Raw genomic sequence first — 69,616 nt, forward strand, 5'->3', positions numbered from 1 at the left:
AGTTTTGGAGAAATCCAGCAAAATTTGCAAATGTCTGGCTTGGGTGGCCCTATTCGGCCAGGGCGAGTGGCCGCAACCAGAGGCCATTTTCCAGGGGAAAAAGAAGTCATTTCCCCAGGGTCTGGGCATCAGATGAAATGAGGCCTTTGGGGCTAGGAGCACTTGCATTGTCCTAGTTTCGAACCAATTTAGTTTTGGAGGAATCAAGGAAAATTTTCAAATTTCTAGCTTGGGTGTCCAGGGTCGGCCAGGGTGTGTGGCCGCAAACAGAGGCCATTTTCCAGGGGAAAAAGAAGTCATTTCCCCAGGGTCTGGGCATCAGATGAAATGAGGCCTTTGAAGCTATGAGCACTTGCTTTGGCCTCGTTTCCGACCAATTTAGTTTTGGAGGAATCAAGGAAAATTTACAAATTTCTAGCTTGGGTGTCCAGGGTCGGCAAGGGCAAGTGGCTGCAAACACAGGCCATTTTCCAGGGGAAAAAGAAGTCATTTCCCAAGGGTCTGAGCAGCAGATGAAAGCTGGCATTTCAGGCTCCGAGGACTTGCAGGGACCTAGATTCTGACCACTTTAGTTTTGGAGAAATCCAGCAAAATTTGCAAATGTCTGGCTTGGGTGTCCAGGGTCGGCCCGGGTGAGTGGCCGCAAACAGAGGTCATTTTCCTGGGGAAAAAGAAGTCATTTCCCAAGGGTCTGGGCTTCAGAGGAATGCTGGCGTTTCACGCTCCGTGGACTTGCATTGGCCTGGTTTCTGACCACTTTTGTTTTGGAGGAATCAAGGAAAATTTGCAAATTTCTAGCTTGGCAGGGCAGGGTCCGCCAGGGCGAGTGGCCGCAAACAGAGGCCATTTTCCAGGGGAAAAAGAAGTAATTTCCCAAGGGTCTGAGCAGCAGATGAAAGCTGGTGTTTGTGGCTCCGAGTACTTGCATTGGCCTGGTTTCTGACCACTTTAGTTTTGGAGAAATCCAGCAAAATTTGCAAATGTCTGGCTTGGGTGGCCCTATTCGGCCAGGGCGAGTGGCCGCAACCAGAGGCCATTTTCCAGGGGAAAAAGAAGTCATTTCCCCAGAGTCTGGGCATCACATGGAAGCTGGCCATTGGGGCTCCTAGGACTGGCAGGGACCTAGATTCTGACCACCTTAGTTTTGGAGAAATCCAGCAAAATTTCCCAATGTCCTGCTTGGGTGGCCTGAGTCGGCAAGGGCAAGTGGCCACAAACAGATCCCACTTTCCAGGGGAAAAAGAAGTCATTTCCCAAGGATCTGAGCAGCAGATGAAAGCTGGTGTTTGTGGCTCCGAGTACTTGCATTGGCCTGGTTTCTGACCACTTTAGTTTTGGAGAAATCCAGCAAAATTTGCAAATGTCTGGCTTGGGTGGCCCTATTCGGCCAGGGCGAGTGGCCGCAACCAGAGGCCATTTTCCAGGGGAAAAAGAAGTCATTTCCCCAGAGTCTGGGCATCACATGGAAGCTGGCCATTGGGGCTCCTAGGACTGGCAGGGACCTAGATTCTGACCACCTTAGTTTTGGAGAAATCCAGCAAAATTTCCCAATGTCCTGCTTGGGTGGCCTGAGTCGGCAAGGGAAAGTGGCCGCAAACAGATCCCATTTTCCAGGGGAAAAAGAAGTCATTTCCCAAGGATCTGAGCAGCAGATGAAAGCTGGTGTTTGTGGCTCCGAGTACTTGCAGGGACGTAGATTCTGACCACTTTAGTTTTGGATAAATCCAGGAAAATTTGCAAATGTCTGGCTTGCCTGGCCCTATTCGGTCATGGTGAGTGGCCGCAAACAGAGGCCATTTTCCAGGGGAAAAAGAAGTCATTTCCCCAGGGTCTGGGCATCAGATGAATGCTGGCGTTTCAGGCTCCGAGGACTTGCATTGGCCTGGTTTCTGACCACTTTGGTTTTGGAGGAATCAAGGAAAATTTGCAAATGTCTGGCTTGGGTGGCCCTATTCGGCCAGGGTGAGTGGCCGCAAAGAGAGGCCATTTTCCAGGGGAAAAAGAAGTCATTTCCCCAGAGTCTGGGCATCACATGGAAGCTGGCCATTGGGGCTCGGAGGACTGGCAGGGACCTGGTTTCTGACCACTTTAGTTTTGGAGAAATCAAGGAAAATTTGCAAATTTTTAGCTTGGGTGTCGAGGGTCGGCCAGGGCGAGTGGCCGCAAACAGAGGCCATTTTCCAGGGGAAAAAGAAGTCATTTCCCCAGGGTCTGGGCATCAGATGAATGCTGGTGTTTGTGGCTCCGAGGACTTGCATTGGCCTGGTTTCTGACCACTTTAGTTTTGGAGAAATCCAGCAAAATTTGCAAATGTCTGGCTTGGGTGGCCCTATTCGGCCAGGGCGAGTGGCCGCAACCAGAAGCCATTTTCCAGGGGAAAAAGAAGTCATTTCCCCAGAGTCTGGGCATCACATGGAAGCTGGCCATTGGGGCTCGGAGGACTGGCAGGGACCTAGATTCTGACCACCTTAGTTTTAGAGAAACCCAGCAAAATTTCCCAATGTCCTGCTTGGGTGGCCTGAGTCGGCAAGGGCAAGTGGCCGCAAACAGATCCCATTTTCCAGGGGAAAAAGAAGTCATTTCCCCAGGGTCTGGGCATCAGATGAAATGAGGCCTTTGGGGCTATGAGCACTTGCATTGGCCTAGTTTCCGACCAATTTAGTTTTGGAGGAATCAAGGAAAATTTGCAAATTTCTAGCTTTTGTGTCCCGGGTCGGCCAGGGTGAGTGGCCGCAAACAGAGGCCATTTTCCAGGGGAAAAAGAAGTCATTTCCCCAGGGTCTGGGCATCAGATGAATGCTGGCGTTTCAGGCTCCGAGGACTTGCATTGGCCTGGTTTCTGACCACTTTGGTTTTGGAGGAATCAAGGAAAATTTGCAAATGTCTGGCTTGGGTGGCCCTATTCGGCCAGGGTGAGTGGCCGCAAAGAGAGGCCATTTTCCAGGGGAAAAAGAAGTCATTTCCCCAGGGTCTGGGCATCAGATGAATGCTGGTGTTTGTGGCTCCGAGGACTTGCAGGGACCTAGATTCCGACCACTTTAATTTTGGAGAAATCCAGCAAAATTTCCCAATGTCCTGCTTGGGTGGCCTGAGTCGGCAAGGGCAAGTGGCTGCAAACACAGGCAATTTTCCAGGGGAAAAAGAAGTCATTTCCCAAGGGTCTGAGCAGCAGATGAAAGCTGGCGTTTCAGGCTCCGAGGACTTACAGGGACCTAGATTCTGACCACTTTAGTTTTGGAGAAATCCAGCAAAATTTGCAAATGTCTGGCTTGAGTGTCCAGGGTCGGCCAGGGCGAGTGGCCGCAAACAGAGGCCATTTTCCAGGGGAAAAAGAAGTCATTTCCCAAGGGTCTGAGCAGCAGATGAAAGCTGGCGTTTCAGGCTCCGAGGACTTACAGGGACCTAGATTCTGACCACTTTAGTTTTGGAGAAATCCAGCAAAATTTGCAAATGTCTGGCTTGAGTGTCCAGGGTCGGCCAGGGCGAGTGGCCGCAAACAGAGGCCATTTTCCAGGGGAAAAAGAAGTAATTTCCCAAGGGTCTGAGCAGCAGATGAAAGCTGGTGTTTGTGGCTCCGAGTACTTGCATTGGCCTGGTTTCTGACCACTTTAGTTTTGGAGAAATCCAGCAAAATTTGCAAATGTCTGGCTTGGGTGGCCCTATTCGGCCAGGGCGAGTGGCCGCAACCAGAGGCCATTTTCCAGGGGAAAAAGAAGTCATTTCGCCAGAGTCTGGGCATCACATGGAAGCTGGCCATTGGGGCTCCTAGGACTGGCAGGGACCTAGATTCTGACCACCTTAGTTTTGGAGAAATCCAGCAAAATTTCCCAATGTCCTGCTTGGGTGGCCTGAGTCGGCAAGGGCAAGTGGCCACAAACAGATCCCACTTTCCAGGGGAAAAAGAAGTCATTTCCCAAGGATCTGAGCAGCAGATGAAAGCTGGTGTTTGTGGCTCCGAGTACTTGCATTGGCCTGGTTTCTGACCACTTTAGTTTTGGAGAAATCCAGCAAAATTTGCAAGTGTCTGGCTTGGGTGGCCCTATTCGGCCAGGGCGAGTGGCCGCAACCAGAGGCCATTTTCCAGGGGAAAAAGAAGTCATTTCCCCAGAGTCTGGGCATCACATGGAAGTTGGCCATTGGGGCTCCCAGGACTGGCAGGGACCTAGATTCTGACCACTTTAGTTTTGGAGGAATCAAGGAAAATTTGCAAATTTCTAGCTTGGGTGTCGAGGGTCGGCCAGGGCGAGTGGCCGCAACCAGAGGCCATTTTCCAGGGGCAAAAGAAGTCATTTCCCCAGGGTCTGGGCATCAGATGAATGCTGGTGTTTGTGGCTCCGAGGACTTGCAGGGACCTAGATTCTGACCACTTTAATTTTGGAGAAATCCAGCAAAATTTCCCAATGTCCTGCTTGGGTGGCCTGAGTCGGCAAGGGCATGTGGCTGCTAACACAGGCCATTTTCCAGGGGAAAAAGAAGACATTTCCCAAGGGTCTGAGCAGCAGATGAAAGCTGGCGTTTCAGGCTCCGAGGACTTGCAGGGACCTAGATTCTGACCACTTTAGTTTTGGAGAAATCCAGCAAAATTTGCAAATGTCTAGTTTGGGTGTCCAGGGTCGGCCAGGGTGAGTGGCCGCAAACAGAGGTCATTTTCCTGGGGAAAAAGAAGTCATTTCCCCAGGGTCTGGGCATCAGAGGAATGCTGGCGTTTCAGGCTCCGTGGACTTGCATTGGCCTGGTTTCTGACCACTTTTGTTTTGGAGGAATCAAGGAAAATTTGCAAATTTCTGGCTTGGGTGGCCCTATTCGGCCAGGGCGAGTGGCCGCAACCAGAGGCCATTTTCCAGGGGAAAAAGAAGTCATTTCCCAAGGGTCTGAGCAGCAGATGAATGCTGGTGTTTGTGTCTCCGAGTACTTGCATTGGCCTGGTTTCTGACCACTTTAGTTTTGGAGAAATCCAGCAAAATTTGCAAATGTCTGGCTTGGGTGGCCCTATTCGGCCAGGGCGAGTGGCCGCAACCAGAGGCCATTTTCCAGGGGAAAAAGAAGTCATTTCCCCAGGGTCTGGGCATCAGATGAAATGAGGCCTTTGGGGCTAGGAGCACTTGCATTGTCCTAGTTTCGAACCAATTTAGTTTTGGAGGAATCAAGGAAAATTTTCAAATTTCTAGCTTGGGTGTCCAGGGTCGGCCAGGGTGTGTGGCCGCAAACAGAGGCCATTTTCCAGGGGAAAAAGAAGTCATTTCCCCAGGGTCTGGGCATCAGATGAAATGAGGCCTTTGAAGCTATGAGCACTTGCTTTGGCCTCGTTTCCGACCAATTTAGTTTTGGAGGAATCAAGGAAAATTTACAAATTTCTAGCTTGGGTGTCCAGGGTCGGCAAGGGCAAGTGGCTGCAAACACAGGCCATTTTCCAGGGGAAAAAGAAGTCATTTCCCAAGGGTCTGAGCAGCAGATGAAAGCTGGCATTTCAGGCTCCGAGGACTTGCAGGGACCTAGATTCTGACCACTTTAGTTTTGGAGAAATCCAGCAAAATTTGCAAATGTCTGGCTTGGGTGTCCAGGGTCGGCCCGGGTGAGTGGCCGCAAACAGAGGTCATTTTCCTGGGGAAAAAGAAGTCATTTCCCAAGGGTCTGGGCTTCAGAGGAATGCTGGCGTTTCACGCTCCGTGGACTTGCATTGGCCTGGTTTCTGACCACTTTTGTTTTGGAGGAATCAAGGAAAATTTGCAAATTTCTAGCTTGGCAGGGCAGGGTCCGCCAGGGCGAGTGGCCGCAAACAGAGGCCATTTTCCAGGGGAAAAAGAAGTAATTTCCCAAGGGTCTGAGCAGCAGATGAAAGCTGGTGTTTGTGGCTCCGAGTACTTGCATTGGCCTGGTTTCTGACCACTTTAGTTTTGGAGAAATCCAGCAAAATTTGCAAATGTCTGGCTTGGGTGGCCCTATTCGGCCAGGGCGAGTGGCCGCAACCAGAGGCCATTTTCCAGGGGAAAAAGAAGTCATTTCCCCAGAGTCTGGGCATCACATGGAAGCTGGCCATTGGGGCTCCTAGGACTGGCAGGGACCTAGATTCTGACCACCTTAGTTTTGGAGAAATCCAGCAAAATTTCCCAATGTCCTGCTTGGGTGGCCTGAGTCGGCAAGGGCAAGTGGCCACAAACAGATCCCACTTTCCAGGGGAAAAAGAAGTCATTTCCCAAGGATCTGAGCAGCAGATGAAAGCTGGTGTTTGTGGCTCCGAGTACTTGCATTGGCCTGGTTTCTGACCACTTTAGTTTTGGAGAAATCCAGCAAAATTTGCAAATGTCTGGCTTGGGTGGCCCTATTCGGCCAGGGCGAGTGGCCGCAACCAGAGGCCATTTTCCAGGGGAAAAAGAAGTCATTTCCCCAGAGTCTGGGCATCACATGGAAGCTGGCCATTGGGGCTCCTAGGACTGGCAGGGACCTAGATTCTGACCACCTTAGTTTTGGAGAAATCCAGCAAAATTTCCCAATGTCCTGCTTGGGTGGCCTGAGTCGGCAAGGGAAAGTGGCCGCAAACAGATCCCATTTTCCAGGGGAAAAAGAAGTCATTTCCCAAGGATCTGAGCAGCAGATGAAAGCTGGTGTTTGTGGCTCCGAGTACTTGCAGGGACGTAGATTCTGACCACTTTAGTTTTGGATAAATCCAGGAAAATTTGCAAATGTCTGGCTTGCCTGGCCCTATTCGGTCATGGTGAGTGGCCGCAAACAGAGGCCATTTTCCAGGGGAAAAAGAAGTCATTTCCCCAGGGTCTGGGCATCAGATGAATGCTGGCGTTTCAGGCTCCGAGGACTTGCATTGGCCTGGTTTCTGACCACTTTGGTTTTGGAGGAATCAAGGAAAATTTGCAAATGTCTGGCTTGGGTGGCCCTATTCGGCCAGGGTGAGTGGCCGCAAAGAGAGGCCATTTTCCAGGGGAAAAAGAAGTCATTTCCCCAGAGTCTGGGCATCACATGGAAGCTGGCCATTGGGGCTCGGAGGACTGGCAGGGACCTGGTTTCTGACCACTTTAGTTTTGGAGAAATCAAGGAAAATTTGCAAATTTTTAGCTTGGGTGTCGAGGGTCGGCCAGGGCGAGTGGCCGCAAACAGAGGCCATTTTCCAGGGGAAAAAGAAGTCATTTCCCCAGGGTCTGGGCATCAGATGAATGCTGGTGTTTGTGGCTCCGAGGACTTGCATTGGCCTGGTTTCTGACCACTTTAGTTTTGGAGAAATCCAGCAAAATTTGCAAATGTCTGGCTTGGGTGGCCCTATTCGGCCAGGGCGAGTGGCCGCAACCAGAAGCCATTTTCCAGGGGAAAAAGAAGTCATTTCCCCAGAGTCTGGGCATCACATGGAAGCTGGCCATTGGGGCTCGGAGGACTGGCAGGGACCTAGATTCAGACCACCTTAGTTTTAGAGAAACCCAGCAAAATTTCCCAATGTCCTGCTTGGGTGGCCTGAGTCGGCAAGGGCAAGTGGCCGCAAACAGATCCCATTTTCCAGGGGAAAAAGAAGTCATTTCCCCAGGGTCTGGGCATCAGATGAAATGAGGCCTTTGGGGCTATGAGCACTTGCATTGGCCTAGTTTCCGACCAATTTAGTTTTGGAGGAATCAAGGAAAATTTGCAAATTTCTAGCTTTTGTGTCCCGGGTCGGCCAGGGTGAGTGGCCGCAAACAGAGGCCATTTTCCAGGGGAAAAAGAAGTCATTTCCCCAGGGTCTGGGCATCAGATGAATGCTGGCGTTTCAGGCTCCGAGGACTTGCATTGGCCTGGTTTCTGACCACTTTGGTTTTGGAGGAATCAAGGAAAATTTGCAAATGTCTGGCTTGGGTGGCCCTATTCGGCCAGGGTGAGTGGCCGCAAAGAGAGGCCATTTTCCAGGGGAAAAAGAAGTCATTTCCCCAGGGTCTGGGCATCAGATGAATGCTGGTGTTTGTGGCTCCGAGGACTTGCAGGGACCTAGATTCCGACCACTTTAATTTTGGAGAAATCCAGCAAAATTTCCCAATGTCCTGCTTGGGTGGCCTGAGTCGGCAAGGGCAAGTGGCTGCAAACACAGGCAATTTTCCAGGGGAAAAAGAAGTCATTTCCCAAGGGTCTGAGCAGCAGATGAAAGCTGGCGTTTCAGGCTCCGAGGACTTACAGGGACCTAGATTCTGACCACTTTAGTTTTGGAGAAATCCAGCAAAATTTGCAAATGTCTGGCTTGAGTGTCCAGGGTCGGCCAGGGCGAGTGGCCGCAAACAGAGGCCATTTTCCAGGGGAAAAAGAAGTAATTTCCCAAGGGTCTGAGCAGCAGATGAAAGCTGGTGTTTGTGGCTCCGAGTACTTGCATTGGCCTGGTTTCTGACCACTTTAGTTTTGGAGAAATCCAGCAAAATTTGCAAATGTCTGGCTTGGGTGGCCCTATTCGGCCAGGGCGAGTGGCCGCAACCAGAGGCCATTTTCCAGGGGAAAAAGAAGTCATTTCGCCAGAGTCTGGGCATCACATGGAAGCTGGCCATTGGGGCTCCTAGGACTGGCAGGGACCTAGATTCTGACCACCTTAGTTTTGGAGAAATCCAGCAAAATTTCCCAATGTCCTGCTTGGGTGGCCTGAGTCGGCAAGGGCAAGTGGCCACAAACAGATCCCACTTTCCAGGGGAAAAAGAAGTCATTTCCCAAGGATCTGAGCAGCAGATGAAAGCTGGTGTTTGTGGCTCCGAGTACTTGCAGGGACGTAGATTCTGACCACTTTAGTTTTGGATAAATCCAGGAAAATTTGCAAATGTCTGGCTTGCCTGGCCCTATTCGGTCATGGTGAGTGGCCGCAAACAGAGGCCATTTTCAAGGGGAAAAAGAAGTCATTTCCCCAGGGTCTGGGCATCAGATGAATGCTGGCGTTTCAGGCTCCGAGGACTTGCATTGGCCTGGTTTCTGACCACTTTGGTTTTGGAGGAATCAAGGAAAATTTGCAAATGTCTGGCTTGGGTGGCCCTATTCGGCCAGGGCGAGTGGCCGCAAAGAGAGGCCATTTTCCAGGGGAAAAAGAAGTCATTTCCCCAGAGTCTGGGCATCACATGGAAGCTGGCCATTGGGGCTCGGAGGACTGGCAGGGACCTAGATTCTGACCACCTTAGTTTTAGAGAAACCCAGCAAAATTTCCCAATGTCCTGCTTGGGTGGCCTGAGTCGGCAAGGGCAAGTGGCCGCAAACAGATCCCATTTTCCAGGGGAAAAAGAAGTCATTTCCCCAGGGTCTGGGCATCAGATGAAATGAGGCCTTTGGGGCTATGAGCACTTGCATTGGCCTAGTTTCCGACCAATTTAGTTTTGGAGGAATCAAGGAAAATTTGCAAATTTCTAGCTTTTGTGTCCCGGGTCGGCCAGGGTGAGTGGCCGCAAACAGAGGCCATTTTCCAGGAGAAAAAGAAGTCATTTCCCCAGGGTCTGGGCATCAGATGAATGCTGGCGTTTCAGGCTCCGAGGACTTGCATTGGCCTGGTTTCTGACCACTTTGGTTTTGGAGGAATCAAGGAAAATTCGCAAATGTCTGGCTTGGGTGGCCCTATTCGGCCAGGGTGAGTGGCCGCAAACAGAGGCCATTTTCCAGGGGAAAAAGAAGTCATTTCCCCAGGGTCTGGGCATCAGATGAATGCTGGTGTTTGTGGCTCCGAGGACTTGCAGGGACCTAGATTCCGACCACTTTAATTTTGGAGAAATCCAGCAAAATTTCCCAATGTCCTGCTTGGGTGGCCTGAGTCGGCAAGGGCAAGTGGCTGCAAACACAGGCAATTTTCCAGGGGAAAAAGAAGTCATTTCCCAAGGGTCTGAGCAGCAGATGAAAGCTGGCGTTTCAGGCTCCGAGGACTTGCAGGGACCTAGATTCTGACCACTTTAGTTTTGGAGAAATCCAGCAAAATTTGCAAATGTCTGGCTTGAGTGTCCAGGGTCGGCCAGGGTGAGTGGCCGCAAACAGAGGTCATTTTCCTGGGGAAAAAGAAGTCATTTCCCCAGGGTCTGGGCATCAGAGGAATGCTGGCGTTTCAGGCTCTGTGGACTTGCATTGGCCTTGTTTCTGACCACTTTTGTTTTGGAGGAATCAAGGAAAATTTGCAAATTTCTAGCTTGGCTGGGCAGGGTCCGCCAGGGTGAGTGGCCGCAAACAGAGGCCATTTTCCAGGGGAAAAAAAGTAATTTCCCAAGGGTCTGGGCATCAGAGGAATGCTGGTGTTTGTGGCTCCGAGTACTTGCATTGGCCTGGTTTCTGACCACTTTAGTTTTGGAGAAATCCAGCAAAATTTGCAAATGTCTGGCTTGGGTGGCCCTATTCGGCCAGGGCGAGTGGCCGCAAACAGAGGCCATTTTCCAGGGGAAAAAGAAGTCATTTCCCCAGGGTCTGGGCATCAGATGAAATGAGGCCTTTGGGGCTCCGAGTACTTGCATTGGCCTAGTTTCCGACCAATTTAGTTTTGGAGGAATCAAGGAAAATTTACAAATTTCTAGCTTGCGTGTCCAGGGTCGGCAAGGGCAAGTGGCTGCAAACACAGGCCATTTTCCAGGGGAAAAAGAAGTCATTTCCCCAGGGTCTGGGCATCAGAGGAATGCTGGCATTTCAGGCTCCGTGGACTTGCATTGGCCTGGTTTCTGACCACTTTTGTTTTGGAGGAATCAAGGAAAATTTGCAAATTTCTAGTTTGGCTGGGCAGGGTCCGTCAGGGCGAGTGGCCGCAACCAGAGGCCATTTTCCAGGGGAAAAAGGAGTCATTTCCCCAGGGTCTGGGCATCAGATGAAATGAGGCCTTTGGGGCTATGAGCACTTGCATTGGCCTAGTTTCCGACCAATTTAGTTTTGGAGGAATCAAGGAAAATTTTCAAATTTCTAGCTTTTGTGTCCCGGGTCGGCCAGGGTGAGTGGCCGCAAACAGAGGCCATTTTCCAGGGGAAAAAGAAGTCATTTCCCCAGAGTCTGGGCATCACATGGAAGCTGGCCATTGGGGCTCCTAGGACTGGCAGGGACCTAGATTCTGACCACCTTAGTTTTGGAGAAATCCAGCAAAATTTCCCAATGTCCTGCTTGGGTGGCCTGAGTCGGCAAGGGAAAGTGGCCGCAAACAGATCCCATTTTCCAGGGGAGAAAGAAGTCATTTCCCAAGGATCTGAGCAGCAGATGAAAGCTGGTGTTTGTGGCTCCGAGTACTTGCAGGGACGTAGATTCTGACCATTTTAGTTTTGGATAAATCCAGGAAAATTTGCAAATGTCTGGCTTGCCTGGCCCTATTCGGCCATGGCGAGTGGCCGCAAACAGAGGCCATTTTCCAGGGGAAAAAGAAGTCATTTCCCCAGGGTCTGGGCATCAGATGAATGCTGGCGTTTCAGGCTCCGAGGACTTGCATTGGCCTGGTTTCTGACCACTTTAGTTTTGGAGAAATCCAGCAAAATTTCCCAATGTCCTGCTTGGGTGGCCTGAGTCGGCAAGGGCAAGTGGCCGCAAACAGATCCCACATTCCAGGGGAAAAAGAAGTCATTTCCCAAGGATCTGAGCAGCAGATGAAAGCTGGTGTTTGTGGCTCCGAGTACTTGCAGGGACGTAGATTCTGACCACTTTAGTTTTGGAGAAATCCAGGAAAATTTGCAAATGTCTGGCTTGCCTGGCCCTATTCAGCCATGGCGAGTGGCAGCAAAGAGAGGCCATTTTCCAGGGGAAAAAGAAGTCATTTCCCCAGAGTCTGGGCATCACATGGAAGCTGGCCATTGGGGCTCGGAGGACTGGCAGGGACCTAGTTTCTGACCACTTTAGTTTTGGAGAAATCAAGGAAAATTTGCAAATTTCTAGCTTGGGTGTCGAGGGTCGGCCAGGGCGAGTGGCCGCAAACAGAGGTCATTTTCCTGGGGAAAAAGAAGTCATTTCCCCAGGGTCTGGGCATCAGATGAATGCTGGTGTTTGTGTCTCCGTGGACTTGCATTGGCCTGGTTTCTGACCACTTTTGTTTTGGAGGAATCAAGGAAAATTTGCAAATTTCTAGCTTGGCTGGGCAGGGTCCGCCAGGGCGAGTGTCCGCAAACAGAGGCCATTTTCCAGGGGAAAAAGAAGTCATTTCCCCAGGGTCTGGGCATCAGATGAAATGAGGCCTTTGGGGCTCCGAGTACTTGCATTGGCCTAGTTTCCGACCAATTTAGTTTTGGAGGAATCAAGGAAAATTTACAAATTTCTAGCTTGGGTGTCCAGGGTCGGCAAGGGCAAGTGGCTGCAAACGCAGGCCATTTTCCAGGGGAAAAAGAAGTCATTTCCCCAGGGTCTGGGCATCAGAGGAATGCTGGCATTTCAGGCTCCGTGGACTTGCATTGGCCTGGTTTCTGACCACTTTTGTTTTGGAGGAATCAAGGAAAATTTGCAAATTTCTTGTTTGGCTGGGCAGGGTCCGCCAGGGCGAGTGGCCGCAACCAGAGGCCATTTTCCAGGGGAAAAAGAAGTCATTTCCCCAGGGTCTGGGCATCAGATGAAATGAGGCCTTTGGGGCTATGAGCACTTGCATTGGCCTAGTTTCCGACCAATTTAGTTTTGGAGGAATCAAGGAAAATTTTCAAATTTCTAGCTTTTGTGTCCCGGGTCGGCCAGGGTGAGTGGCCGCAAATAGAGGCCATTTTCCAGGGGAAAAAGAAGTCATTTCCCCAGAGTCTGGGCATCACATGGAAGCTGGCCATTGGGGCTCCTAGGACTGGCAGGGACCTAGATTCTGACCACCTTAGTTTTGGAGAAATCCAGCAAAATTTCCCAATGTCCTGCTTGGGTGGCCTGAGTCGGCAAGGGAAAGTGGCCGCAAACAGATCCCATTTTCCAGGGGAGAAAGAAGTCATTTCCCAAGGATCTGAGCAGCAGATGAAAGCTGGTGTTTGTGGCTCCGAGTACTTGCAGGGACGTAGATTCTGACCACTTTAGTTTTGGATAAATCCAGGAAAATTTGCAAATGTCTGGCTTGCCTGGCCCTATTCGGCCATGGCGAGTGGCCGCAAAGAGAGGCCATTTTCCAGGGGAAAAAGAAGTCATTTCCCCAGAGTCTGGGCATCACATGGAAGCTGGCCATTGGGGCTCGGAGGACTGGCAGGGACCTAGTTTCTGACCACTTTAGTTTTGGAGAAATCAAGGAAAATTTGCAAATTTCTAGCTTGGGTGTCGAGGGTCGGCCAGGGCGAGTGGCCGCAAACAGAGGCCATTTTCCAGGGGAAAAAGAAGTCATTTCCCCAGGGTCTGGGCATCAGATGAATGCTGGTGTTTGTGTCTCCGAGGACTTGCAGGGACCTAGATTCCGACCACTTTAATTTTGGAGAAATCCAGCAAAATTTCCCAATGTCCTGCTTGGGTGGCCTGAGTCGGCAAGGGAAAGTGGCTGCAAACACAGGCCATTTTCCAGGGGAAAAAGACGTCATTTCCCAAGGGTCTGAGCAGCAGATGAAAGCTGGCGTTTCAGGCTCCGAGGACTTGCAGGGACCTAGATTCTGACCACTTTAGTTTTGGAGAAATCCAGCAAAATTTGTAAATGTCTAGTTTGGGTGTCCAGGGTCGGCCAGGGTGAGTGGCCGCAAACAGAGGTCATTTTCCTGGGGAAAAAGAAGTCATTTCCCCAGGGTCTGGGCATCAGAGGAATGCTGGAGTTTCAGGCTCCGTGGACTTGCATTGGCCTGGTTTCTGACCACTTTTGTTTTGGAGGAATCAAGGAAAATTTGCAAATTTCTAGCTTGGCTGGGCAGGGTCCGCCAGGGCGAGTGGCCGCAAACAGAGGCCATTTTCCAGGGGAAAAAGAAGTAATTTCCCAAGGGTCTGGGCATCAGAGGAATGCTGGTGTTTGTGGCTCCGAGTACTTGCATTGGCCTGGTTTCTGACCACTTTAGTTTTGGAGAAATCCAGCAAAATTTGCAAATGTCTGGCTTGCGTGGCCCTATTCGGCCAGGGCGAGTGGCCGCAACCAGAGGCCATTTTCCAGGGGAAAAAGGAGTCATTTCCACAGAGTCTGGGCATCACATGGAAGCTGGCCATTGGGGCTCCTAGGACTGGCAGGGACCTAGATTCTGACCACTTTAGTTTTGGAGAAATCCAGCAAAATTTCCCAATGTCCTGCTTGGGTGGCCTGAGCCGGCAAGGACAAGTGGCCGCAAACAGAGGCCATTTTCCATGGGGAAAAAGAAGTCATTTCCCCAGGGTCTGGGCATCAGATGAAATGAGGCCTTTGAGGCTAGGAGCACTTGCATTGGCCTAGTTTCGAACCAATTTAGTTTTGGAGGAATCAAGGAAAATTTTCAAATTTCTAGCTTGGGTGTCCAGGGTCGGCCAGGGTGAGTGGCCGCAAACAGAGGCCATTTTCCAGGGGAAAAAGAAGTCATTTCCCAAGGGTCTGAGCAGCAGAAGAAAGCTGGTGTTTGTGGCTCCGAGTACTTGCATTGGCCTGGTTTCTGACCACTTTAGTTTTGGAGAAATCCAGCAAAATTTGCAAATGTCTGGCTTGGGTGGCCCTATTCGGCCAGGGCGAGTGGCCGCAACCAGAGGCCATTTTCCAGGGGAAAAAGAAGTCATTTCCCCAGAGTCTGGGCATCACATGGAAGCTGGCCATTGGGGCTCGGAGGACTGGCAGGGACCTAGATTCTGACCACCTTAGTTTTAGAGAAATCCAGCAAAATTTCCCAATGTCCTGCTTGGGTGGCCTGAGTCGGCAAGGGCAAGTGGCCGCAAACAGATCCCATTTTCCAGGGGAAAAAGGAGTCATTTCCCCAGGGTCTGGGCATCAGATGAAATGAGGCCTTTGGGGCTATGAGCACTTGCATTGGCCTAGTTTCCGACCAATTTAGTTTTGGAGGAATCAAGGAAAATTTGCAAATTTCTAGCTTTTGTGTCCCGGGTCGGCCAGGGTGAGTGGCCGCAAAGAGAGGCCATTTTCCAGGGGAAAAAGAAGTCATTTCCCCAGAGTCTGGGCATCACATGGAAGCTGGCCATTGGGGCTCGGAGGACTGGCAGGGACCTAGTTTCTGACCACTTTAGTTTTGGAGAAATCAAGGAAAATTTGCAAATTTCTAGCTTGGGTGTCGAGGGTCGGCCAGGGCGAGTGGCCGCAAACAGAGGCCATTTTCCAGGGGAAAAAGAAGTCATTTCCCCAGGGTCTGGGCATCAGATGAATGCTGGTGTTTGTGGCTCCGAGTACTTGCATTGGCCTGGTTTCTGACCACTTTAGTTTTGGATAAATCCAGGAAAATTTGCAAATGTCTGGCTTGCGTGGCCCTATTCGGCCAGGGCGAGTGGCCGCAACCAGAGGCCATTTTCCAGGGGAAAAAGAAGTCATTTCCCCAGAGTCTGGGCATCACATGGAAGCTGGCCATTGGGGCTCCTAGGACTGGCCGGGACCTAGATTCTGACCACTTTAGTTTTGGAGAAATCCAGCAAAATTTCCCAATGTCCTGCTTGGGTGGCCTGAGTCGGCAAGGGCAAGTGGCCGCAAACAGATCCCACATTCCAGGGGAAAAAGAAGTCATTTCCCAAGGATCTGAGCAGCAGATGAAAGCTGGTGTTTGTGGCTCCGAGTACTTGCAGGGACGTAGATTCTGACCACTTTAGTTTTGGAGAAATCCAGGAAAATTTGCAAATGTCTGGCTTGCCTGGCCCTATTCAGCCATGGCGAGTGGCAGCAAAGAGAGGCCATTTTCCAGGGGAAAAAGAAGTCATTTCCCCAGAGTCTGGGCATCACATGGAAGCTGGCCATTGGGGCTCGGAGGACTGGCAGGGACCTAGTTTCTGACCACTTTAGTTTTGGAGAAATCAAGGAAAATTTGCAAATTTCTAGCTTGGGTGTCGAGGGTCGGCCAGGGCGAGTGGCCGCAAACAGAGGTCATTTTCCTGGGGAAAAAGAAGTCATTTCCCCAGGGTCTGGGCATCAGATGAATGCTGGTGTTTGTGTCTCCGTGGACTTGCATTGGCCTGGTTTCTGACCACTTTTGATTTGGAGGAATCAAGGAAAATTTGCAAATTTCTAGCTTGGCTGGGCAGGGTCCGCCAGGGCGAGTGTCCGCAAACAGAGGCCATTTTCCAGGGGAAAAAGAAGTCATTTCCCCAGGGTCTGGGCATCAGATGAAATGAGGCCTTTGGGGCTCCGAGTACTTGCATTGGCCTAGTTTCCGACCAATTTAGTTTTGGAGGAATCAAGGAAAATTTACAAATTTCTAGCTTGGGTGTCCAGGGTCGGCAAGGGCAAGTGGCTGCAAACGCAGGCCATTTTCCAGGGGAAAAAGAAGTCATTTCCCCAGGGTCTGGGCATCAGAGGAATGCTGGCATTTCAGGCTCCGTGGACTTGCATTGGCCTGGTTTCTGACCACTTTTGTTTTGGAGGAATCAAGGAAAATTTGCAAATTTCTTGTTTGGCTGGGCAGGGTCCGCCAGGGCGAGTGGCCGCAACCAGAGGCCATTTTCCAGGGGAAAAAGAAGTCATTTCCCCAGGGTCTGGGCATCAGATGAAATGAGGCCTTTGGGGCTATGAGCACTTGCATTGGCCTAGTTTCCGACCAATTTAGTTTTGGAGGAATCAAGGAAAATTTTCAAATTTCTAGCTTTTGTGTCCCGGGTCGGCCAGGGTGAGTGGCCGCAAATAGAGGCCATTTTCCAGGGGAAAAAGAAGTCATTTCCCCAGAGTCTGGGCATCACATGGAAGCTGGCCATTGGGGCTCCTAGGACTGGCAGGGACCTAGATTCTGACCACCTTAGTTTTGGAGAAATCCAGCAAAATTTCCCAATGTCCTGCTTGGGTGGCCTGAGTCGGCAAGGGAAAGTGGCCGCAAACAGATCCCATTTTCCAGGGGAGAAAGAAGTCATTTCCCAAGGATCTGAGCAGCAGATGAAAGCTGGTGTTTGTGGCTCCGAGTACTTGCAGGGACGTAGATTCTGACCACTTTAGTTTTGGATAAATCCAGGAAAATTTGCAAATGTCTGGCTTGCCTGGCCCTATTCGGCCATGGCGAGTGGCCGCAAAGAGAGGCCATTTTCCAGGGGAAAAAGAAGTCATTTCCCCAGAGTCTGGGCATCACATGGAAGCTGGCCATTGGGGCTCGGAGGACTGGCAGGGACCTAGTTTCTGACCACTTTAGTTTTGGAGAAATCAAGGAAAATTTGCAAATTTCTAGCTTGGGTGTCGAGGGTCGGCCAGGGCGAGTGGCCGCAAACAGAGGCCATTTTCCAGGGGAAAAAGAAGTCATTTCCCCAGGGTCTGGGCATCAGATGAATGCTGGTGTTTGTGTCTCCGAGGACTTGCAGGGACCTAGATTCCGACCACTTTAATTTTGGAGAAATCCAGCAAAATTTCCCAATGTCCTGCTTGGGTGGCCTGAGTCGGCAAGGGAAAGTGGCTGCAAACACAGGCCATTTTCCAGGGGAAAAAGAAGTCATTTCCCAAGGGTCTGAGCAGCAGATGAAAGCTGGCGTTTCAGGCTCCGAGGACTTGCAGGGACCTAGATTCTGACCACTTTAGTTTTGGAGAAATCCAGCAAAATTTGTAAATGTCTAGTTTGGGTGTCCAGGGTCGGCCAGGGTGAGTGGCCGCAAACAGAGGTCATTTTCCTGGGGAAAAAGAAGTCATTTCCCCAGGGTCTGGGCATCAGAGGAATGCTGGAGTTTCAGGCTCCGTGGACTTGCATTGGCCTGGTTTCTGACCACTTTTGTTTTGGAGGAATCAAGGAAAATTTGCAAATTTCTAGCTTGGCTGGGCAGGGTCCGCCAGGGCGAGTGGCCGCAAACAGAGGCCATTTTCCAGGGGAAAAAGAAGTAATTTCCCAAGGGTCTGGGCATCAGAGGAATGCTGGTGTTTGTGGCTCCGAGTACTTGCATTGGCCTGGTTTCTGACCACTTTAGTTTTGGAGAAATCCAGCAAAATTTGCAAATGTCTGGCTTGCGTGGCCCTATTCGGCCAGGGCGAGTGGCCGCAACCAGAGGCCATTTTCCAGGGGAAAAAGGAGTCATTTCCACAGAGTCTGGGCATCACATGGAAGCTGGCCATTGGGGCTCCTAGGACTGGCAGGGACCTAGATTCTGACCACTTTAGTTTTGGAGAAATCCAGCAAAATTTCCCAATGTCCTGCTTGGGTGGCCTGAGCCGGCAAGGACAAGTGGCCGCAAACAGAGGCCATTTTCCATGGGGAAAAAGAAGTCATTTCCCCAGGGTCTGGGCATCAGATGAAATGAGGCCTTTGAGGCTAGGAGCACTTGCATTGGCCTAGTTTCGAACCAATTTAGTTTTGGAGGAATCAAGGAAAATTTTCAAATTTCTAGCTTGGGTGTCCAGGGTCGGCCAGGGTGAGTGGCCGCAAACAGAGGCCATTTTCCAGGGGAAAAAGAAGTCATTTCCCAAGGGTCTGAGCAGCAGAAGAAAGCTGGTGTTTGTGGCTCCGAGTACTTGCATTGGCCTGGTTTCTGACCACTTTAGTTTTGGAGAAATCCAGCAAAATTTGCAAATGTCTGGCTTGGGTGGCCCTATTCGGCCAGGGCGAGTGGCCGCAACCAGAGGCCATTTTCCAGGGGAAAAAGAAGTCATTTCCCCAGAGTCTGGGCATCACATGGAAGCTGGCCATTGGGGCTCGGAGGACTGGCAGGGACCTAGATTCTGACCACCTTAGTTTTAGAGAAATCCAGCAAAATTTCCCAATGTCCTGCTTGGGTGGCCTGAGTCGGCAAGGGCAAGTGGCCGCAAACAGATCCCATTTTCCAGGGGAAAAAGGAGTCATTTCCCCAGGGTCTGGGCATCAGATGAAATGAGGCCTTTGGGGCTATGAGCACTTGCATTGGCCTAGTTTCCGACCAATTTAGTTTTGGAGGAATCAAGGAAAATTTGCAAATTTCTAGCTTTTGTGTCCCGGGTCGGCCAGGGTGAGTGGCCGCAAAGAGAGGCCATTTTCCAGGGGAAAAAGAAGTCATTTCCCCAGAGTCTGGGCATCACATGGAAGCTGGCCATTGGGGCTCGGAGGACTGGCAGGGACCTAGTTTCTGACCACTTTAGTTTTGGAGAAATCAAGGAAAATTTGCAAATTTCTAGCTTGGGTGTCGAGGGTCGGCCAGGGCGAGTGGCCGCAAACAGAGGCCATTTTCCAGGGGAAAAAGAAGTCATTTCCCCAGGGTCTGGGCATCAGATGAATGCTGGTGTTTGTGGCTCCGAGTACTTGCATTGGCCTGGTTTCTGACCACTTTAGTTTTGGATAAATCCAGGAAAATTTGCAAATGTCTGGCTTGCGTGGCCCTATTCGGCCAGGGCGAGTGGCCGCAACCAGAGGCCATTTTCCAGGGGAAAAAGAAGTCATTTCCCCAGAGTCTGGGCATCACATGGAAGCTGGCCATTGGGGCTCCTAGGACTGGCCGGGACCTAGATTCTGACCACCTTAGTTTTGGAGAAATCCAGCAAAATTTCCCAATGTCCTGCTTGGGTGGCCTGAGTCGGCAAGGGAAAGTGGCCGCAAACAGATCCCATTTTCCAGGGGAAAAAGAAGTCATTTCCCAAGGATCTGAGCAGCAGATGAAAGCTGGTGTTTGTGGCTCCGAGTACTTGCATTGGCCTGGTTTCTGACCACTTTAGTTTTGGAGAAATCCAGCAAAATTTGCAAATGTCTGGCTTGGGTGGCCCTATTCGGCCAGGGCGAGTGGCCGCAACCAGAGGCCATTTTCCAGGGGAAAAAGAAGTCATTTCCCCAGAGTCTGGGCATCACATGGAAGCTGGCCATTGGGGCTCGGAGGACTGGCAGGGACCTAGATTCTGACCACCTTAGTTTTAGAGAAATCCAGCAAAATTTCCCAATGTCCTGCTTGGGTGGCCTGAGTCGGCAAGGGCAAGTGGCCGCAAACAGATCCCATTTTCCAGGGGAAAAAGGAGTCATTTCCCCAGGGTCTGGGCATCAGATGAAATGAGGCCTTTGGGGCTATGAGCACTTGCATTGGCCTAGTTTCCGACCAATTTAGTTTTGGAGGAATCAAGGAAAATTTGCAAATTTCTAGCTTTTGTGTCCCGGGTCGGCCAGGGTGAGTGGCCGCAAAGAGAGGCCATTTTCCAGGGGAAAAAGAAGTCATTTCCCCAGAGTCTGGGCATCACATGGAAGCTGGCCATTGGGGCTCGGAGGACTGGCAGGGACCTAGTTTCTGACCACTTTAGTTTTGGAGAAATCAAGGAAAATTTGCAAATTTCTAGCTTGGGTGTCGAGGGTCGGCCAGGGCGAGTGGCCGCAAACAGAGGCCATTTTCCAGGGGAAAAAGAAGTCATTTCCCCAGGGTCTGGGCATCAGATGAATGCTGGTGTTTGTGGCTCGGAGTACTTGCATTGGCCTGGTTTCTGACCACTTTAGTTTTGGATAAATCCAGGAAAATTTGCAAATGTCTGGCTTGCGTGGCCCTATTCGGTCATGGTGAGTGGCCGCAACCAGAGGCCATTTTCCAGGGGAAAAAGAAGTCATTTCCCCAGAGTCTGGGCATCACATGGAAGCTGGCCATTGGGGCTCCTAGGACTGGCCGGGACCTAGATTCTGACCACCTTACTTTTGGAGAAATCCAGCAAAATTTCCCAATGTCCTGCTTGGGTGGCCTGAGTCGGCAAGGGCAAGTGGCCGCAAACAGATCCCACTTTCCAGGGGAAAAAGAAGTCATTTCCCAAGGATCTGAGCAGCAGATGAAAGCTGGTGTTTGTGGCTCCGAGTACTTGCAGGGACGTAGATTCTGACCACTTTAGTTTTGGATAAATCCAGGAAAATTTGCAAATGTCTGGCTTGCCTGGCCCTATTCGGTCATGGTGAGTGGCCGCAACCAGAGGCCATTTTCCAGGGGAAAAAGAAGTCATTTCCCCAGAGTCTGGGCATCACATGGAAGCTGGCCATTGGGGCTCCTAGGACTGGCCGGGACCTAGATTCTGACCACCTTAGTTTTGGAGAAATCCAGCAAAATTTCCCAATGTCCTGCTTGGGTGGCCTGAGTCGGCAAGGGAAAGTGGCCGCAAACAGATCCCATTTTCCAGGGGAAAAAGAAGTCATTTCCCAAGGATCTGAGCAGCAGATGAAAGCTGGTGTTTGTGGCTCCGAGTACTTGCAGGGACGTAGATTCTGACCACTTTAGTTTTGGATAAATCCAGGAAAATTTGCAAATGTCTGGCTTGCCTGGCCCTATTCGGTCATGGTGAGTGGCCGCAAACAGAGGCCATTTTCCAGGGGAAAAAGAAGTCATTTCCCCAGAGTCTGGGCATCAGAGGAATGCTGGCATTTCAGGCTCCGTGGACTTGCATTGGCCTGGTTTCTGACCACTTTTGTTTTGGAGGAATCAAGGAAAATTTGCAAATCTCTAGATTGGCTGGCCAGGGTCCGCCAGGGCGAGTGGCCGCAAACAGAGGCCATTTTCCAGGGGAAAAAGAAGTAATTTCCCAAGGGTCTGGGCATCAGAGGAATGCTGGTGTTTGTGGCTCCGAGTACTTGCATTGGCCTGGTTTCTGACCACTTTAGTTTTGGAGAAATCCAGCAAAATTTGCAAATGTCTGGCTTGGGTGGCCCTATTCGGCCAGGGCGAGTGGCCGCAACCAGAGGCCATTTTCCAGGGGAAAAAGGAGTCATTTCCACAGAGTCTGGGCATCACATGGAAGCTGGCCATTGGGGCTCCTAGGACTGGCAGGGACCTAGATTCTGACCACTTTAGTTTTGGAGAAATCCAGCAAAATTTCCCAATGTCCTGCTTGGGTGGCCTGAGTCGGCAAGGACAAGTGGCCGCAAACAGAGGCCATTTTCCAGGGGAAAAAGAAGTCATTTCCCCAGGGTCTGGGCAACAGATGAAATGAGGCCTTTGGGGCTAGGAGCACTTGCATTGGCCTAGTTTCGAACCAATTTAGTTTTGGAGGAATCAAGGAAAATTTGCAAATTTCTAGCTTGGCTGGGCAGGGTCGGCCAGGGTGAGTGGCCGCAAACAGAGGCCATTTTCCAGGGGAAAAAGAAGTCATTTCCCCAGGGTCTGGGCATCAGATGAAATGAGGCCTTTGAAGCTATGAGCACTTGCTTTGGCCTCGTTTCCGACCAATTTAGTTTTGGAGGAATCAAGGAAAATTTACAAATTTCTAGCTTGGGTGTCCAGGGTCGGCAAGGGCAAGTGGCTGCAAACACAGGCCATTTTCCAGGGGAAAAAGAAGTCATTTCCCAAGGGTCTGAGCAGCAGATGAAAGCTGGTGTTTCAGGCTCCGAGGACTTGCAGGGACCTTGATTCTGACCACTTTAGTTTTGGAGAAATCCAGCAAAATTTGCAAATGTCTGACTTGAGTGTCCAGGGTCGGCCAGGGTGAGTGGCCGCAAACAGAGGTCATTTTCCTGGGGAAAAAGAAGTCATTTCCCCAGGGTCTGGGCATCAGAGGAATGCTGGCGTTTCAGGCTCCGTGAACTTGCATTGGCCTGGTTTCTGACCACTTTTGTTTTGGAGAAATCAAGGAAAATTTGCAAATTTCTAGCTTGGCTGGGCAGGGTCCGCCAGGGCGAGTGGCCGCAAACAGAGGCCATTTTCCAGGGGAAAAAGAAGTCATTTCCCCAGAGTCTGGGCATCACATGGAATCTGGCCATTGGGGCTCGGAGGACTGGCAGGGACCTAGTTTCTGACCACTTTAGTTTTGGAGAAATCAAGGAAAATTTGCAAATTTCTAGCTTGGGTGTCGAGGGTCGGCCAGGGCAAGTGGCCGCAAACAGAGGCCATTTTCCAGGGGAAAAAGAAGTCATTTCCCCAGGGTCTGGGCATCAGATGAATGCTGGTGTTTGTGGCTCCGTGTACTTGCATTGGCCTGGTTTCTGACCACTTTAGTTTTGGATAAATCCAGGAAAATTTGCAAATGTCTGGCTTGGGTGGCCCTATTCGGCCAGGGTGAGTGGCCGCAACCAGAGGCCATTTTCCAGGGGAAAAAGAAGTCATTTCCCCAGAGTCTGGGCATCACATGGAAGCTGGCCATTGGGGCTCCTAGGACTGGCCGGGACCTAGATTCTGACCACCTTAGTTTTGGAGAAATCCAGCAAAATTTCCCAATGTCCTGCTTGGGTGGCCTGAGTCGGCAAGGGAAAGTGGCCGCAAACAGATCCCATTTTCCAGGGGAAAAAGAAGTCATTTCCCAAGGATCTGAGCAGCAGATGAAAGCTGGTGTTTGTGGCTCCGAGTACTTGCAGGGACGTAGATTCTGACCACTTTAGTTTTGGAGAAATCCAGGAAAATTTGCAAATGTCTGGCTTGCCTGGCCCTATTCGGTCATGGTGAGTGGCCGCAAACAGAGGCCATTTTCCAGGGGAAAAAGAAGTCATTTCCCCAGGGTCTGGGCATCAGATGAATGCTGGCGTTTCAGGCTCCGAGCACTTGCATTGGCCTGGTTTCTGACCACTTTGGTTTTGGAGGAATCAAGGAAAATTTGCAAATGTCTGGCTTGGGTGGCCCTATTCGGCCAGGGTGAGTGGCCGCAAAGAGAGGCCATTTTCCAGGGGAAAAAGAAGTCATTTCCCCAGAGTCTGGGCATCACATGGAAGCTGGCCATTGGGGCTCGGAGGACTGGCAGGGACCTAGTTTCTGACCACTTTAGTTTTGGAGAAATCAAGGAAAATTTGCAAATTTCTAGCTTGGGTGTCGAGGGTCGGCCAGGGCGAGTGGCTGCAAACAGAGGCCATTTTCCAGGAGAAAAAGAAGTCATTTCCCCAGGGTCTGGGCATCAGATGAATGCTGGTGTTTGTGGCTCCGAGTACTTGCATTGGCCTGGTTTCTGACCACTTTAGTTTTGGAGAAATCCAGCAAAATTTGCAAATGTCTGGCTTGGGTGGCCCTATTCGGCCAGGGCGAGTGGCCGCAACCAGAGGCCATTTTCCAGGGGAAAAAGAAGTCATTTCCCAGGGGCCGGGCATCACATGGAAGCTGGCCATTGGGGCTCGGAGGACTGGCAGGGACCTAGTTTCTGACCACTTTAGTTTTGGAGGAATCAAGGAAAATTTGCAAATTTCTAGCTTGGGTGTCGAGGGTCGGCCAGGGCGAGTGGCTGCAAACAGAGGCCATTTTCCAGGGGAAAAAGAAGTCATTTCCCCAGGGTCTGGGCATCAGATGAAATGAGGCCTTTGAAGCTATGAGCACTTGCTTTGGCCTCGTTTCCGACCAATTTAGTTTTGGAGGAATCAAGGAAAATTTACAAATTTCTAGCTTGGGTGTCCAGGGTCGGCAAGGGCAAGTGGCTGCAAACACAGGCCATTTTCCAGGGGAAAAAGAAGTCATTTCCCAAGGGTCTGAGCAGCAGATGAAAGCTGGCGTTTCAGGCTCCGAGGACTTGCAGGGACCTTGATTCTGACCACTTTAGTTTTGGAGAAATCCAGCAAAATTTGCAAATGTCTGACTTGAGTGTCCAGGGTCGGCCAGGGTGAGTGGCCGCAAACAGAGGTCATTTTCCTGGGGAAAAAGAAGTCATTTCCCCAGGGTCTGGGCATCAGAGGAATGCTGGCGTTTCAGGCTCCGTGAACTTGCATTGGCCTGGTTTCTGACCACTTTTGTTTTGGAGGAATTACGGAAAATTTGCAAATTTCTAGCTTGGCTGGGCAGGGTCCGCCAGGGCGAGTGGCCGCAACCAGAGGCCATTTTCCAGGGGAAAAAGAAGTCATTTCCCCAGAGTCTGGGCATCACATGGAAGCTGGCCATTGGGGCTCGGAGGACTGGCAGGGACCTAGATTCTGACCACCTTAGCTTTAGAGAAACCCAGCAAAATTTCCCAATGTCCTGCTTGGGTGGCCTGAGTCGGCAAGGGCAAGTGGCCGCAAACAGATCCCATTTTCCAGGGGAAAAAGAAGTCATTTCCCCAGGGTCTGGGCATCAGATGAAATGAGGCCTTTGGGGCTATGAGCACTTGCATTGGCCTAGTTTCCGACCAATTTAGTTTTGGAGGAATCAAGGAAAATTTGCAAATTTCTAGCTTTTGTGTCCCGGGTCGGCCAGGGTGAGTGGCCGCAACCAGAGGCCATTTTCCAGGGGAAAAAGAAGTCATTTCCCCAGAGTCTGGGCATCACATGGAAGCTGGCCATTGGGGCTCGGAGGACTGGCAGGGACCTAGTTTCTGACCACTTTAGTTTTGGAGAAATCAAGGAAAATTTGCAAATTTCTAGCTTGGGTGGCCCTATTCGGCCAGGGTGAGTGGCCGCAAACAGAGGCCATTTTCCAGGGGAAAAAGAAGTCATTTCCCCAGAGTCTGGGCATCAGATGAATGCTGGTGTTTGTGGCTCCGAGGACTTGCAGGGACCTAGATTCCGACCACTTTAGTTTTGGAGAAATCCAGCAAAATTTCCCAATGTCCTGCTTGGGCGGCCTGAGTCGGCAAGGGCAAGTGGCTGCAAACACAGGCCATTTTCCAGGGGAAAAAGAAGTCATTTCCCAAGGGTCTGAGCAGCAGATGAAAGCTGGCGTTTCAGGCTCCGAGGACTTGCAGGGACCTAGATTCTGACCACTTTAGTTTTGGAGAAATCCAGCAAAATTTGTAAATGTCTAGTTTGTGTGTCCAGGGTCGGCCAGGGTGAGTGGCCGCAAACAGAGGTCATTTTCCTGGGGAAAAAGAAGTCATTTCCCCAGGGTCTGGGCATCAGAGGAATGCTGGCGTTTCAGGCTCCGTGGACTTGCATTGGCCTGGTTTCTGACCACTTTTGTTTTGGAGGAATCAAGGAAAATTTGCAAATTTCTAGCTTGGCTGGGCAGGGTCCGCCAGGGCGAGTGGCCGCAAACAGAGGCCATTTTCCAGGGGAAAAAGAAGTCATTTCCCCAGAGTCTGGGCATCACATGGAAGCTGGCCATTGGGGCTCGGAGGACTGGCAGGGACCTAGATTCTGGCCACCTTAGTTTTAGAGAAACCCAGCAAAATTTCCCAATGTCCTGCTTGGGTGGCCTGAGTCGGCAAGGGCAAGTGGCCGCAAACAGATCCCATTTTCCAGGGGAAAAAGAAGTCATTTCCCAAGGATCTGAGCAGCAGATGAAAGCTGGTGTTTGTGGCTCCGAGTACTTGCAGGGACGTAGATTCTGACCACTTTAGTTTTGGATAAATCCAGGAAAATTTGCAAATGTCTGGCTTGCCTGGCCCTATTCGGTCATGGTGAGTGGCCGCAAACAGAGGCCATTTTCCAGGGGAAAAAGAAGTCATTTCCCCAGGGTCTGGGCATCAGATGAATGCTGGCGTTTCAGGCTCCGAGGACTTGCATTGGCCTGGTTTCTGACCACTTTGGTTTTGGAGGAATCAAGGAAAATTTGCAAATGTCTGGCTTGGGTGGCCCTATTCGGCCAGGGTGAGTGGCCGCAACCAGAGGCCATTTTCCAGGGGAAAAAGAAGTCATTTCCCCAGAGTCTGGGCATCACATGGAAGCTGGCCATTGGGGCTCGGAGGACTGGCAGGGACCTAGTTTCTGACCACTTTAGTTTTGGAGAAATCAAGGAAAATTTGCAAATTTCTAGCTTGGGTGTCGAGGGTCGGCCAGGGCGAGTGGCCGCAAACAGAGGCCATTTTCCAGGGGAAAAAGAAGTCATTTCCCCAGGGTCTGGGCATCAGATGAAACCTGGTGTTTGTGGCTCCGAGTACTTGCATTGGCCTGGTTTCTGACCACTTTAGTTTTGGAGAAATCCAGCAAAATTTGCAAATGTCTGGCTTGGGTGGCCCTATTCGGCCAGGGCGAGTGGCCGAACCAGAGGCCATTTTCCAGGGGAAAAAGAAGTCATTTCCCCAGGGTCTGGGCATCAGATGAATGCTGGTGTTTGTGGCTCCGAGGACTTGCAGGGACCTAGATTCCGACCACTTTAGTTTTGGAGAAATCCAGCAAAATTTCCCAATGTCCTGCTTGGGTGGCCTGAGTCGGCAAGGGCAAGTGGCTGCAAACACAGGCCATTTTCCAGGGGAAAAAGAAGTCATTTCCCAAGGGTCTGAGCAGCAGATGAAAGCTGGCGTTTCAGGCTCCGAGGACTTGCAGGGACCTAGATTCTGACCACTTTAGTTTTGGAGAAATCCAGCAAAATTTGTAAATGTCTAGTTTGGGTGTCCAGGGTCGGCCAGGGTGAGTGGCCGCAAACAGAGGTCATTTTCCTGGGGAAAAAGAAGTCATTTCCCCAGGGTCTGGGCATCAGAGGAATGCTGGCGTTTCAGGCTCCGTGGACTTGCATTGGCCTGGTTTCTGACCACTTTTGTTTTGGAGGAATCAAGGAAAATTTTCAAATTTCTAGCTTGGCTGGGCAGGGTCCGCCAGGGCGAGTGGCCGCAAACAGAGGCCATTTTCCAGGGGAAAAAGAAGTAATTTCCCAAAGGTCTGGGCATCAGAGGAATGCTGGTGTTTGTGGCTCCGAGTACTTGCATTGGCCTGGTTTCTGACCACTTTAGTTTTGGAGGAATCAAGGAAAATTTGCAAATGTCTGGCTTGGGTGGCCCTATTCGGCCAGGGCGAGTGGCCGCAACCAGAAGCCATTTTCCAGGGGAAAAAGAAGTCATTTCCCAAGGGTCTGAGCAGCAGATGAATGCTGGTGTTTGTGGCTCCGAGTACTTGCATTGGCCTGGTTTCTGACCACTTTAGTTTTGGAGAAATCCAGCAAAATTTGCAAATGTCTGGCTTGGGTGGCCCTATTCGGCCAGGGCGAGTGGCCGCAACCAGAGGCCATTTTCCAGGGGAAAAAGGAGTCATTTCCACAGAGTCTGGGCATCACATGGAAGCTGGCCATTGGGGCTCCTAGGACTGGCCGGGACCTAGATTCTGACCACCTTAGTTTTGGAGAAATCCAGCAAAATTTCCCAATGTCCTGCTTGGGTGGCCTGAGACGGCAAGGGAAAGTTGCCGCAAACAGATCCCATTTTCCAGGGGAAAAAGAAGTCATTTCCCAAGGATCTGAGCAGCAGATGAAAGCTGGTGTTTGTGGCTCCGAGTACTTGCAGGGACGTAGATTCTGACCACTTTAGTTTTGGATAAATCCAGGAAAATTTGCAAATGTCTGGCTTGCCTGGCCCTATTCGGTCATGGTGAGTGGCCGCAAACAGAGGCCATTTTCCAGGGGAAAAAGAAGTCATTTCCCCAGGGTCTGGGCATCACATGGAAGCTGGCCATTGGGGCTCGGAGGACTGGCAGGGACCTAGATTCTGACCACCTTAGTTTTAGAGAAACCCAGCAAAATTTCCCAATGTCCTGCTTGGGTGGCCTGAGTCGGCAAGGGCAAGTGGCCGCAAACAGAGGCCATTTTCCAGGGGAAAAAGAAGTCATTTCCCCAGGGTCTGGGCATCAGATGAAATGAGGCCTCTGGGGCTATGAGCACTTGCATTGGCCTAGTTTCCGACCAATTTAGTTTTGGAGGAATCAAGGAAAATTTGCAAATTTCTAGCTTTTGTGTCCCGGGTCGGCCAGGGTGAGTGGCCGCAAAAAGAGGCCATTTTCCAGGGGAAAAAGAAGTCATTTCCCCAGGGTCTGGGCATCAGATGAATGCTGGCGTTTCAGGCTCCGAGGACTTGCATTGGCCTGGTTTCTGACCACTTTGGTTTTGGAGGAATCAAGGAAAATTCGCAAATGTCTGGCTTGGGTGGCCCTATTCGGCCAGGGTGAGTGGCCGCAAACAGAGGCCATTTTCCAGGGGAAAAAGAAGTCATTTCCCCAGAGTCTGGGCATCACATGGAAGCTGGCCATTGGGGCTCGGAGGACTGGCAGGGACCTAGTTTCTGACCACTTTAGTTTTGGAGAAATCAAGGAAAATTTGCAAATTTCTAGCTTGGGTGTCGAGGGTCGGCCAGGGTGAGTGGCCGCAAACAGAGGCCATTTTCCAGGGGAAAAAGAAGTCATTTCCCCAGGGTCTGGGCATCAGATGAATGCTGGTGTTTGTGGCTCCGAGGACTTGCAGGGACCTAGATTCTGACCACTTTAATTTTGGAGAAATCCAGCAAAATTTCCCAATGTCCTGCTTGGGTGGCCTGAGTCGGCAAGGGCAAGTGGCCGTAAACAGAGGCCATTTTCCAGGGGAAAAAGAAGTCATTTCCCCAGGGTCTGGGCATCAGATGAAATGAGGCCTTTGGGGCTAGGAGCACTTGCATTGGCCTAGTTTCGAACCAATTTGGTTCGGAGGAATGAAGGAAAATTTGCAAATTTCTAGCTTGGGCGTCCAGGGTCGGCCAGGGTGAGTGGCCGCAAACAGAGGCCATTTTCCAGGGGAAAAAGAAGTCATTTCCCCAGGGTCTGGGCATCAGAGGAATGCTGGCGTTTCAGGCTCCGTGAACTTGCATTGGCCTGGTTTCTGACCACTTTTGTTTTGGAGGAATCAAGGAAAATTTGCAAATTTCTAGCTTGGCTGGTCAGGGTCCGCCAGGGCGAGTGGCCGCAAACAGAGGCCATTTTCCAGGGGAAAAAGAAGTCATTTCCCCAGAGTCTGGGCATCACATGGAATCTGGCCATTGGGGCTCGGAGGACTGGCAGGGACCTAGATTCTGGCCACCTTAGTTTTAGAGAAACCCAGCAAAATTTCCCAATGTCCTGCTTGGGTGGCCTGAGTCGGCAAGGGCAAGTGGCCGCAAACAGATCCCATTTTCCAGGGGAAAAAGAAGTCATTTCCCAAGGGTCTGAGCAGCAGATGAAAGCTGGCGTTTCAGGCTCCGAGGACTTGCAGGGACCTAGATTCTGACCACTTTAGTTTTGGAGAAATCCAGCAAAATTTGCAAATGTCTGGCTTGCCTGGCCCTATTCGGTCATGGTGAGTGGCCGCAAACAGAGGCCATTTTCCAGGGGAAAAAGAAGTCATTTCCCCAGGGTCTGGGCATCAGATGAATGCTGGCGTTTCAGGCTCCGAGGACTTGCATTGGCCTGGTTTCTGACCACTTTGGTTTTGGAGGAATCAAGGAAAATTTGCAAATGTCTGGCTTGGGTGGCCCTATTCGGCCAGGGTGAGTGGCCGCAACCAGAGGCCATTTTCCAGGGGAAAAAGAAGTCATTTCCCCAGAGTCTGGGCATCACATGGAAGCTGGCCATTGGGGCTCGGAGGACTGGCAGGGACCTAGTTTCTGACCACTTTAGTTTTGGAGAAATCAAGGAAAATTTGCAAATTTCTAGCTTGGGTGTCGAGGGTCGGCCAGGGCGAGTGGCCGCAAACAGAGGCCATTTTCCAGGGGAAAAAGAAGTCATTTCCCCAGGGTCTGGGCATCAGATGAAACCTGGTGTTTGTGGCTCCGAGTACTTGCATTGGCCTGGTTTCTGACCACTTTAGTTTTGGAGAAATCCAGCAAAATTTGCAAATGTCTGGCTTGGGTGGCCCTATTCGGCCAGGGCGAGTGGCCGAACCAGAGGCCATTTTCCAGGGGAAAAAGAAGTCATTTCCCCAGGGTCTGGGCATCAGATGAATGCTGGTGTTTGTGGCTCCGAGGACTTGCAGGGACCTAGATTCCGACCACTTTAGTTTTGGAGAAATCCAGCAAAATTTCCCAATGTCCTGCTTGGGTGGCCTGAGTCGGCAAGGGCAAGTGGCTGCAAACACAGGCCATTTTCCAGGGGAAAAAGAAGTCATTTCCCAAGGGTCTGAGCAGCAGATGAAAGCTGGCGTTTCAGGCTCCGAGGACTTGCAGGGACCTAGATTCTGACCACTTTAGTTTTGGAGAAATCCAGCAAAATTTGTAAATGTCTAGTTTGGGTGTCCAGGGTCGGCCAGGGTGAGTGGCCGCAAACAGAGGTCATTTTCCTGGGGAAAAAGAAGTCATTTCCCCAGGGTCTGGGCATCAGAGGAATGCTGGCGTTTCAGGCTCCGTGGACTTGCATTGGCCTGGTTTCTGACCACTTTTGTTTTGGAGGAATCAAGGAAAATTTTCAAATTTCTAGCTTGGCTGGGCAGGGTCCGCCAGGGCGAGTGGCCGCAAACAGAGGCCATTTTCCAGGGGAAAAAGAAGTAATTTCCCAAAGGTCTGGGCATCAGAGGAATGCTGGTGTTTGTGGCTCCGAGTACTTGCATTGGCCTGGTTTCTGACCACTTTAGTTTTGGAGGAATCAAGGAAAATTTGCAAATGTCTGGCTTGGGTGGCCCTATTCGGCCAGGGCGAGTGGCCGCAACCAGAAGCCATTTTCCAGGGGAAAAAGAAGTCATTTCCCAAGGGTCTGAGCAGCAGATGAATGCTGGTGTTTGTGGCTCCGAGTACTTGCATTGGCCTGGTTTCTGACCACTTTAGTTTTGGAGAAATCCAGCAAAATTTGCAAATGTCTGGCTTGGGTGGCCCTATTCGGCCAGGGCGAGTGGCCGCAACCAGAGGCCATTTTCCAGGGGAAAAAGGAGTCATTTCCACAGAGTCTGGGCATCACATGGAAGCTGGCCATTGGGGCTCCTAGGACTGGCCGGGACCTAGATTCTGACCACCTTAGTTTTGGAGAAATCCAGCAAAATTTCCCAATGTCCTGCTTGGGTGGCCTGAGACGGCAAGGGAAAGTTGCCGCAAACAGATCCCATTTTCCAGGGGAAAAAGAAGTCATTTCCCAAGGATCTGAGCAGCAGATGAAAGCTGGTGTTTGTGGCTCCGAGTACTTGCAGGGACGTAGATTCTGACCACTTTAGTTTTGGATAAATCCAGGAAAATTTGCAAATGTCTGGCTTGCCTGGCCCTATTCGGTCATGGTGAGTGGCCGCAAACAGAGGCCATTTTCCAGGGGAAAAAGAAGTCATTTCCCCAGGGTCTGGGCATCACATGGAAGCTGGCCATTGGGGCTCGGAGGACTGGCAGGGACCTAGATTCTGACCACCTTAGTTTTAGAGAAACCCAGCAAAATTTCCCAATGTCCTGCTTGGGTGGCCTGAGTCGGCAAGGGCAAGTGGCCGCAAACAGAGGCCATTTTCCAGGGGAAAAAGAAGTCATTTCCCCAGGGTCTGGGCATCAGATGAAATGAGGCCTCTGGGGCTATGAGCACTTGCATTGGCCTAGTTTCGAACCAATTTAGTTTTGGAGGAATCAAGGAAAATTTGCAAATTTCTAGCTTTTGTGTCCCGGGTCGGCCAGGGTGAGTGGCCGCAAAAAGAGGCCATTTTCCAGGGGAAAAAGAAGTCATTTCCCCAGGGTCTGGGCATCAGATGAATGCTGGCGTTTCAGGCTCCGAGGACTTGCATTGGCCTGGTTTCTGACCACTTTGGTTTTGGAGGAATCAAGGAAAATTCGCAAATGTCTGGCTTGGGTGGCCCTATTCGGCCAGGGTGAGTGGCCGCAAACAGAGGCCATTTTCCAGGGGAAAAAGAAGTCATTTCCCCAGAGTCTGGGCATCACATGGAAGCTGGCCATTGGGGCTCGGAGGACTGGCAGGGACCTAGTTTCTGACCACTTTAGTTTTGGAGAAATCAAGGAAAATTTGCAAATTTCTAGCTTGGGTGTCGAGGGTCGGCCAGGGCGAGTGGCCGCAAACAGAGGCCATTTTCCAGGGGAAAAAGAAGTCATTTCCCCAGGGTCTGGGCATCAGATGAATGCTGGTGTTTGTGGCTCCGAGGACTTGCAGGGACCTAGATTCTGACCACTTTAATTTTGGAGAAATCCAGCAAAATTTCCCAATGTCCTGCTTGGGTGGCCTGAGTCGGCAAGGGCAAGTGGCCGTAAACAGAGGCCATTTTCCAGGGGAAAAAGAAGTCATTTCCCCAGGGTCTGGGCATCAGATGAAATGAGGCCTTTGGGGCTAGGAGCACTTGCATTGGCCTAGTTTCGAACCAATTTGGTTCGGAGGAATGAAGGAAAATTTGCAAATTTCTAGCTTGGGCGTCCAGGGTCGGCCAGGGTGAGTGGCCGCAAACAGAGGCCATTTTCCAGGGGAAAAAGAAGTCATTTCCCCAGGGTCTGGGGCATCAGATGAAATGAGGCCTTTGAAGCTATGAGCACTTGCTTTGGCATCGTTTCCGACCAATTTAGTTTTGGAGGAAACAAGGAAAATTTACAAATTTCTAGCTTGGGTGTCCAGGGTCGGCAAGGGCAAGTGGCTGCAAACACAGGCCATTTTCCAGGGGAAAAAGAAGTCATTTCCCCAGGGTCTGGGCATCAGAGGAATGCTGGCGTTTCAGGCTCCGTGAACTTGCATTGGCCTGGTTTCTGACCACTTTTGTTTTGGAGGAATCAAGGAAAATTTGCAAATTTCTAGCTTGGCTGGTCAGGGTCCGCCAGGGCGAGTGGCCGCAAACAGAGGCCATTTTCCAGGGGAAAAAGAAGTCATTTCCCCAGAGTCTGGGCATCACATGGAATCTGGCCATTGGGGCTCGGAGGACTGGCAGGGACCTAGATTCTGGCCACCTTAGTTTTAGAGAAACCCAGCAAAATTTCCCAATGTCCTGCTTGGGTGGCCTGAGTCGGCAAGGGCAAGTGGCCGCAAACAGATCCCATTTTCCAGGGGAAAAAGAAGTCATTTCCCAAGGGTCTGAGCAGCAGATGAAAGCTGGCGTTTCAGGCTCCGAGGACTTGCAGGGACCTAGATTCTGACCACTTTAGTTTTGGAGAAATCCAGCAAAATTTGTAAATGTCTAGTTTGGGTGTCCAGGGTCGGCCAGGGTGAGTGGCCGCAAACAGAGGTCATTTTCCTGGGGAAAAAGAAGTCATTTCCCCAGGGTCTGGGCATCAGAGGAATGCTGGCGTTTCAGGCTCCGTGGACTTGCATTGGCCTGGTTTCTGACCACTTTTGTTTTGGAGGAATCAAGGAAAATTTGCAAATTTCTAGCTTGGGTGTCGAGGGTCGGCCAGGGCGAGTGGCCGCAAACAGAGGCCATTTTCCAGGGGAAAAAGAAGTCATTTCCCCAGGGTCTGGGCATCAGATGAATGCTGGTGTTTGTGGCTCCGAGGACTTGCAGGGACCTAGATTCCGACCACTTTAGTTTTGGAGAAATCCAGCAAAATTTCCCAATGTCCTGCTTGGGTGGCCTGAGTCGGCAAGGGCAAGTGGCTGCAAACACAGGCCATTTTCCAGGGGAAAAAGAAGTCATTTCCCAAGGGTCTGAGCAGCAGATGAAAGCTGGCTTTCAGGCTCCGAGGACTTGCAGGGACCTAGATTCTGACCACTTTAGTTTTGGAGAAATCCAGCAAAATTTGTAAATGTCTAGTTTGGGTGTCCAGGGTCGGCCAGGGTGAGTGGCCGCAAACAGAGGTCATTTTCCTGGGGAAAAAGAAGTCATTTCCCCAGGGTCTGGGCATCAGAGGAATGCTGGCGTTTCAGGCTCCGTGGACTTGCATTGGCCTGGTTTCTGACCACTTTTGTTTTGGAGGAATCAAGGAAAATTTTCAAATTTCTAGCTTGGCTGGGCAGGGTCCGCCAGGGCGAGTGGCCGCAAACAGAGGCCATTTTCCAGGGGAAAAAGAAGTAATTTCCCAAAGGTCTGGGCATCAGAGGAATGCTGGTGTTTGTGGCTCCGAGTACTTGCATTGGCCTGGTTTCTGACCACTTTAGTTTTGGAGGAATCAAGGAAAATTTGCAAATGTCTGGCTTGGGTGGCCCTATTCGGCCAGGGCGAGTGGCCGCAACCAGAGGCCATTTTCCAGGGGAAAAAGGAGTCATTTCCACAGAGTCTGGGCATCACATGGAAGCTGGCCATTGGGGCTCCTAGGACTGGCCGGGACCTAGATTCTGACCACCTTAGTTTTGGAGAAATCCAGCAAAATTTCCCAATGTCCTGCTTGGGTGGCCTGAGACGGCAAGGGAAAGTTGCCGCAAACAGATCCCATTTTCCAGGGGAAAAAGAAGTCATTTCCCAAGGATCTGAGCAGCAGATGAAAGCTGGTGTTTGTGGCTCCGAGTACTTGCAGGGACGTAGATTCTGACCACTTTAGTTTTGGATAAATCCAGGAAAATTTGCAAATGTCTGGCTTGCCTGGCCCTATTCGGTCATGGTGAGTGGCCGCAAACAGAGGCCATTTTCCAGGGGAAAAAGAAGTCATTTCCCCAGGGTCTGGGCATCACATGGAAGCTGGCCATTGGGGCTCGGAGGACTGGCAGGGACCTAGATTCTGACCACCTTAGTTTTAGAGAAACCCAGCAAAATTTCCCAATGTCCTGCTTGGGTGGCCTGAGTCGGCAAGGGCAAGTGGCCGCAAACAGAGGCCATTTTCCAGGGGAAAAAGAAGTCATTTCCCCAGGGTCTGGGCATCAGATGAAATGAGGCCTCTGGGGCTATGAGCACTTGCATTGGCCTAGTTTCCGACCAATTTAGTTTTGGAGGAATCAAGGAAAATTTGCAAATTTCTAGCTTTTGTGTCCCGGGTCGGCCAGGGTGAGTGGCCGCAAAAAGAGGCCATTTTCCAGGGGAAAAAGAAGTCATTTCCCCAGGGTCTGGGCATCAGATGAATGCTGGCGTTTCAGGCTCCGAGGACTTGCATTGGCCTGGTTTCTGACCACTTTGGTTTTGGAGGAATCAAGGAAAATTCGCAAATGTCTGGCTTGGGTGGCCCTATTCGGCCAGGGTGAGTGGCCGCAAACAGAGGCCATTTTCCAGGGGAAAAAGAAGTCATTTCCCCAGAGTCTGGGCATCACATGGAAGCTGGCCATTGGGGCTCGGAGGACTGGCAGGGACCTAGTTTCTGACCACTTTAGTTTTGGAGAAATCAAGGAAAATTTGCAAATTTCTAGCTTGGGTGTCGAGGGTCGGCCAGGGCGAGTGGCCGCAAACAGAGGCCATTTTCCAGGGGAAAAAGAAGTCATTTCCCCAGGGTCTGGGCATCAGATGAATGCTGGTGTTTGTGGCTCCGAGGACTTGCAGGGACCTAGATTCTGACCACTTTAATTTTGGAGAAATCCAGCAAAATTTCCCAATGTCCTGCTTGGGTGGCCTGAGTCGGCAAGGGCAAGTGGCCGTAAACAGAGGCCATTTTCCAGGGGAAAAAGAAGTCATTTCCCCAGGGTCTGGGGCATCAGATGAAATGAGGCCTTTGAAGCTATGAGCACTTGCTTTGGCATCGTTTCCGACCAATTTAGTTTTGGAGGAAACAAGGAAAATTTACAAATTTCTAGCTTGGGTGTCCAGGGTCGGCAAGGGCAAGTGGCTGCAAACACAGGCCATTTTCCAGGGGAAAAAGAAGTCATTTCCCCAGGGTCTGGGCATCAGAGGAATGCTGGCGTTTCAGGCTCCGTGAACTTGCATTGGCCTGGTTTCTGACCACTTTTGTTTTGGAGGAATCAAGGAAAATTTGCAAATTTCTAGCTTGGCTGGGCAGGGTCCGCCAGGGCGAGTGGCCGCAAACAGAGGCCATTTTCCAGGGGAAAAAGAAGTCATTTCCCCAGAGTCTGGGCATCACATGGAATCTGGCCATTGGGGCTCGGAGGACTGGCAGGGACCGAGTTTCTGACCACTTTAGTTTTGGATAAATCCAGGAAAATTTGCAGATGTCTGGCTTGCCTGGCCCTATTCGGTCATGGTGAGTGGCCGCAAACAGAGGCCATTTTCCAGGGGAAAAAGAAGTCATTTCCCCAGGGTCTGGGCATCAGATGAATGCTGGCGTTTCAGGCTCCGAGGACTTGCATTGGCCTGGTTTCTGACCACTTTGGTTTTGGAGGAATCAAGGAAAATTTGCAAATGTCTGGCTTGGGTGGCCCTATTCGGCCAGGGTGAGTGGCCGCAAACAGATGCCATTTTCCAGGGGAAAAAGAAGTCATTTCCCCAGAGTCTGGGCATCACATGGAAGCTGGCCATTGGGGCTCGGAGGACTGGCAGGGACCTAGTTTCTGACCACTTTAGTTTTGGAGAAATCAAGGAAAATTTGCAAATTTCTAGCTTGGGTGTCGAGGGTCGGCCAGGGCGAGTGGCCGCAAACAGAGGCCATTTTCCAGGGGAAAAAGAAGTCATTTCCCCAGGGTCTGGGCATCAGATGAATGCTGGTGTTTGTGGCTCCGAGGACTTGCAGGGACCTAGATTCTGACCACTTTAATTTTGGGGAAATCCAGCAAAATTTCCCAATGTCCTGCTTGGGTGGCCTGAGTCGGCAAGGGCAAGTGGCCGTAAACAGAGGCCATTTTCCAGGGGAAAAAGAAGTCATTTCCCCAGGGTCTTGGCATCAGATGAAATGAGGCCTTTGGGGCTAGGAGCACTTGCATTGGCCTAGTTTCGGAACAATTTGGTTCGGAGGAATCAAGGAAAATTTGCAAATTTCTAGCTTGGGTGTCCAGGGTCGGCCAGGGTGAGTGGCCGCAAACAGAGGCCATTTTCCAGGGGAAAAAGAAGTCATTTCCCCAGGGTCTGGGGCATCAGATGAAATGAGGCCTTTGAAGCTATGAGCACTTGCTTTGGCATCGTTTCCGACCAATTTAGTTTTGGAGGAAACAAGGAAAATTTACAAATTTCTAGCTTGGGTGTCCAGGGTCGGCAAGGGCAAGTGGCTGCAAACACAGGCCATTTTCCAGGGGAAAAAGAAGTCATTTCCCCAGGGTCTGGGCATCAGAGGAATGCTGGCGTTTCAGGCTCCGTGGACTTGCATTGGCCTGGTTTCTGACCACTTTTGTTTTGGAGGAATCAAGGAAAATTTGCAAATTTCTAGCTTGGCTGGTCAGGGTCCGCCAGGGCGAGTGGCCGCAAACAGAGGCCATTTTCCAGGGGAAAAAGAAGTCATTTCCCAAGGGTCTGAGCAGCAGATGAAAGCTGGCGTTTCAGGCTCCGAGGACTTGCAGGGACGTAGATTCTGACCACTTTAGTTTTGGATAAATCCAGGAAAATTTGCAAATTTCTAGCTTGGGTGTCGAGGGTCGGCCAGGGCGAGTGGCCGCAAACAGAGGCCATTTTCCAGGGGAAAAAGAAGTCATTTCCCCAGGGTCAGGGCATCAGATGAATGCTGGTGTTTGTGGCTCCGAGTACTTGCATTGGCCTGGTTTCTGACCACTTTAGTTTTGGAGGAATCTATGAAAATTTGCAAATTTCTAGCTTGGGTGTCGAGGGTCGGCCAGGGCGAGTGGCCGCAACCAGAGGCCATTTTCCAGGGGAAAAAGAAGTCATTTCCCCAGGGTCTGGGCATCAGATGAATGCTGGTGTTTGTGGCTCCGAGGACTTGCAGGGACCTAGATTCTGACCACTTTAATTTTGGAGAAATCCAGCAAAATTTCCCAATGTCCTACTTGGGTGGCCTGAGTCGGCAAGGGCAAGTGGCTGCAAACACAGGCAATTTTCCAGGGCAAAAAGAAGTCATTTCCCAAGGGTCTGAGCAGCAGATGAAAGCTGGCGTTTCAGGCTCCGAGGACTTGCAGGGACCTAGATTCTGACCACTTTAGTTTTGGAGAAATCCAGCAAAATTTGTAAATGTCTAGTTTGGGTGTCCAGGGTCGGCCAGGGTGAGTGGCCGCAAACAGAGGTCATTTTCCTGGGGAAAAAGAAGTCATTTCCCCAGGGTCTGGGCATCAGAGGAATGCTGGCGTTTCAGGCTCTGTGGACTTGCATTGGCCTGGTTTCTGACCACTTTTGTTTTGGAGGAATCAAGGAAAATTTGCAAATTTCTAGCTTGGCTGGGCAGGGTCCGCCAGGGCGAGTGGCCGCAAACAGAGGCCATTTTCCAGGGGAAAAAGAAGTCATTTCCCAAGGGTCTGAGCAGCAGATGAAAGCTGGCGTTTCAGGCTCCGAGGACTTGCAGGGACGTAGATTCTGACCACCTTAGTTTTGGAGAAATCCAGCAAAATTTCCCAATGTCCGGCTTGGGTGGCCTGAGTCGGCAAGGGAAAGTGGCCGCAAACAGATCCCATTTTCCAGGGGAGAAAGAAGTCATTTCCCCAGGGTCTGAGCAGCAGATGAAAGCTGGTGTTTGTGGCTCCGAGTACTTGCAGGGACGTAGATTCTGACCACTTTAGTTTTGGATAAATCCAGCAAAATTTCCCAATGTCAGGCTTGCCTGGCCCTATTCGGCCATGGCGAGTGGCCGCAAACAGAGGCCATTTTACAGGGGAAAAAGAAGTCATTTCCCCAGGGTCTGGGCATCAGATGAATGCTGGTGTTTGTGGCTCCGAGTACTTGCATTGGCCTGGTTTCAGACCACTTTGGTTTTGGAGGAATCAAGGAAAATTTACAAATGTCTGGCTTGGGTGGCCCTATTCGGCCCGGGTGAGTGGCCGCAAACAGAGGCCATTTTCCAGGGGAAAAAGAAGTCATTTCCCCAGGGTCTGGGCATCACATGGAAGCTGGCCATTGGGGCTCGAAGGACTGGCAGGGACCTACTTTCTGACCACTTTGGTTTTGGAGGAATCAAGGAAAATTTGCAAATGTCTGGCTTGGGTGGCCCTATTCGGCCAGGGCGAGTGGCCGCAACCAGAGGCCATTTTCCAGGGGAAAAAGAAGTCATTTCCCCAGGGTCTGGGCATCAGATGAATGCTGGTGTTTGTGGCTCCGAGGACTTGCAGGGACCTAGATTCTGACCACTTTAATTTTGGAGAAATCCAGCAAAATTTCCCAATGTCCTACTTGGGTGGCCTGAGTCGGCAAGGGCAAGTGGCTGCAAACACAGGCAATTTTCCAGGGCAAAAAGAAGTCATTTCCCAAGGGTCTGAGCAGCAGATGAAAGCTGGCGTTTCAGGCTCCGAGGACTTGCAGGGACCTAGATTCTGACCACTTTAGTTTTGGAGAAATCCAGCAAAATTTGTAAATGTCTAGTTTGGGTGTCCAGGGTCGGCCAGGGTGAGTGGCCGCAAACAGAGGTCATTTTCCTGGGGAAAAAGAAGTCATTTCCCCAGGGTCTGGGCATCAGAGGAATGCTGGCGTTTCAGGCTCTGTGGACTTGCATTGGCCTGGTTTCTGACCACTTTTGTTTTGGAGGAATCAAGGAAAATTTGCAAATTTCTAGCTTGGCTGGGCAGGGTCCGCCAGGGCGAGTGGCCGCAAACAGAGGCCATTTTCCAGGGGAAAAAGAAGTCATTTCCCAAGGGTCTGAGCAGCAGATGAAAGCTGGCGTTTCAGGCTCCGAGGACTTGCAGGGACGTAGATTCTGACCACCTTAGTTTTGGAGAAATCCAGCAAAATTTCCCAATGTCCGGCTTGGGTGGCCTGAGTCGGCAAGGGAAAGTGGCCGCAAACAGATCCCATTTTCCAGGGGAGAAAGAAGTCATTTCCCCAGGGTCTGAGCAGCAGATGAAAGCTGGTGTTTGTGGCTCCGAGTACTTGCAGGGACGTAGATTCTGACCACTTTAGTTTTGGATAAATCCAGCAAAATTTCCCAATGTCAGGCTTGCCTGGCCCTATTCGGCCATGGCGAGTGGCCGCAAACAGAGGCCATTTTACAGGGGAAAAAGAAGTCATTTCCCCAGGGTCTGGGCATCAGATGAATGCTGGTGTTTGTGGCTCCGAGTACTTGCATTGGCCTGGTTTCTGACCACTTTGGTTTTGGAGGAATCAAGGAAAATTTACAAATGTCTGGCTTGGGTGGCCCTATTCGGCCAGGGTGAGTGGCCGCAAACAGAGGCCATTTTCCAGGGGAAAAAGAAGTCATTTCCCCAGGGTCTGGGCATCACATGGAAGCTGGCCATTGGGGCTCGAAGGACTGGCAGGGACCTACTTTCTGACCACTTTGGTTTTGGAGGAATCAAGGAAAATTTGCAAATGTCTGGCTTGGGTGGCCCTATTCGGCCAGGGCGAGTGGCCGCAACCAGAGGCCATTTTCCAGGGGAAAAAGAAGTCATTTCCCCAGGGTCTGGGCATCAGATGAATGCTGGTGTTTGTGGCTCCGAGGACTTGCAGGGACCTAGATTCTGACCACTTTAATTTTGGAGAAATCCAGCAAAATTTCCCAATGTCCTGCTTGGTTGGCCTGAGTCGGCAAGGGCAAGTGGCCGCAAACAGATCCCATTTTCCAGGGGAAAAAGAAGTCATTTCCCCAGGGTCTGGGCATCAGATGAAATGAGGCCTTTGGAGCTAGGAGCACTTGCATTGGCCTAGTTTCGAACCAATTTAGTTTTGGAGGAATCAAGGAAAATTTTCAAATTTCTAGCTTGGGTGTCCAGGGACGGCCAGGGTGAGTGGCCGCAAACAGAGGCCATTTTCCAGGGGAAAAAGAAGTCATTTCCCCAGGGTCTGGGCATCAGATGAATGCTGGTGTTTGTGGCTCCGAGGACTTGCAGGGACCTAGATTCTGACCACTTTAATTTTGGAGAAATCCAGCAAAATTTCCCAATGTCCTACTTGGGTGGCCTGAGTCGGCAAGGGCAAGTGGCTGCAAACACAGGCAATTTTCCAGGGCAAAAAGAAGTCATTTCCCAAGGGTCTGAGCAGCAGATGAAAGCTGGCGTTTCAGGCTCCGAGGACTTGCAGGGACCTAGATTCTGACCACTTTAGTTTTGGAGAAATCCAGCAAAATTTGTAAATGTCTAGTTTGGGTGTCCAGGGTCGGCCAGGGTGAGTGGCCGCAAACAGAGGTCATTTTCCTGGGGAAAAAGAAGTCATTTCCCCAGGGTCTGGGCATCAGAGGAATGCTGGCGTTTCAGGCTCTGTGGACTTGCATTGGCCTGGTTTCTGACCACTTTGGTTTTGGAGGAATCAAGGAAAATTTGCAAATTTCTAGCTTGGCTGGGCAGGGTCCGCCAGGGCGAGTGGCCGCAAACAGAGGCCATTTTCCAGGGGAAAAAGAAGTCATTTCCCAAGGGTCTGAGCAGCAGATGAAAGCTGGCGTTTCAGGCTCCGAGGACTTGCAGGGACGTAGATTCTGACCACCTTAGTTTTGGAGAAATCCAGCAAAATTTCCCAATGTCCGGCTTGGGTGGCCTGAGTCGGCAAGGGAAAGTGGCCGCAAACAGATCCCATTTTCCAGGGGAGAAAGAAGTCATTTCCCCAGGGTCTGAGCAGCAGATGAAAGCTGGTGTTTGTGGCTCCGAGTACTTGCAGGGACGTAGATTCTGACCACTTTAGTTTTGGATAAATCCAGCAAAATTTCCCAATGTCAGGCTTGCCTGGCCCTATTCGGCCATGGCGAGTGGCCGCAAACAGAGGCCATTTTACAGGGGAAAAAGAAGTCATTTCCCCAGGGTCTGGGCATCAGATGAATGCTGGTGTTTGTGGCTCCGAGTACTTGCATTGGCCTGGTTTCTGACCACTTTGGTTTTGGAGGAATCAAGGAAAATTTACAAATGTCTGGCTTGGGTGGCCCTATTCGGCCAGGGTGAGTGGCCGCAAACAGAGGCCATTTTCCAGGGGAAAAAGAAGTCATTTCCCCAGGGTCTGGGCATCACATGGAAGCTGGCCATTGGGGCTCGAAGGACTGGCAGGGACCTACTTTCTGACCACTTTGGTTTTGGAGGAATCAAGGAAAATTTGCAAATGTCTGGCTTGGGTGGCCCTATTCGGCCAGGGCGAGTGGCCGCAACCAGAGGCCATTTTCCAGGGGAAAAAGAAGTCATTTCCCCAGGGTCTGGGCATCAGATGAATGCTGGTGTTTGTGGCTCCGAGGACTTGCAGGGACCTAGATTCTGACCACATTAATTTTGGAGAAATCCAGCAAAATTTCCCAATGTCCTGCTTGGTTGGCCTGAGTCGGCAAGGGCAAGTGGCCGCAAACAGATCCCATTTTCCAGGGGAAAAAGAAGTCATTTCCCCAGGGTCTGGGCATCAGATGAAATGAGGCCTTTGGAGCTAGGAGCACTTGCATTGGCCTAGTTTCGAACCAATTTAGTTTTGGAGGAATCAAGGAAAATTTTCAAATTTCTAGCTTGGGTGTCCAGGGACGGCCAGGGTGAGTGGCCGCAAACAGAGGCCATTTTCCAGGGGAAAAAGAAGTCATTTCCCCAGGGTCTGGGCATCAGATGAAATGAGGCCTTTGAAGCTATGACCACTTGCTTTGGCCTCGTTTCCGACCAATTTAGTTTTGGAGGAAACAAGGAAAATTTACAAATTTCTAGCTTGGGTGTCCAGGGTCGGCAAGGGCAAGTGGCTGCAAACACAGGCCATTTTCCAGGGGAAAAAGAAGTCATTTCCCCAGGGTCTGGGCATCAGAGGAATGCTGGCATTTCAGGCTCCGTGGACTTGCATTGGCCTGGTTTCTGACCACTTTGGTTTTGGAGGAATCAAGGAAAATTTGCAAATTTCTAGTTTGGCTGGGCAGGGTCCGCCAGGGCGAGTGGCCGCAACCAGAGGCCATTTTCCAGGGGAAAAAGAAGTCATTTCCCCAGAGTCTGGGCATCACATGGAAGCTGGCCATTGGGACTCCTAGGACTGGCAGGGACCTAGAATCTGACCTCCTTAATTTTGGAGAAATCCAGCAAAATTTCCCAATGTCCTGCTTGGGTGGCCTGAGTCGGCAAGGGCAAGTGGCCGCAAACAGATCCCATTTTCCAGGGGAAAAAGAAGTCATTTCCCCAGGGTCTGGGCATCAGATGAAATGAGGCCTTTGGGGCTATGAGCACTTGCAATGGCCTAGTTTCCGCCCAATTTAGTTTTGGAGGAATCAAGGAAAATTTTCAAATTTCTAGCTTGGGTGTCCAGGGCCGGCCAGGGTGAGTGGCCGCAAACAGAGGCCATTTTCCAGGGGAAAAAGAAGTCATTTCCCTAGGATCTGAGCAGCAGATGAAAGCTGGTGTTTGTGGCTCCGAGTACTTGCAGGGACGTAGATTCTGACCACTTTAGTTTTGGATAAATCCAGGAAAATTTGCAAATGTCTGGCTTGCCTGGCCCTATTCGGCCATGGCGAGTGGCCGCAAACAGAGACCATTTTCCAGGGGAAAAAGAAGTCATTTCCCCAGGGTCTGGGCATCAGATGAATGCTGGCGTTTCAGGCTCCGAGGACTTGCATTGGCCAGGTTTCGGACCACTTTAGTTTTGGAGAAATCCAGCAAAATTTGCAAATGTCTGGCTTGGGTGGCCCTATTCGGCCAGGGCGAGTGGCCGCAACCAGAGGCCATTTTCCAGGGGAAAAAGAAGTCATTTCCCCAGGGTCTGGGCATCAGATGAATGCTGGCGTTTCAGGCTCCGAGGACTTGCAGGGACCTAGATTCTGACCACTTTAATTTTGGAGAAATCCAGCAAAATTTCCCAATGTCCTGCTTGGGTGGCCTGAGTCGGCAAGGGCAAGTGGCTGCAAACACAGGCCATTTTCCAGGGGAAAAAGAAGTCATTTCCCCAGGGTCTGAGCAGCAGATGAAAGCTGGCGTTTCAGGCTCCGAGGACTTGCAGGGACCTAGATTCTGACCACTTTAGTTTTGGAGAAATCCAGCAAAATTTGCAAATGTCTAGTTTGGGTGTCCAGGGTCGGCCAGGGTGAGTGGCCGCAAACAGAGGCCATTTTCCAGGGGAAAAAGAAGTCATTTCCCCAGGGTCTGGGCATCAGATGAAATGAGGCCTTTGAAGCTATGAGCACTTGCTTTGGCCTCGTTTCCGACCAATTTAGTTTTGGAGGAATCAAGGAAAATTTTCAAATTTCTAGCTTGGGTGTCCAGGGTCGGCAAGGGCAAGTGGCTGCAAACACAGGCCATTTTCCAGGGGAAAAAGAAGTCATTTCCCAAGGGTCTGAGCAGCAGATGAAAGCTGGCGTTTCAGGCTCCGAGGACTTGCAGGGACCTAGATTCTGACCACTTTAGTTTTGGAGAAATCCAGCAAAATTTGCAAATGTCTAGTTTGGGTGTCCAGGGTCGGCCAGGGTGAGTGGCCGCAAACAGAGGTCATTTTCCTGGGGAAAAAGAAGTCATTTCCCCAGGGTCTGGGCATCAGAGGAATGCTGGCATTTCAGGCTCCGTGGACTTGCATTGGCCTGGTTTCTGACCACTTTTGTTTTGGAGGAATCAAGGAAAATTTGCAAATTTCTAGCTTGGCTGGGCAGGGTCCGCCAGGGCGAGTGGCCGCAAACAGAGGCCATTTTCCAGGGGAAAAAGAAGTAATTTCCCAAGGGTCTGAGCAGCAGATGAAAGCTGGTGTTTGTGGCTCCGAGTACTTGCAGGGACGTAGATTCTGACCACTTTAGTTTTGGATAAATCCAGGAAAATTGGCAAATGTCTGGCTTGCCTGGCCCTATTCGGCCATGGCGAGTGGCCGCAAAGAGAGGCCATTTTCCAGGGGAAAAAGAAGTCATTTCCCCAGGGTCTGGGCATCAGATGAATGCTGGCCTTTCAGGCTCCGAGGACTTGCATTGGCCTGGTTTCTGACCACTTTAGTTTTGGAGAAATCCAGCAAAATTTGCAAATGTCTGGCTTGGGTGGCCCTATTCGGCCAGGGCGAGTGGCCGCAACCAGAGGCCATTTTCCAGGGGAAAAAGAAGTCATTTCCCCAGGGTCTGGGCATCAGATGAATGCTGGCGTTTCAGGCTCCGAGGACTTGCAGGGACCTAGATTCTGACCACTTTAATTTTGGAGAAATCCAGCAAAATTTCCCAATGTCCTGCTTGGGTGGCCTGAGTCGGCAAGGGCAAGTGGCTGCAAACACAGGCCATTTTCCAGGGGAAAAAGAAGTCATTTCCCCAGGGTCTGAGCAGCAGATGAAAGCTGGCGTTTCAGGCTCCGAGGACTTGCAGGGACCTAGATTCTGACCACTTTAGTTTTGGAGAAATCCAGCAAAATTTGCAAATGTCTAGTTTGGGTGTCCAGGGTCGGCCAGGGTGAGTGGCCGCAAACAGAGGCCATTTTCCAGGGGAAAAAGAAGTCATTTCCCCAGGGTCTGGGCATCAGATGAAATGAGGCCTTTGAAGCTATGAGCACTTGCTTTGGCCTCGTTTCCGACCAATTTAGTTTTGGAGGAATCAAGGAAAATTTTCAAATTTCTAGCTTGGGTGTCCAGGGTCGGCAAGGGCAAGTGGCTGCAAACACAGGCCATTTTCCAGGGGAAAAAGAAGTCATTTCCCAAGGGTCTGAGCAGCAGATGAAAGCTGGCGTTTCAGGCTCCGAGGACTTGCAGGGACCTAGATTCTGACCACTTTAGTTTTGGAGAAATCCAGCAAAATTTGCAAATGTCTAGTTTGGGTGTCCAGGGTCGGCCAGGGTGAGTGGCCGCAAACAGAGGTCATTTTCCTGGGGAAAAAGAAGTCATTTCCCCAGGGTCTGGGCATCAGAGGAATGCTGGCATTTCAGGCTCCGTGGACTTGCATTGGCCTGGTTTCTGACCACTTTTGTTTTGGAGGAATCAAGGAAAATTTGCAAATTTCTAGCTTGGCTGGGCAGGGTCCGCCAGGGCGAGTGGCCGCAAACAGAGGCCATTTTCCAGGGGAAAAAGAAGTAATTTCCCAAGGGTCTGAGCAGCAGATGAAAGCTGGTGTTTGTGGCTCCGAGTACTTGCAGGGACGTAGATTCTGACCACTTTAGTTTTGGATAAATCCAGGAAAATTGGCAAATGTCTGGCTTGCCTGGCCCTATTCGGCCATGGCGAGTGGCCGCAAAGAGAGGCCATTTTCCAGGGGAAAAAGAAGTCATTTCCCCAGGGTCTGGGCATCAGATGAATGCTGGCCTTTCAGGCTCCGAGGACTTGCATTGGCCTGGTTTCTGACCACTTTAGTTTTGGAGAAATCCAGCAAAATTTGCAAATGTCTGGCTTGGGTGGCCCTATTCGGACAGGGTGAGTGGCCGCAAACAGAGGCCATTTTCCAGGGGTAAAAGAAGTCATTTCCCCAGAGTCTGGGCATCACATGGAAGCTGGCCATTGGGGCTTGGAGGACTGGCAGGGACCTAGATTCTGACCACTTTAGTTTTGGAGAGTTTTGGAGAACTCCAGCAAAATTTGCAAATGTCTAGTTTGGGTGTCCAGGGTCGGCCAGGGTGAGTGGCCACAAACAGAGGTCATTTTCCTGGGGAAAAAGAAGTCATTTCCCCAGGGTCTGGGCATCAGAGGAATGCTGGCGTTTCAGGCTCCGTGGACTTGCATTGGCCTGGTTTCTGACCACTTTAGTTTTGGAGAAATCCAGCAAAATTTGCAAATGTCCTGCTTGGGTGGCCTGAGTCGGCACGGACAAGTGGCCGCAAACAGAGGCCATTTTCCAGGGGAAAAAGAAGTCATTTCCCCAGGGTCTGGGCCTCAGATGAAATGAGGCCTTTGGGGCTAGGAGCACTTGCATTGGCCTAGTTTCGAACCAATTTAGTTTTGGAGGAATCAAGGAAAATTTTCAAATTTCTAGCTTGGGTGTCCAGGGTCGTCCAGGGTGAGTGGCCGCAAACAGAGGCCATTTTCCAGGGGAAAAAGAAGTCATTTCCCCAGGGTCTGGGCATCAGATGAAATGAGGCCTTTGAAGCTATGAGCACTTGCTTTGGCCTCGTTTCCGACCAATTTAGTTTTGGAGGAATCAAGGAAAATTTCCAAATTTCTAGCTTGGGTGTCCAGGGTCGGCAAGGGCAAGTGGCTGCAAACACAGGCCATTTTCCAGGGGAAAAAGAAGTCATTTCCCAAGGGTCTGAGCAGCAGATGAAAGCTGGCGTTTCAGGCTCCGAGGACTTGCAGGGACCTTGATTCTGACCACTTTAGTTTTGGAGAAATCCAGCAAAATTTGCAAATGTCTGGCTTGGGTGTCCAGGGTCGGCCAGGGCGAGTGGCCGCAAACAGAGGTCATTTTCCTGGGGAAAAAGAAGTCATTTCCCCAGGGTCTGGGCATCAGAGGAATGCTGGCGTTTCAGGCTCTGTGGACTTGCATTGGCCTGGTTTCTGACCACTTTTGTTTTGGAGGAATCAAGGAAAATTTGCAAATTTCTAGCTTGGCTGTGCAGGGTCCGCCAGGGCGAGTGGCCGCAAACAGAGGCCATTTTCCAGGGGAAAAAGAAGTAATTTCCCAAGGGTCTGAGCAGCAGATGAAAGCTGGTGTTTGTGGCTCCGAGTACTTGCAGGGACGTAGATTCTGACCACTTTAGTTTTGGATAAATCCAGCAAAATTTCCCAATGTCCTGCTTGGGTGGCCTGAGTCGGCAAGGGCAAGTGGCTGCAAACACAGGCCATTTTCCAGGGGAAAAAGAAGTCATTTCCCAAGGGTCTGAGCAGCAGATGAAAGCTGGCGTTTCAGGCTCCGAGGACTTGCAGGGACCTAGATTCTGACCACTTTAGTTTTGGAGAACTCCAGCAAAATTTGCAAATGTCTAGTTTGGGTGTCCAGGGTCGGCCAGGGTGAGTGGCCGCAAACAGAGGTCATTTTCCTGGGGAAAAAGAAGTCATTTCCCCAGGGTCTGGGCATCAGAGGAATGCTGGCGTTTCAGGCTCCGTGGACTTGCATTGGCCTGGTTTCGGACCACTTGTGTTTTGGAGGAATCAAGGAAAATTTGCAAATTTCTAGCTTGGCTGGGCAGGGTCCTCCAGGGCGAGTGGCCGCAAACAGAGGCCATTTTCCAGGGGAAAAAGAAGTAATTTCCCAAGGGTCTGGGCATCGGAGGAATGCTGGTGTTTGTGGCTCCGAGTACTTGCATTGGCCTGGTTTCTGACCACTTTAGTTTTGGAGAAATCCAGCAAAATTTGCAAATGTCTGGCTTTGGTGGCCCTATTCGGCCAGGGCGAGTGGCCGCAACCAGAGGCCATTTTCCAGGGGAAAAAGAAGTCATTTCCCCAGAGTCTGGGCATCACATGGAAGCTGGCCATTGGGGCTCCTAGGACTGGCAGGGACCTAGATTCTGACCTCCTTAGTTTTGGAGAAATCCAGCAAAATTTCCCAATGTCCTGCTTGGGTGGCCTGAGTCGGCAAGGGCAAGTGGCCGCAAACAGATCCCATTTTCCAGGGGAAAAAGAAGTCATTTCCCCAGGGTCTGGGCATCAGATGAAATGAGGCCTTTGGGGCTATGAGCACTTGCAATGGCCTAGTTTCCGACCAATTTAGTTTTGGAGGAATCAAGGAAAATTTTCAAATTTCTAGCTTGGGTGTCCAGGGCCGGCCAGGGTGAGTGGCCGCAAACAGAGGCCATTTTCCAGGGGAAAAAGAAGTCATTTCCCTAGGATCTGAGCAGCAGATGAAAGCTGGTGTTTGTGGCTCCGAGTACTTGCAGGGACGTAGATTCTGACCACTTTAGTTTTGGATAAATCCAGGAAAATTTGCAAATGTCTGGCTTGCCTGGCCCTATTCGGCCATGGCGAGTGGCCGCAAACAGAGACCATTTTCCAGGGGAAAAAGAAGTCATTTCCCCAGGGTCTGGGCATCAGAGGAATGCTGGCGTTTCAGGCTCCGTGGACTTGCATTGGCCTGGTTTCTGACCACTTTTGTTTTGGAGGAATCCAGCAAAATTTGCAAATTTCTAGCTTGGCTGGGCAGGGTCCGCCAGGGCGAGTGGCCGCAAACAGAGGCCATTTTCCAGGGGAAAAAGAAGTAATTTCCAAGGTTCTGGGCATCAGAGGAATGCTGGTGTTTGTGGCTCCGAGTACATGCATTGGCCTGGTTTCTGACCACTTTAGTTTTGGAGAAATCCAGCAAAATTTGCAAATGTCTGGCTTGGGTGGCCCTATTCGGCCAGTGCGAGTGGCCGCAACCAGAGGCCATTTTCCAGGGGAAAAAGAAGTCATTTCCCCAGGGTCTGGGCATCAGATGAATGCTGGTGTTTGTGGCTCCGAGGACTTGCAGGGACCTAGATTCTGACCACTTTAGTTTTGGAGAAATCCAGCAAAATTTCCCAATGTCCTGCTTGGGTGGCCTGAGTCGGCAAGGGCAAGTGGCCGCAAACAGATCCCATTTTCCAGGGGAAAAAGAAGTCATTTCCCCAGGGTCTGGGCATCAGATGAAATGAGGCCTTTGGGGCTAGGAGCACTTGCATTGGCCTAGTTTCGAACCAATTTAGTTTTGGAGGAATCAAGGAAAATTTGCAAATTTCTAGTTTGTCTGGGCAGGGTCCGCCAGGGCGAGTGGCCGCAACCAGAGGCCATTTTCCAGGGGAAAAAGAAGTCATTTCCCCAGAGTCTGGGCATCACATGGAAGCTGGCCATTGGGACTCCTAGGACTGGCAGGGACCTAGATTCTGACCTCCTTAGTTTTGGAGAAATCCAGCAAAATTTCCCAATGTCCTGCTTGGGTGGCCTGAGTCGGCAAGGGCAAGTGGCCGCAAACAGATCCCATTTTCCAGGGGAAAAAGAAGTCATTTCCCCAGGGTCTGGGCATCAGATGAAATGAGGCCTTTGGGGCTATGAGCACTTGCAATGGCCTAGTTTCCGCCCAATTTAGTTTTGGAGGAATCAAGGAAAATTTTCAAATTTCTAGCTTGGGTGTCCAGGGCCGGCCAGGGTGAGTGGCCGCAAACAGAGGCCATTTTCCAGGGGAAAAAGAAGTCATTTCCCTAGGATCTGAGCAGCAGATGAAAGCTGGTGTTTGTGGCTCCGAGTACTTGCAGGGACGTAGATTCTGACCACTTTAGTTTTGGATAAATCCAGGAAAATTTGCAAATGTCTGGCTTGCCTGGCCCTATTCGGCCATGGCGAGTGGCCGCAAACAGAGACCATTTTCCAGGGGAAAAAGAAGTCATTTCCCCAGGGTCTGGGCATCAGATGAATGCTGGCGTTTCAGGCTCCGAGGACTTGCATTGGCCAGGTTTCGGACCACTTTAGTTTTGGAGAAATCCAGCAAAATTTGCAAATGTCTGGCTTGGGTGGCCCTATTCGGCCAGGGCGAGTGGCCGCAACCAGAGGCCATTTTCCAGGGGAAAAAGAAGTCATTTCCCCAGGGTCTGGGCATCAGATGAATGCTGGCGTTTCAGGCTCCGAGGACTTGCAGGGACCTAGATTCTGACCACTTTAATTTTGGAGAAATCCAGCAAAATTTCCCAATGTCCTGCTTGGGTGGCCTGAGTCGGCAAGGGCAAGTGGCTGCAAACACAGGCCATTTTCCAGGGGAAAAAGAAGTCATTTCCCCAGGGTCTGAGCAGCAGATGAAAGCTGGCGTTTCAGGCTCCGAGGACTTGCAGGGACCTAGATTCTGACCACTTTAGTTTTGGAGAAATCCAGCAAAATTTGCAAATGTCTAGTTTGGGTGTCCAGGGTCGGCCAGGGTGAGTGGCCGCAAACAGAGGCCATTTTCCAGGGGAAAAAGAAGTCATTTCCCCAGGGTCTGGGCATCAGATGAAATGAGGCCTTTGAAGCTATGAGCACTTGCTTTGGCCTCGTTTCCGACCAATTTAGTTTTGGAGGAATCAAGGAAAATTTTCAAATTTCTAGCTTGGGTGTCCAGGGTCGGCAAGGGCAAGTGGCTGCAAACACAGGCCATTTTCCAGGGGAAAAAGAAGTCATTTCCCAAGGGTCTGAGCAGCAGATGAAAGCTGGCGTTTCAGGCTCCGAGGACTTGCAGGGACCTAGATTCTGACCACTTTAGTTTTGGAGAAATCCAGCAAAATTTGCAAATGTCTAGTTTGGGTGTCCAGGGTCGGCCAGGGTGAGTGGCCGCAAACAGAGGTCATTTTCCTGGGGAAAAAGAAGTCATTTCCCCAGGGTCTGGGCATCAGAGGAATGCTGGCATTTCAGGCTCCGTGGACTTGCATTGGCCTGGTTTCTGACCACTTTTGTTTTGGAGGAATCAAGGAAAATTTGCAAATTTCTAGCTTGGCTGGGCAGGGTCCGCCAGGGCGAGTGGCCGCAAACAGAGGCCATTTTCCAGGGGAAAAAGAAGTAATTTCCCAAGGGTCTGAGCAGCAGATGAAAGCTGGTGTTTGTGGCTCCGAGTACTTGCAGGGACGTAGATTCTGACCACTTTAGTTTTGGATAAATCCAGGAAAATTGGCAAATGTCTGGCTTGCCTGGCCCTATTCGGCCATGGCGAGTGGCCGCAAAGAGAGGCCATTTTCCAGGGGAAAAAGAAGTCATTTCCCCAGGGTCTGGGCATCAGATGAATGCTGGCCTTTCAGGCTCCGAGGACTTGCATTGGCCTGGTTTCTGACCACTTTAGTTTTGGAGAAATCCAGCAAAATTTGCAAATGTCTGGCTTGGGTGGCCCTATTCGGACAGGGTGAGTGGCCGCAAACAGAGGCCATTTTCCAGGGGTAAAAGAAGTCATTTCCCCAGAGTCTGGGCATCACATGGAAGCTGGCCATTGGGGCTTGGAGGACTGGCAGGGACCTAGATTCTGACCACTTTAGTTTTGGAGAAATCAAGGAAAATTTGCAAATTTCTAGCTTGGGTGTCGAGGGTCGGCCAGGGCGAGTGGCCGCAACCAGAGGCCATTTTCCAGGGGAAAAAGAAGTCATTTCCCCAGGGTCTGGGCATCAGATGAATGCTGGTGTTTGTGGCTCCGAGGACTTGCAGGGACCTAGATTCTGACCACTTTAATTTTGGAGAAATCCAGCAAAATTTCCCAATGTCCTGCTTGGGTGGCCTGAGTCGGCAAGGGCAAGTGGCTGCAAACACAGGCCATTTTCCAGGGGAAAAAGAAGTCATTTCCCAAGGGTCAGAGCAGCAGATGAAAGCTGGCGTTTCAGGCTCTGAGGACTTGCAGGGACCTAGATTCTGACCACTTTAGTTTTGGAGAACTCCAGCAAAATTTGCAAATGTCTAGTTTGGGTGTCCAGGGTCGGCCAGGGTGAGTGGCCACAAACAGAGGTCATTTTCCTGGGGAAAAAGAAGTCATTTCCCCAGGGTCTGGGCATCAGAGGAATGCTGGCGTTTCAGGCTCCGTGGACTTGCATTGGCCTGGTTTCTGACCACTTTAGTTTTGGAGAAATCCAGCAAAATTTGCAAATGTCCTGCTTGGGTGGCCTGAGTCGGCACGGACAAGTGGCCGCAAACAGAGGCCATTTTCCAGGGGAAAAAGAAGTCATTTCCCCAGGGTCTGGGCCTCAGATGAAATGAGGCCTTTGGGGCTAGGAGCACTTGCATTGGCCTAGTTTCGAACCAATTTAGTTTTGGAGGAATCAAGGAAAATTTTCAAATTTCTAGCTTGGGTGTCCAGGGTCGTCCAGGGTGAGTGGCCGCAAACAGAGGCCATTTTCCAGGGGAAAAAGAAGTCATTTCCCCAGGGTCTGGGCATCAGATGAAATGAGGCCTTTGAAGCTATGAGCACTTGCTTTGGCCTCGTTTCCGACCAATTTAGTTTTGGAGGAATCAAGGAAAATTTCCAAATTTCTAGCTTGGGTGTCCAGGGTCGGCAAGGGCAAGTGGCTGCAAACACAGGCCATTTTCCAGGGGAAAAAGAAGTCATTTCCCAAGGGTCTGAGCAGCAGATGAAAGCTGGCGTTTCAGGCTCCGAGGACTTGCAGGGACCTTGATTCTGACCACTTTAGTTTTGGAGAAATCCAGCAAAATTTGCAAATGTCTGGCTTGGGTGTCCAGGGTCGGCCAGGGTGAGTGGCCGCAAACAGAGGTCATTTTCCTGGGGAAAAAGAAGTCATTTCCCCAGGGTCTGGGCATCAGAGGAATGCTGGCGTTTCAGGCTCTGTGGACTTGCATTGGCCTGGTTTCTGACCACTTTTGTTTTGGAGGAATCAAGGAAAATTTGCAAATTTCTAGCTTGGCTGTGCAGGGTCCGCCAGGGCGAGTGGCCGCAAACAGAGGCCATTTTCCAGGGGAAAAAGAAGTAATTTCCCAAGGGTCTGAGCAGCAGATGAAAGCTGGTGTTTGTGGCTCCGAGTACTTGCAGGGACGTAGATTCTGACCACTTTAGTTTTGGATAAATCCAGCAAAATTTCCCAATGTCCTGCTTGGGTGGCCTGAGTCGGCAAGGGCAAGTGGCTGCAAACACAGGCCATTTTCCAGGGGAAAAAGAAGTCATTTCCCAAGGGTCTGAGGAGCAGATGAAAGCTGGCGTTTCAGGCTCCGAGGACTTGCAGGGACCTAGATTCTGACCACTTTAGTTTTGGAGAACTCCAGCAAAATTTGCAAATGTCTAGTTTGGGTGTCCAGGGTCGGCCAGGGTGAGTGGCCGCAAACAGAGGTCATTTTCCTGGGGAAAAAGAAGTCATTTCCCCAGGGTCTGGGCATCAGAGGAATGCTGGCGTTTCAGGCTCCGTGGACTTGCATTGGCCTGGTTTCGGACCACTTTTGTTTTGGAGGAATCAAGGAAAATTTGCAAATTTCTAGCTTGGCTGGGCAGGGTCCTCCAGGGCGAGTGGCCGCAAACAGAGGCCATTTTCCAGGGGAAAAAGAAGTAATTTCCCAAGGGTCTGGGCATCGGAGGAATGCTGGTGTTTGTGGCTCCGAGTACTTGCATTGGCCTGGTTTCTGACCACTTTAGTTTTGGAGAAATCCAGCAAAATTTGCAAATGTCTGGCTTTGGTGGCCCTATTCGGCCAGGGCGAGTGGCCGCAACCAGAGGCCATTTTCCAGGGGAAAAAGAAGTCATTTCCCAAGGGTCTGAGCAGCAGATGAATGCTGGTGTTTGTGGCTCCGAGTACTTGCATTGGCCTGGTTTCTGACCACTTTAGTTTTGGAGAAATCCAGCAAAATTTGCAAATGTCTGGCTTGGGTGGCCTGAGTCGGCAAGGACAAGTGGCCGCAAACAGAGGCCATTTTCCAGGGGAAAAAGAAGTCATTTCCCCAGGGTCTGGGCATCAGATGAAATGAGGCCTTTGGGGCTAGGAGCACTTGCATTGGCCTAGTTTCGAACCAATTTAGTTTTGGAGGAATCAAGGAAAATTTGCAAATTTCTAGCTTGGGTGTCCAGGGTCGGCCAGGGTGAGTGGCCGCAAACAGAGGCCATTTTCCAGGGGAAAAAGAAGTCATTTCCCCAGGGTCTGGGCATCAGATGAAATGAGGCCTTTGAAGCTATGAGCACTTGCTTTGGCCTCGTTTCCGACCAATTTAGTTTTGGAGGAAACAAGGAAAATTTACAAATTTCTAGCTTGGGTGTCCAGGGTCGGCAAGGGCAAGTGGCTGCAAACACAGGCCATTTTCCAGGGGAAAAAGAAGTCATTTCCCCAGGGTCTGGGCATCAGAGGAATGCTGGCATTTCAGGCTCCGTGGACTTGCATTGGCCTGGTTTCTGACCACTTTTGTTTTGGAGGAATCAAGGAAAATTTGCAAATTTCTAGTTTGGCTGGGCAGGGTCCGCCAGGGCGAGTGGCCGCAACCAGAGGCCATTTTCCAGGGGAAAAAGAAGTCATTTCCCCAGAGTCTGGGCATCACATGGAAGCTGGCCATTGGGGCTCCTAGGACTGGCAGGGACCTAGATTCTGACCTCCTTAGTTTTGGAGAAATCCAGCAAAATTTCCCAATGTCCTGCTTGGGTGGCCTGAGTCGGCAAGGGCAAGTGGCCGCAAACAGATCCCATTTTCCAGGGGAAAAAGAAGTCATTTCCCCAGGGTCTGGGCATCAGATGAAATGAGGCCTTTGGGGCTATGAGCACTTGCAATGGCCTGGTTTCCGACCAATTTAGTTTTGGAGGAATCAAGGAAAATTTTCAAATTTCTAGCTTGGGTGTCCAGGGCCGGCCAGGGTGAGTGGCCGCAAACAGAGGCCATTTTCCAGGGGAAAAAGAAGTCATTTCCCTAGGATCTGAGCAGCAGATGAAAGCTGGTGTTTGTGGCTCCGAGTACTTGCAGGGGCGTAGATTCTGACCACTTTAGTTTTGGATAAATCCAGGAAAATTTGCAAATGTCTGGCTTGCCTGGCCCTATTCGGCCATGGCGAGTGGCCGCAAACAGAGGTCATTTTCCTGGGGAAAAAGAAGTCATTTCCCCAGGGTCTGGGCATCAGATGAATGCTGGCGTTTCAGGCTCGGAGGACTTGCATTGGCCAGGTTTCTGACCACTTTAGTTTTGGAGAAATCCAGCAAAATTTGCAAATGTCTGGCTTGGGTGTCCAGGGTCGGCCAGGGTGAGTGGCCGCAAACAGAGGTCATTTTCCTGGGGAAAAAGAAGTCATTTCCCCAGGGTCTGGGCATCAGAGGAATGCTGGCGTTTCAGGCTCCGTGGACTTGCATTGGCCTGGTTTCTGACCACTTTTGTTTTGGAGGAATCAAGGAAAATTTGCAAATTTCTAGCTTGGCTGGGAAGGGTCCTCCAGGGCGAGTGGCCGCAAACAGAGGCCATTTTCCAGGGGAAAAAGAAGTAATTTCCCCAGGGTCTGGGCATCAGAGGAATGCTGGTGTTTGTGGCTCCGAGTACTTGCATTGGCCTGGTTTCTGACCACTTTAGTTTTGGAGAAATCCAGCAAAATTTGCAAATGTCTGGCTTGGGTGGCCCTATTCGGCCAGGGCGAGTGGCCGCAACCAGAGGCCATTTTCCAGGGGAAAAAGAAGTCATTTCCCCAGGGTCTGGGCATCAGATGAATGCTGGTGTTTGTGGCTCCGAGGACTTGCAGGGACCTAGATTCTGACCACTTTAGTTTTGGAGAAATCCAGCAAAATTTCCCAATGTCCTGCTTGGGTGGCCTGAGTCGGCAAGGACAAGTGGCCGCAAACAGAGGCCATTTTCCAGGGGAAAAAGAAGTCATTTCCCCAGGGTCTGGGCATCAGATGAAATGAGGCCTTTGGGGCTAGGAGCACTTGCATTGGCCTAGTTTCGAACCAATTTAGTTTTGGAGGAATCAAGGAAAATTTGCAAATTTCTAGCTTGGGTGTCCAGGGTCGGCCAGGGTGAGTGGCCGCAAACAGAGGCCATTTTCCAGGGGAAAAAGAAGTCATTTCCCCAGGGTCTGGGCATCAGATGAAATGAGGCCTTTGAAGCTATGAGCACTTGCTTTGGCCTCGTTTCCGACCAATTTAGTTTTGGAGGAATCAAGGAAAATTTTCAAATTTCTAGCTTGGGTGTCCAGGGTCGGCAAGGGCAAGTGGCTGCAAACACAGGCCATTTTCCAGGGGAAAAAGAAGTCATTTCCCAAGGGTCTGAGCAGCAGATGAATGCTGGTGTTTGTGGCTCCGAGTACTTGCATTGGCCTGGTTTCTGACCACTTTAGTTTTGGAGAAATCCAGCAAAATTTGCAAATGTCCTGCTTGGGTGGCCTGAGTCGGCAAGGACAAGTGGCCGCAAACAGAGGCCATTTTCCAGGGGAAAAAGAAGTCATTTCCCCAGGGTCTGGGCATCAGAAGAAATGAGGCCTTTGGGGCTAGGAGCACTTGCATTGGCCTAGTTTTGAACCAATTTAGTTTTGGAGGAATCAAGGAAAATTTTCAAATTTCTAGCTTGGGTGTCCAGGGCCGGCCAGGGTGAGTGGCCGCAAACAGAGGCCATTTTCCAGGGGAAAAAAGAAGTCATTTCCCCAGGGTCTGGGCATCAGAGGAATGCTGGCATTTCAGGCTCCGTGGACTTGCATTGGCCTGGTTTCTGACCACTTTTGTTTTGGAGGAATCAAGGAAAATTTGCAAATTTCTAGTTTGGCTGGGCAGGGTCCGCCAGGGCGAGTGGCCGCAACCAGAGGCCATTTTCCAGGGGAAAAAGAAGTCATTTCCCCAGGGTCTGGGCATCAGATGAAATGAGGCCTTTGAAGCTATGAGCACTTGCAATGGCCTAGTTTCCGACCAATTTAGTTTTGGAGGAATCAAGGAAAATTTTCAAATTTCTAGCTTGGGTGTCCAGGGCCGGCCAGGGTGAGTGGCCGCAAACAGAGGCCATTTTCCAGGGGAAAAAGAAGTCATTTCCCTAGGATCTGAGCAGCAGATGAAAGCTGGTGTTTGTGGCTCCGAGTACTTGCATGGACGTAGATTCTGACCACTTTAGTTTTGGATAAATCCAGGAAAATTTGCAAATGTCTGGCTTGCCTGGCCCTATTCGGCCATGGCGAGTGGCCGCAAACAGAGACCATTTTCCAGGGGAAAAAGAAGTCATTTCCCCAGGGTCTGGGCATCAGATGAATGCTGGCGTTTCAGGCTCCGAGGACTTGCATTGGCCAGGTTTCTGACCACTTTAGTTTTGGAGAAATCCAGCAAAATTTGCAAATGTCCTGCTTGGGTGGCCTGAGTCGGCAAGGACAAGTGGCCGCAAACAGAGGCCATTTTCCAGGGGAAAAAGAAGTCATTTCCCCAGGGTCTGGGCATCAGAAGAAATGAGGCCTTTGGGGCTAGGAGCACTTGCATTGGCCTAGTTTTGAACCAATTTAGTTTTGGAGGAATCAAGGAAAATTTGCAAATTTCTAGCTTGGGTGTCCAGGGTCGGCAAGGGCAAGTGGCTGCAAACACAGGCCATTTTCCAGGGGAAAAAAGAAGTCATTTCCCCAGGGTCTGGGCATCAGAGGAATGCTGGCATTTCAGGCTCCGTGGACTTGCATTGGCCTGGTTTCTGACCACTTTTGTTTTGGAGGAATCAAGGAAAATTTGCAAATTTCTAGTTTGGCTGGGCAGGGTCCGCCAGGGCGAGTGGCCGCAACCAGAGGCCATTTTCCAGGGGAAAAAGAAGTCATTTCCCCAGGGTCTGGGCATCAGATGAAATGAGGCCTTTGGGGCTAGGAGCACTTGCATTGGCCTAGTTTCGAACCAATTTAGTTTTGGAGGAATCAAGGAAAATTTGCAAATTTCTAGCTTGGGTGTCCAGGGTCGGCCAGGGTGAGTGGCCGCAAACAGAGGCCATTTTCCAGGGGAAAAAGAAGTCATTTCCCCAGGGTCTGGGCATCAGATGAAATGAGGCCTTTGAAGCTATGAGCACTTGCTTTGGCCTCGTTTCCAACCAATTTAGTTTTGGAGGAAACAAGGAAAATTTTCAAATTTCTAGCTTGGGTGTCCAGGGCCGGCCAGGGTGAGTGGCCGCAAACAGAGGCCATTTTCCAGGGGAAAAAGAAGTCATTTCCCTAGGATCTCAGCAGCAGATGAAAGCTGGTGTTTGTGGCTCCGAGTACTTGCAGGGACGTAGATTCTGACCACTTTAGTTTTGGATAAATCCAGGAAAATTTGCAAATGTCTGGCTTGCCTGGCCCTATTCGGCCATGGCGAGTGGCCGCAAACAGAGACCATTTTCCAGGGGAAAAAGAAGTCATTTCCCCAGGGTCTGGGCATCAGATGAATGCTGGCGTTTCAGGCTCCGAGGACTTGCATTGGCCAGGTTTCTGACCACTTTAGTTTTGGAGAAATCCAGCAAAATTTGCAAATGTCTGGCTTGGGTGGCCCTATTCGGCCAGGGCGAGTGGCCGCAACCAGAGGCCATTTTCCAGGGGAAAAAGAAGTCATTTCCCCAGGGTCTGGGCATCAGATGAATGCTGGCGTTTCAGGCTCCGAGGACTTGCAGGGACCTAGATTCTGACCACATTAATTTTGGAGAAATCCAGCAAAATTTCCCAATGTCCTGCTTGGGTGGCCTGAGTCGGCAAGGGCAAGTGGCTGCAAACACAGGCCATTTTCCAGGGGAAAAAGAAGTCATTTCCCAAGGGTCTGAGCAGCAGATGAAAGCTGGCGTTTCAGGCTCCGAGGACTTGCAGGGACCTAGATTCTGACCACTTTAGTTTTGGAGAAATCCAGCAAAATTTGCAAATGTCTAGTTTGGGTGTCCAGGGTCGGCCAGGGTGAGTGGCCGCAAACAGAGGTCATTTTCCTGGGGAAAAAGAAGTCATTTCCCAAGGGTCTGGGCATCAGAGGAATGCTGGCGTTTCAGGCTCCGTGGACTTGCATTGGCCTGGTTTCTGACCACTTTTGTTTTGGAGGAATCCAGCAAAATTTGCAAATTTCTAGCTTGGCTGGGCAGGGTCCGCCAGGGCGAGTGGCCGCAAACAGAGGCCATTTTCCAGGGGAAAAAGAAGTAATTTCCAAGGGTCTGGGCATCAGAGGAATGCTGGTGTTTGTGGCTCCGAGTACATGCATTGGCCTGGTTTCTGACCACTTTAGTTTTGGAGAAATCCAGCAAAATTTGCAAATGTCTGGCTTGGGTGGCCCTATTCGGCCAGGGCGAGTGGCCGCAACCAGAGGCCATTTTCCAGGGGAAAAAGAAGTCATTTCCCCAGGGTCTGGGCATCAGATGAATGCTGGTGTTTGTGGCTCCGAGGACTTGCAGGGACCTAGATTCTGACCACTTTAGTTTTGGAGAAATCCAGCAAAATTTCCCAATGTCCTGCTTGGGTGGCCTGAGTCGGCAAGGACAAGTGGCCGCAAACAGAGGCCATTTTCCAGGGGAAAAAGAAGTCATTTCCCCAGGGTCTGGGCATCAGATGAAATGAGGCCTTTGGGGCTAGGAGCACTTGCATTGGCCTAGTTTCGAACCAATTTAGTTTTGGAGGAATCAAGGAAAATTTGCAAATTTCTAGCTTGGGTGTCCAGGGTCGGCCAGGGTGAGTGGCCGCAAACAGAGGCCATTTTCCAGGGGAAAAAGAAGTCATTTCCCCAGGGTCTGGGCATCAGATGAAATGAGGCCTTTGAAGCTATGAGCACTTGCTTTGGCCTCGTTTCCGACCAATTTAGTTTTGGAGGAATCAAGGAAAATTTTCAAATTTCTAGCTTGGGTGTCCAGGGTCGGCAAGGGCAAGTGGCTGCAAACACAGGCCATTTTCCAGGGGAAAAAGAAGTCATTTCCCAAGGGTCTGAGCAGCAGATGAATGCTGGTGTTTGTGGCTCCGAGTACTTGCATTGGCCTGGTTTCTGACCACTTTAGTTTTGGAGAAATCCAGCAAAATTTGCAAATGTCCTGCTTGGGTGGCCTGAGTCGGCAAGGACAAGTGGCCGCAAACAGAGGCCATTTTCCAGGGGAAAAAGAAGTCATTTCCCCAGGGTCTGGGCATCAGAAGAAATGAGGCCTTTGGGGCTAGGAGCACTTGCATTGGCCTAGTTTTGAACCAATTTAGTTTTGGAGGAATCAAGGAAAATTTTCAAATTTCTAGCTTGGGTGTCCAGGGCCGGCCAGGGTGAGTGGCCGCAAACAGAGGCCATTTTCCAGGGGAAAAAAGAAGTCATTTCCCCAGGGTCTGGGCATCAGAGGAATGCTGGCATTTCAGGCTCCGTGGACTTGCATTGGCCTGGTTTCTGACCACTTTTGTTTTGGAGGAATCAAGGAAAATTTGCAAATTTCTAGTTTGGCTGGGCAGGGTCCGCCAGGGCGAGTGGCCGCAACCAGAGGCCATTTTCCAGGGGAAAAAGAAGTCATTTCCCCAGGGTCTGGGCATCAGATGAAATGAGGCCTTTGGGGCTAGGAGCACTTGCATTGGCCTAGTTTCGAACCAATTTAGTTTTGGAGGAATCAAGGAAAATTTGCAAATTTCTAGCTTGGGTGTCCAGGGTCGGCCAGGGTGAGTGGCCGCAAACAGAGGCCATTTTCCAGGGGAAAAAGAAGTCATTTCCCCAGGGTCTGGGCATCAGATGAAATGAGGCCTTTGAAGCTATGAGCACTTGCAATGGCCTAGTTTCCGACCAATTTAGTTTTGGAGGAATCAAGGAAAATTTTCAAATTTCTAGCTTGGGTGTCCAGGGCCGGCCAGGGTGAGTGGCCGCAAACAGAGGCCATTTTCCAGGGGAAAAAGAAGTCATTTCCCTAGGATCTGAGCAGCAGATGAAAGCTGGTGTTTGTGGCTCCGAGTACTTGCATGGACGTAGATTCTGACCACTTTAGTTTTGGATAAATCCAGGAAAATTTGCAAATGTCTGGCTTGCCTGGCCCTATTCGGCCATGGCGAGTGGCCGCAAACAGAGACCATTTTCCAGGGGAAAAAGAAGTCATTTCCCCAGGGTCTGGGCATCAGATGAATGCTGGCGTTTCAGGCTCCGAGGACTTGCATTGGCCAGGTTTCTGACCACTTTAGTTTTGGAGAAATCCAGCAAAATTTGCAAATGTCTGGCTTGGGTGGCCCTATTCGGCCAGGGCGAGTGGCCGCAACCAGAGGCCATTTTCCAGGGGAAAAAGAAGTCATTTCCCCAGGGTCTGGGCATCAGATGAATGCTGGCGTTTCAGGCTCCGAGGACTTGCAGGGACCTAGATTCTGACCACTTTAATTTTGGAGAAATCCAGCAAAATTTCCCAATGTCCTGCTTGGGTGGCCTGAGTCGGCAAGGGCAAGTGGCTGCAAACACAGGCCATTTTCCAGGGGAAAAAGAAGTCATTTCCCAAGGGTCTGAGCAGCAGATGAAAGCTGGCGTTTCAGGCTCCGAGGACTTGCAGGGACCTAGATTCTGACCACTTTAGTTTTGGAGAAATCCAGCAAAATTTGCAAATGTCTAGTTTGGGTGTCCAGGGTCGGCCAGGGTGAGTGGCCGCAAACAGAGGTCATTTTCCTGGGGAAAAAGAAGTCATTTCCCCAGGGTCTGGGCATCAGAGGAATGCTGGCGTTTCAGGCTCCGTGGACTTGCATTGGCCTGGTTTCTGACCACTTTTGTTTTGGAGGAATCCAGCAAAATTTGCAAATTTCTAGCTTGGCTGGGCAGGGTCCGCCAGGGCGAGTGGCCGCAAACAGAGGCCATTTTCCAGGGGAAAAAGAAGTAATTTCCAAGGGTCTGGGCATCAGAGGAATGCTGGTGTTTGTGGCTCCGAGTACATGCATTGGCCTGGTTTCTGACCACTTTAGTTTTGGAGAAATCCAGCAAAATTTGCAAATGTCTGGCTTGGGTGGCCCTATTCGGCCAGGGCGAGTGGCCGCAACCAGAGGCCATTTTCCAGGGGAAAAAGAAGTCATTTCCCCAGGGTCTGGGCATCAGATGAATGCTGGTGTTTGTGGCTCCGAGGACTTGCAGGGACCTAGATTCTGACCACTTTAGTTTTGGAGAAATCCAGCAAAATTTCCCAATGTCCTGCTTGGGTGGCCTGAGTCGGCAAGGACAAGTGGCCGCAAACAGAGGCCATTTTCCAGGGGAAAAAGAAGTCATTTCCCCAGGGTCTGGGCATCAGATGAAATGAGGCCTTTGGGGCTAGGAGCACTTGCATTGGCCTAGTTTCGAACCAATTTAGTTTTGGAGGAATCAAGGAAAATTTGCAAATTTCTAGCTTGGGTGTCCAGGGTCGGCCAGGGTGAGTGGCCGCAAACAGAGGCCATTTTCCAGGGGAAAAAGAAGTCATTTCCCCAGGGTCTGGGCATCAGATGAAATGAGGCCTTTGAAGCTATGAGCACTTGCTTTGGCCTCGTTTCCGACCAATTTAGTTTTGGAGGAATCAAGGAAAATTTTCAAATTTCTAGCTTGGGTGTCCAGGGTCGGCAAGGGCAAGTGGCTGCAAACACAGGCCATTTTCCAGGGGAAAAAGAAGTCATTTCCCAAGGGTCTGAGCAGCAGATGAATGCTGGTGTTTGTGGCTCCGAGTACTTGCATTGGCCTGGTTTCTGACCACTTTAGTTTTGGAGAAATCCAGCAAAATTTGCAAATGTCCTGCTTGGGTGGCCTGAGTCGGCAAGGACAAGTGGCCGCAAACAGAGGCCATTTTCCAGGGGAAAAAGAAGTCATTTCCCCAGGGTCTGGGCATCAGAAGAAATGAGGCCTTTGGGGCTAGGAGCACTTGCATTGGCCTAGTTTTGAACCAATTTAGTTTTGGAGGAATCAAGGAAAATTTTCAAATTTCTAGCTTGGGTGTCCAGGGTCGGCAAGGGCAAGTGGCTGCAAACACAGGCCATTTTCCAGGGGAAAAAAGAAGTCATTTCCCCAGGGTCTGGGCATCAGAGGAATGCTGGCATTTCAGGCTCCGTGGACTTGCATTGGCCTGGTTTCTGACCACTTTTGTTTTGGAGGAATCAAGGAAAATTTGCAAATTTCTAGTTTGGCTGGGCAGGGTCCGCCAGGGCGAGTGGCCGCAACCAAAGGCCATTTTCCAGGGGAAAAAGAAGTCATTTCCCCAGGGTCTGGGCATCAGATGAAATGAGGCCTTTGGGGCTAGGAGCACTTGCATTGGCCTAGTTTCGAACCAATTTAGTTTTGGAGGAATCAAGGAAAATTTGCAAATTTCTAGCTTGGGTGTCCAGGGTCGGCCAGGGTGAGTGGCCGCAAACAGAGGCCATTTTCCAGGGGAAAAAGAAGTCATTTCCCCAGGGTCTGGGCATCAGATGAAATGAGGCCTTTGAAGCTATGAGCACTTGCAATGGCCTCGTTTCCGACCAATTTAGTTTTGGAGGAATCAAGGAAAATTTTCAAATTTCTAGCTTGGGTGTCCAGGGCCGGCCAGGGTGAGTGGCCGCAAACAGAGGCCATTTTCCAGGGGAAAAAGAAGTCATTTCCCTAGGATCTGAGCAGCAGATGAAAGCTGGTGTTTGTGGCTCCGAGTACTTGCAGGGACGTAGATTCTGACCACTTTAGTTTTGGATAAATCCAGGAAAATTTGCAAATGTCTGGCTTGCCTGGCCCTATTCGGCCATGGCGAGTGGCCGCAAACAGAGACCATTTTCCAGGGGAAAAAGAAGTCATTTCCCCAGGGTCTGGGCATCAGATGAATGCTGGCGTTTCAGGCTCCGAGGACTTGCATTGGCCAGGTTTCTGACCACTTTAGTTTTGGAGAAATCCAGCAAAATTTGCAAATGTCTGGCTTGGGTGGCCCTATTCGGCCAGGGCGAGTGGCCGCAACCAGAGGCCATTTTCCAGGGGAAAAAGAAGTCATTTCCCCAGGGTCTGGGCATCAGATGAATGCTGGTGTTTGTGGCTCCGAGGACTTGCAGGGACCTAGATTCTGACCACTTTAGTTTTGGAGAAATCCAGCAAAATTTCCCAATGTCCTGCTTGGGTGGCCTGAGTCGGCAAGGACAAGTGGCCGCAAACAGAGGCCATTTTCCAGGGGAAAAAGAAGTCATTTCCCCAGGGTCTGGGCATCAGATGAAATGAGGCCTTTGGGGCTAGGAGCACTTGCATTGGCCTAGTTTCGAACCAATTTAGTTTTGGAGGAATCAAGGAAAATTTGCAAATTTCTAGCTTGGGTGTCCAGGGTCGGCCAGGGTGAGTGGCCGCAAACAGAGGCCATTTTCCAGGGGAAAAAGAAGTCATTTCCCCAGGGTCTGGGCATCAGATGAAATGAGGCCTTTGAAGCTATGAGCACTTGCTTTGGCCTCGTTTCCGACCAATTTAGTTTTGGAGGAATCAAGGAAAATTTTCAAATTTCTAGCTTGGGTGTCCAGGGTCGGCAAGGGCAAGTGGCTGCAAACACAGGCCATTTTCCAGGGGAAAAAGAAGTCATTTCCCAAGGGTCTGAGCAGCAGATGAATGCTGGTGTTTGTGGCTCCGAGTACTTGCATTGGCCTGGTTTCTGACCACTTTAGTTTTGGAGAAATCCAGCAAAATTTGCAAATGTCCTGCTTGGGTGGCCTGAGTCGGCAAGGACAAGTGGCCGCAAACAGAGGCCATTTTCCAGGGGAAAAAGAAGTCATTTCCCCAGGGTCTGGGCATCAGAAGAAATGAGGCCTTTGGGGCTAGGAGCACTTGCATTGGCCTAGTTTTGAACCAATTTAGTTTTGGAGGAATCAAGGAAAATTTTCAAATTTCTAGCTTGGGTGTCCAGGGCCGGCCAGGGTGAGTGGCCGCAAACAGAGGCCATTTTCCAGGGGAAAAAAGAAGTCATTTCCCCAGGGTCTGGGCATCAGAGGAATGCTGGCATTTCAGGCTCCGTGGACTTGCATTGGCCTGGTTTCTGACCACTTTTGTTTTGGAGGAATCAAGGAAAATTTGCAAATTTCTAGTTTGGCTGGGCAGGGTCCGCCAGGGCGAGTGGCCGCAACCAGAGGCCATTTTCCAGGGGAAAAAGAAGTCATTTCCCCAGGGTCTGGGCATCAGATGAAATGAGGCCTTTGGGGCTAGGAGCACTTGCATTGGCCTAGTTTCGAACCAATTTAGTTTTGGAGGAATCAAGGAAAATTTGCAAATTTCTAGCTTGGGTGTCCAGGGTCGGCCAGGGTGAGTGGCCGCAAACAGAGGCCATTTTCCAGGGGAAAAAGAAGTCATTTCCCCAGGGTCTGGGCATCAGATGAAATGAGGCCTTTGAAGCTATGAGCACTTGCTTTGGCCTCGTTTCCGACCAATTTAGTTTTGGAGGAATCAAGGAAAATTTTCAAATTTCTAGCTTGGGTGTCCAGGGTCGGCAAGGGCAAGTGGCTGCAAACACAGGCCATTTTCCAGGGGAAAAAGAAGTCATTTCCCAAGGGTCTGAGCAGCAGATGAATGCTGGTGTTTGTGGCTCCGAGTACTTGCATTGGCCTGGTTTCTGACCACTTTAGTTTTGGAGAAATCCAGCAAAATTTGCAAATGTCCTGCTTGGGTGGCCTGAGTCGGCAAGGACAAGTGGCCGCAAACAGAGGCCATTTTCCAGGGGAAAAAGAAGTCATTTCCCCAGGGTCTGGGCATCAGAAGAAATGAGGCCTTTGGGGCTAGGAGCACTTGCATTGGCCTAGTTTTGAACCAATTTAGTTTTGGAGGAATCAAGGAAAATGTTCAAATTTCTAGCTTGGGTGTCCAGGGCCGGCCAGGGTGAGTGGCCGCAAACAGAGGCCATTTTCCAGGGGAAAAAAGAAGTCATTTCCCCAGGGTCTGGGCATCAGAGGAATGCTGGCATTTCAGGCTCCGTGGACTTGCATTGGCCTGGTTTCTGACCACTTTTGTTTTGGAGGAATCAAGGAAAATTTGCAAATTTCTAGTTTGGCTGGGCAGGGTCCGCCAGGGCGAGTGGCCGCAACCAGAGGCCATTTTCCAGGGGAAAAAGAAGTCATTTCCCCAGGGTCTGGGCATCAGATGAAATGAGGCCTTTGGGGCTAGGAGCACGTGCATTGGCCTAGTTTCGAACCAATTTAGTTTTGGAGGAATCAAGGAAAATTTGCAAATTTCTAGCTTGGGTGTCCAGGGTCGGCCAGGGTGAGTGGCCGCAAACAGAGGCCATTTTCCAGGGGAAAAAGAAGTCATTTCCCCAGGGTCTGGGCATCAGATGAAATGAGGCCTTTGAAGCTATGAGCACTTGCAATGGCCTAGTTTCCGACCAATTTAGTTTTGGAGGAATCAAGGAAAATTTTCAAATTTCTAGCTTGGGTGTCCAGGGCCGGCCAGGGTGAGTGGCCGCAAACAGAGGCCATTTTCCAGGGGAAAAAGAAGTCATTTCCCTAGGATCTGAGCAGCAGATGAAAGCTGGTGTTTGTGGCTCCGAGTACTTGCATGGACGTAGATTCTGACCACTTTAGTTTTGGATAAATCCAGGAAAATTTGCAAATGTCTGGCTTGCCTGGCCCTATTCGGCCATGGCGAGTGGCCGCAAACAGAGACCATTTTCCAGGGGAAAAAGAAGTCATTTCCCCAGGGTCTGGGCATCAGATGAATGCTGGCGTTTCAGGCTCCGAGGACTTGCATTGGCCAGGTTTCTGACCACTTTAGTTTTGGAGAAATCCAGCAAAATTTGCAAATGTCTGGCTTGGGTGGCCCTATTCGGCCAGGGCGAGTGGCCGCAACCAGAGGCCATTTTCCAGGGGAAAAAGAAGTCATTTCCCCAGGGTCTGGGCATCAGATGAATGCTGGCGTTTCAGGCTCCGAGGACTTGCAGGGACCTAGATTCTGACCACTTTAATTTTGGAGAAATCCAGCAAAATTTCCCAATGTCCTGCTTGGGTGGCCTGAGTCGGCAAGGGCAAGTGGCTGCAAACACAGGCCATTTTCCAGGGGAAAAAGAAGTCATTTCCCAAGGGTCTGAGCAGCAGATGAAAGCTGGCGTTTCAGGCTCCGAGGACTTGCAGGGACCTAGATTCTGACCACTTTAGTTTTGGAGAAATCCAGCAAAATTTGCAAATGTCTAGTTTGGGTGTCCAGGGTCGGCCAGGGTGAGTGGCCGCAAACAGAGGTCATTTTCCTGGGGAAAAAGAAGTCATTTCCCCAGGGTCTGGGCATCAGAGGAATGCTGGCGTTTCAGGCTCCGTGGACTTGCATTGGCCTGGTTTCTGACCACTTTTGTTTTGGAGGAATCCAGCAAAATTTGCAAATTTCTAGCTTGGCTGGGCAGGGTCCGCCAGGGCGAGTGGCCGAAACAGAGGCCATTTTCCAGGGGAAAAAGAAGTAATTTCCAAGGGTCTGGGCATCAGAGGAATGCTGGTGTTTGTGGCTCCGAGTACATGCATTGGCCTGGTTTCTGACCACTTTAGTTTTGGAGAAATCCAGCAAAATTTGCAAATGTCTGGCTTGGGTGGCCCTATTCGGCCAGGGCGAGTGGCCGCAACCAGAGGCCATTTTCCAGGGGAAAAAGAAGTCATTTCCCCAGGGTCTGGGCATCAGATGAATGCTGGTGTTTGTGGCTCCGAGGACTTGCAGGGACCTAGATTCTGACCACTTTAGTTTTGGAGAAATCCAGCAAAATTTCCCAATGTCCTGCTTGGGTGGCCTGAGTCGGCAAGGACAGGTGGCCGCAAACAGAGGCCATTTTCCAGGGGAAAAAGAAGTCATTTCCCCAGGGTCTGGGCATCAGATGAAATGAGGCCTTTGGGGCTAGGAGCACTTGCAATGGCCTAGTTTCCGCCCAATTTAGTTTTGGAGGAATCAAGGAAAATTTTCAAATTTCTAGCTTGGGTGTCCAGGGCCGGCCAGGGTGAGTGGCCGCAAACAGAGGCCATTTTCCAGGGGAAAAAGAAGTCATTTCCCTAGGATCTGAGCAGCAGATGAAAGCTGGTGTTTGTGGCTCCGAGTACTTGCACGGACGTAGATTCTGACCACTTTAGTTTTGGATAAATCCAGGAAAATTTGCAAATGTCTGGCTTGCCTGGCCCTATTCGGCCATGGCGAGTGGCCGCAAACAGAGACCATTTTCCAGGGGAAAAAGAAGTCATTTCCCCAGGGTCTGGGCATCAGATGAATGCTGGCGTTTCAGGCTCCGAGGACTTGCATTGGCCTGGTTTCTGACCACTTTAGTTTTGGAGAAATCCAGCAAAATTTGCAAATGTCTGGCTTGGGTGGCCCTATTCGGCCAGGGCGAGTGGCCGCAACCAGAGGCCATTTTCCAGGGGAAAAAGAAGTCATTTCCCCAGGGTCTGGGCATCAGATGAATGCTGGCCTTTCAGGCTCCGAGGACTTGCAGGGACCTAGATTCTGACCACTTTAATTTTGGAGAAATCCAGCAAAATTTCCCAATGTCCTGCTTGGGTGGCCTGAGTCGGCAAGGGCAAGTGGCTGCAAACACAGGCCATTTTCCAGGGGAAAAAGAAGTCATTTCCCCAGGGTCTGAGCAGCAGATGAAAGCTGGCGTTTCAGGCTCCGAGGACTTGCAGGGACCTAGATTCTGACCACTTTAGTTTTGGAGAAATCCAGCAAAATTTGCAAATGTCTAGTTTGGGTGTCCAGGGTCGGCCAGGGTGAGTGGCCGCAAACAGAGGCCATTTTCCAGGGGAAAAAGAAGTCATTTCCCCAGGGTCTGGGCATCAGATGAAATGAGGCCTTTGAAGCTATGAGCACTTGCTTTGGCCTCGTTTCCGACCAATTTAGTTTTGGAGGAATCAAGGAAAATTTTCAAATTTCTAGCTTGGGTGTCCAGGGTCGGCAAGGGCAAGTGGCTGCAAACACAGGCCATTTTCCAGGGGAAAAAGAACTCATTTCCCAAGGGTCTGAGCAGCAGATGAAAGCTGGCGTTTCAGGCTCCGAGGACTTGCAGGGACCTAGATTCTGACCACTTTAGTTTTGGAGAAATCCAGCAAAATTTGCAAATGTCTAGTTTGGGTGTCCAGGGTCGGCCAGGGTGAGTGGCCGCAACCAGAGGCCATTTTCCAGGGGAAAAAGAAGTCATTTCCCCAGGGTCTGGGCATCAGATGAATGCTGGCGTTTCAGGCTCCGAAGACTTGCAGGGACCTAGATTCTGACCACTTTAATTTTGGAGAAATCCAGCAAAATTTCCCAATGTCCTGCTTGGGTGGCCTGAGTCGGCAAGGGCAAGTGGCTGCAAACACAGGCCATTTTCCAGGGGAAAAAGAAGTCATTTCCCAGGGTCTGAGCAGCAGATGAAAGCTGGCGTTTCAGGCTCCGAGGACTTGCAGGGACCTAGATTCTGACCACTTTAGTTTTGGAGAAATCCAGCAAAATTTGCAAATGTCTAGTTTGGGTGTCCAGGGTCGGCCAGGGTGAGTG

The sequence above is a fragment of the Passer domesticus genome, chromosome W (genome assembly GCF_036417665.1).
Source record: "Passer domesticus isolate bPasDom1 chromosome W, bPasDom1.hap1, whole genome shotgun sequence".
In the NCBI taxonomy this organism is placed as follows: Eukaryota; Metazoa; Chordata; class Aves; order Passeriformes; family Passeridae; genus Passer; species Passer domesticus.